The 72089-nt window shown below is 33.9% G+C and overlaps 3 protein-coding genes and 1 long non-coding RNA gene across 10 annotated transcripts; all 4 read left to right on the top strand.

Annotated features, from left to right (window-relative positions):
- The first annotated feature begins 926 nt into the window (after window positions 1-926).
- LOC121258562 lies at window positions 927-3755 on the top strand. 2 transcript variants are annotated; one of them, XR_005939423.1, is made up of 5 exons: window positions 928-1322; window positions 2143-2200; window positions 2412-2451; window positions 2853-2995; window positions 3734-3755. It is a non-coding gene; the product is annotated as an uncharacterized LOC121258562 (long non-coding RNA). The 2 variants fall into 2 exon arrangements; XR_005939424.1 differs by having other exon boundaries at window positions 927-1353; window positions 2143-2995.
- Window positions 3756-9842: 6087 nt separating this feature from the next.
- Window positions 9843-12942, top strand: LOC121258492 (probable inactive poly [ADP-ribose] polymerase SRO2). 3 transcript variants are annotated; one of them, XM_041160018.1, is made up of 5 exons: window positions 9843-10741; window positions 11348-11595; window positions 11853-11986; window positions 12132-12230; window positions 12806-12942. In XM_041160018.1, the coding sequence occupies exons 1-4, from the start codon at window positions 10245-10247 to the stop codon at window positions 12228-12230; spliced, it is 978 nt and encodes a 325-aa protein (XP_041015952.1). In that variant the 5' UTR covers window positions 9843-10244; the 3' UTR covers window positions 12806-12942. The 3 variants fall into 3 exon arrangements, with proteins under 3 accessions (XP_041015952.1, XP_041015953.1, XP_041015951.1); XM_041160019.1 differs by having other exon boundaries at window positions 12809-12942; XM_041160017.1 differs by lacking the exon at window positions 12806-12942 and having other exon boundaries at window positions 9844-10741; window positions 12132-12657.
- A 12279-nt stretch (window positions 12943-25221) lies between these two features.
- Window positions 25222-52277, top strand: LOC121257936 (carbonic anhydrase 2-like). 3 transcript variants are annotated; one of them, XM_041159219.1, is made up of 10 exons: window positions 25222-25255; window positions 44285-44373; window positions 46930-46991; window positions 47165-47305; window positions 47957-48005; window positions 49147-49263; window positions 49590-49643; window positions 50713-50798; window positions 51772-51877; window positions 51988-52277. In XM_041159219.1, exons 2-10 carry the CDS (start codon window positions 44323-44325, stop codon window positions 52150-52152), a joined length of 831 nt encoding a protein of 276 aa, XP_041015153.1. In that variant the 5' UTR covers window positions 25222-25255; window positions 44285-44322; the 3' UTR covers window positions 52153-52277. The 3 variants fall into 3 exon arrangements, with proteins under 3 accessions (XP_041015153.1, XP_041015152.1, XP_041015154.1); XM_041159218.1 differs by having other exon boundaries at window positions 25233-25255; window positions 44285-44379; XM_041159220.1 differs by lacking the exons at window positions 25222-25255; window positions 44285-44373 and adding an exon at window positions 46139-46303.
- Window positions 27485-28747, top strand: LOC121257934 (NAD-dependent protein deacetylase HST1-like). 2 transcript variants are annotated; one of them, XM_041159217.1, is made up of 2 exons: window positions 27485-27820; window positions 27851-28747. In XM_041159217.1, exons 1-2 carry the CDS (start codon window positions 27548-27550, stop codon window positions 28583-28585), a joined length of 1008 nt encoding a protein of 335 aa, XP_041015151.1. In that variant the 5' UTR covers window positions 27485-27547; the 3' UTR covers window positions 28586-28747. The 2 variants fall into 2 exon arrangements, with proteins under 2 accessions (XP_041015151.1, XP_041015150.1); XM_041159216.1 differs by having other exon boundaries at window positions 27485-28747.
- Window positions 52278-72089: the final 19812 nt, after the last annotated feature.

The following is a 72089-nucleotide window of genomic DNA, read 5'->3' on the forward strand; positions in this document are numbered from 1 at the left end:
AAGGTATGGAAGGAGGAGGTGGAAAGTGGAAGGAGGAGGTGCTGGCTTGTGGCAGCTGCTAAAAGAACAAGGAGGAGCTGGAAATTTGCAGAAGAAAGAAGACGAAAAAAAGAAGAAAAGGAGAAGAAAGGAGATGAGGCAGTGTGGCGCAGGAAGGAACACGATGGAACCCTAAGGTTCCTCAAAACGGCGTCGTTCCACTAAGGGGGAGCTGGGTTCACACACGGGCTGGGCTGGTGCACGGGTTGGGTTGCTGGGCTGGGCTTAGATGCACACGGGTTGGACCAAAATTAAACACACACACACACACACGGGCTGAACAGCACACACACAAGCCCAACAAAATAAAAACATAACAAATTAAAAAGCCCAAAAATAAAAACACACCAAAAATATCATAATATAAATAAATAAATAAAATAACACACTTATAAAATAAATTATAAACACAAAACACAAGATTTTATGGATCTCACAATGCAAGTGCCATTAACCTGTGTGGAGGTTTTCTGTTAACTTGTTAAGATTTGTAATCAAATCTTATTGTGGTAGTCCCAACTACCATTCTCCCCCACGAATGGTAGATCTTGTTACAGGATTTGAAAGAGAGACGGGAATCGACCAACTGGAAATGGTCGACTAAGTGACGGTGCGACATCGATGATAGTATAATAGTTAACTTAAATTATTACTTGTACTTATGGAGTTGCATCTCCTGTGCTCTTTTGATCATAGCTATTTTAGACTAGCGTTATGATCTCAATTGTATAGTATGTCTTTTTGTATGAAGTATGTTTTAAGTATTTGTGATATTTTCAGTTTGGTGCATAGTATTGCTAAAGAAAAAAAATATTTGCTGCGAATATTGCATAATATTATATGCATGTTAGGAACATTGCATTTTTAATTGTCATGAACGAGGGGCATCTAACCTTGTATTGCATGTCTTGAGGTTTCGAATGTCCGTCTGATCCCAAGTAGAATCTGGGGCCATCACATGAAACCTTTTCCCAAAACTCTCGGCCACACCTACACTGATAACCACCTCTCAACCATTCTCACTCACCCTCTACGTCGAAATTTGTCCCCCACTCGAGCCCCCTCACTCCATTGTTGAAATCAAAAGCGACTTCCACATTCTTAGTCATCCTCTGCCACTAGAATCAAGTGTAGACGATGAGGAGCAAAGGCGAGCTTGCGAGGCTGCGATCGAGGGCATTAAGCAGAAGATATTGGGGTGTTGATCCGTGTTTCCAAGGGTCGAGGGATCTAGGGAAAATCCAGCAAGCTAGGCCATCAGATGGCCAAACCTAGGGTTCTTGGTCTCTCCAGTTAGTGCTTCTATTCCCTTTTGTACTTTTTATTTCCAATTTCGCGCCTTTTTTCACATTTTTTATTGTCTGAATTTGCCACATTTCTCCTGCTTTAAGAAGTACGTTATGTTCCATTTGAACAAAATTCAATTGGTTTTGGCTATGTCCGTTGGTAACTTTGAAAGCAAGAATTGAGGTCTATAGTTAACTTAAATTAATGCCACATAGAATCGACCCAGAAGTGGTGATCAACTAATTATTTATCTCCTAATCATATAGTTTTTTTTTAAAATATTTTTTTTGGGATATTTTCACAAAAATGAGAAGTTATAATTGTTACATACAGATCTTCACAGTTTGGATTGGTTCAACATAAGTTGGTCACCTCGACCAATAAATAGCAATTAAAATGTTATTGTAGCAGTGGACTGGTGGAATAGGTTTGAAATTATGTTGCATATTTGGTTGCATAAGTTGGTCGATTCTATGTGGCACTAACTTGGTAACCTCGTCCAATAGGGTTTGAAATTATGTTGCATAAGTTGGTCACCTTGACCAATAGATAACAGTTCAACATGAGTTTTGTGTTGATCTTAAATTAGGTTGCATATTTGACCCCTGTTTCTGAGGAGTTGCAAATATGTAGTGTTCCCTTTATCTTCTTTATTGTAATTTCTTTTTCTGAAATTTTAAATACACTTCTGTTTTAGATTTTCTCCCATCTTCTCACTCTATCTCTGGGTGCAGCATCTTCTCACTTCTTTTTTGTATACTAATTAAGATCTTAGTATCTTTTTTTTTTTTTTTTTTTTTTTTTAATCACTTTCAGGGATTCTGTATCTTCAAAATCTTTTGAAGGGACAAAGTGGCTTCCTCTTTAAGTTGGGGTAGATCTTATAAGCTTTTTGTTTGCTTTTGTAATTCGTTTTTATTTTAAAAGTTGTCTTTCCAACCCCGAGGGGTTGGCACAAGTACTTATCTTTCCAGTATCTTTTGTTTGCTATTTGGCATGTCAAATGTTGCATTTTCTATTAGTTTTCCTGTTCATGTTATTTTAAAATATTTTTGTTTGAGGCCTGAGTTTTTTGGATTTCATAGATGCTGCTGCTGTGTGAGCTGGTTCTCAATCCATAATATGGTCAGAAAGCAAATATTCTTTCATTTTACTTCAAATATTAGTTCTTATAAATTATCAACTTTTTTTTTTTTTTTTTTTTTTTTATTGTAAGAGGTTTTATCTTCTGAAGTTGTTATATTGTTTTACTTGGCCTCTCTGTCATGTTTGGATAAACACGGACTGTGACCATAAACCACTACGTACCCATGCAGCCTCTCCCTACCGCAGTTAGTCTGTTCAAAGGTGCAAAAAGACTTGAAGATGGATAGAGTTAACTAGCTTATTATATCTTCTTCTTCTTCTTCTTTTTATATTTTTTTCAAGTAGTTAACTAGTTTATATCTTGAACAAATAAACTCTCTTTGAAGAGTAGATAAGTTGGAATAACATGAGTTTTTTATTTTTTTTATTTTATGCTTTAGCTGCCGCCTCTTTTTCTTAGATGAGCAGGCGTTTTTAAGTTTGGAAGAATTTTCCATAACAAAGGTACTATTAGTTGCTTTCTTATTCTATATTTTGGTTCATAAATTCCAACCCAAGTTTGGAAGAAATTTTCATAAGAAAGGTACTATTAGGGGTGTAACCGGTCCGGTTTTGGATAAAATCTAGAACCGAACCGGTATGTACCGGTTTTTCATTTTTCAAAACCGATTACGTCCCGGCTACCCTCCTAAACCGGTACATCCAGTTTTACCGGTTTCCGGTCCGGTCCGGTCCGGTTTTCCGGTTTTTTTTAAAATGTAAAAAATATATAATAAATTATTACTTCTTGTAATAAAATGTTATTAATAATTTAATATATATATATATATATATATATTACGTTTAAAGTATATGATCAATTAAATTTTCATCTTTAAGATTAAACTTTTATTTTATAAATTATAATAAAATTATCTTATATATAATTATATTAATAACATATGATCAAAAAAATTACAAATGTTCATATTTAAGATTAACATTTTATGTTAATTTATAAATTATAATATGAAATTATTTCATATATGATATATAATTATATATTATATATAAAAATTTAATATGTAATTATATATTATATATAAAACTTATATAAAAATATTTTGTATAATATATAAAATTAATTTTTATATATGTATTTTTTCCAACCGGTCCGGTTCGGTCCGGTCCGGTTCTGGAAACTACGGAACCGAAACCGGACCGGTTCCGGCCGGTTTTCATAATATAGGAACCGGTTCCGGACCGAACCGGTTCAAAACCGGACCAACCGGTCCGGTCCAGTTCGGTTTTCCAGTTTCTCGGTTTAAATTTACACCCCTAGGTACTATCAACTGCTGTATCGTGTTTTTTTGTTCAATAGCCATTGATCATAAACCTGCTCTCACTTTCTTCCTTATTTTGCCCCATAAACCTGCTCTCACTGTCTTGTAGTGCAAATGCATGCATATGTACTACAAATTCTGTGTGACAATTTATGAATGATCTCTTGAATAACATAGGAAACCTATAATATGAATGTACATTGTATTTTTCATGTATCCTGTTAAGTGCAATTTTTTTTTTTTTTTTTAAAAATTTTGTAAGGGACTATTTCCGGTGAGAATAACTCACCGGAATTTCTTTTTTGACTATGAGACTAACTCCGACAATCCAACATCGCCAAAATTATCTGTTTCAATAAAAAACAAAAATCGACACAAAAAATTATCTCAAATCGACACAAAAAATTATCTCACGCACTTTATATCGCTGCAAATATATGTTTCCCGCTAAAATAATTGCGGCAAAAAATCCTCCCGGCAACGATTAACCATAATTTAACATGTTTTTCTAGAAAAATGTAGGCCCTAACATGTTTTTAACATGATAAATTTGATACCCATATAAACAAGTTATTATTTTAATGATAGATTGCCCTTTAAAACTTACAAATTCTAAACTAAGTTATATATCATGTGTGGGCTAGCTGCATTTACGTAAGTACGTACCTAATTATTTCCAAACATGCATGCAAGATTTCTAATTAGCCTTTAATTCCATTATCTCCAGCTTGCGCACGCATGCATACATGGGGCCCATGCCATGATATAAGCACAACCAATTGCACTAAATTCTCCCCTCGGCCACCAGTTGGACGTACAAACCATTGTGGCCAGAGAAAAGGATTTTAATTTCGTGTTTCAAAAGAAAATAAACTTTATAATTAAGATTCGTTTGATATAGAAATTATTTTAATTCATTTTATCTCATTATTATAAATTTTTTAAATTTTTAAATAATAATAATATTAAAAAATAATATTATAATAATATTTTATTTAACTTATCACACGAAACGAATACTCATAATCGGTGGCCATGCAGAATACATTGATATTTCTTTCCCTATTCGATCGATACGTTCCTCCTTTAGTAAAGGGGCCAGCATCTGATGCACTTGGCTGATATTGAAACTTTCCACGCCAACAAATTACAAAGAAAAGTTTCACTTTTTAAGTTTGGTCAGGATAACGACTTTTAATAGTAAAGTTGGGAAATTATTTATACTTATTTATTAAGTTTTCTTGCTACGAAAGAAAGAAAAAGAAAGAATATATGGTAAGCTGTCATGTGTACATATTAAATTTGAGATTTTGTTTGGATCTAATTCACTAATTAATTAATTACTATAGAGTAGTGGCCAATTCACTAACGTCTACGCGGTTAAAGCGACACTAATGAATATTAAACATAAACATATCATATCTTAATCTTAAAGAGCAATATATATATGTGTTTATTTGTAATTTTAAAAGATTTCTTTTACCTGTATGCAAGTGTGTAAAGCACACTTCGCCAAACCGCGACGGCACAACAAGACTTAATTTATAAGATATTTAAATTTTAAATTTATCTCACAAATCTTGTTATGGCAACAGTTGCTTTACATTTACAAATAGAATTTTTCAATTTAAAATAATAATAATTGGACTTCCACATGATTTTACAACAAGAAATTTATCATACAACTTATTTAATAAGTCTTTAAGTACACATATGAGGAATGAAAAATACTATTTAGATTGATAAAAGTGACAGATGAAATTGATCGATAGTGATTTTTATTTTTTATTTTTTTATTTAATAGTTAAGGAAGTGACTATTAGTAAATTAATTTTTTAAAAATTTTTATTAATATTTAAAGATATTTAAAAATTATTTAAAAAAATATATAAAAAAAATACATTTACACTTATACAAGTCTACGTCACGCAATACGTACTGGACATGCCAATCTTGCATCCTCACGTACCACACAAAATCCAAAAGTGCGGCAATGGGTTAAAAGACTAAAAAGGGCCTTCCATGCAAGATTTTTCCTTTGGGGGCGGCTACTATGCCGCCCCATTTTGACCGCTGGCATATCGCTCAGCGTAAGTAAATTTTTTTTTTTTCATATTTTTTTAATATATTTAAATATATTTAAAAAAATAAAAAAAAATATATCAATATATTTAAAATCACTTCCTTAATCATTAAGTAAAAAAAAAAAAAAATTTAACTAGCAGTTAAATGAAAATATCAAGTTGAGGAGGTAAAATAGATTTTCTCTTTTTCCTTTAAGGATAGAGCCGCTTTTTGAAAAGATGCTTTTGAGCGTTTATATTTATTTTTAGGATTTCTGAATTTTTTAATATTTAAAAAAAAATACTAAAAAACACAGAAATCCAAAAAATACAAAAAATATACAATGAAGCGATCGGTATACTTCAACGCTCTAAAACTTTGGTCTCCCTTGCCGGGACCTCCATTTAGAGTTTTTTTTATTAATAAGTATTAATAAGAATTTTTATTAATATATAAATCCTCTAAATGAATTCAAATTTTCACACAGGGAATAATTCATTCTTAAAAAATTTTGATGGAACGTTGAAGTGTAGATAGGATCATATATAGGATATTAATTAGCCTTTTTAAAATGTATTATCAAATAACATTTACTATGTTGATAAATTATTCAATTATTTTTCTTTTTTTCTGTCTTTTGTTCATAGAAAAATGAGTATTTTTTTGGTTAAATTAATAGAGGCTGCAAATTATTACAGCTCTTTTAATTATTAGCATAGATTTAATCCCAAACCCACTATTCAGAAACTACATACCTACTTAAAGTCCCGTTTATTTTTATAAATGAGATGAAATAATTAGAGATAAAAGTTAAAAGTTGAATAAAATATTGTTAGAATATATTTTTTAATATTATTTTTATTTTGAAATTTAAAAAAATTGAATTATTTATTCTATTTTGTGTAAGAATTTGAGAAAATTGTAATGATCAGATGAGATGAGAATGATTGTAAAAATAATAAAGGCCTTGCGATGAATATTGGAAATAAAAAATTAAAAAAAATATTGATGCGCTTGTTATATCGATGAGTTGTGCTACATGTATTTACAGTTTTACTTATAAAATTTATTTTGCTAGTTTTCTTTTAAATTTCAAATTTCTTAATTTTCAACATATTATACTAAGTGACACGGGAAGAAATAAATTTTTTGTAAGTTTTTCTTAAGTACATTTAATATTTTCCTTTACAATAGTTGTCAATTTTCGCTTTTGATAGGCTACATTAATGATGTGGTTATAACTCCCAATCCAAGTCCCTAGCTTTCTGGTGTGAAAGCTTGGATTGTGTGAAAGCAAATATGTTGAAGAATTTCAAATTTGTGTGAAAACAATGATGGATTTCGGGTGTTGAAGAATTATAATTTTAATATATACTTAGATTTAAGTTTCTACTAATGAAATCCGTATATAAGTAATTAGGAAAAAAAAAAGTTTGGCCACCTAAGTTTCTGGGCTTTATTATCTCCCATCACATTTGAAAATAACTTAGAATATGTTACATGCAGGGGCGGAATTAGGATTTGGTGGGTGGGGGGCGATTAGCAAAGTGTGTCGTATGTAGAGGTGAATAACAACTGACATTTAAGATAGCAAAATGTGTCACCGACATTTAATATTAATCATATAAGGTTGTTATCTAGGGATAAACTAAATTATTAAAGCCACCCATCTAAACCTCTCACTTGAGTTTCATCGGACTCAAGTGAAAGATAAAAATTAAGATAGAAATAGCTATCTAAGATTTTTTGAAGCAAATGATAAAAATTAAGTAAACAAAGATAAATTTTTTTGTTGAATCTAAGATTGAATATTGTAAAGTCTCTATAATATAGATAGAAATAGTTATGTTAGATTTGTTGCATTCACTCCTAATTGTTAACTTGATGATAGTATATATGTACTTATTAACAAAACTAATCCAAACAAACTAGTTAGTGGAAGACTTAAAAGGAAAAGTATAAATAAATAGGAAAAATGAGGTTGTAAATTTATCAAATAGCTTAACCAAGATATTTTATTGCCTCTTATGAGATGTAAAAAAAAAACAAATTTGAGAATGTGAGATTTTATTAATGACAAAAAATAGGTGTAATTATGAAAAAACTAAAAGAAACCTAGACAACTAAGTACTAAATGAGATTTTTGAAAATATTTTGGGGGGCCAAATTATCTTTATATTAGGATATATTTGATATAACCATGTACTAAAACATATTTTTAAAAAATTTTGGTGGGGCTAACTACTATCGTAGGTCCGCCCCTGGTTACATTATACCCAAATTGAGATCACAAAATCCAAAATAAAGAATAATATTGTTGTTCGAGATCTTACATTTAAAAAGTATAACTTTCAAATTTAAATCACATAAATTGTTCCATTCTCTAACCATGAAAAATGGTAGGAGTGGACAATCGAAGTAACCTATCTATTTGGGTATGGCTATAGTAGTATCCTCTCTGTTGCATACTGGAGAGGAGAGAGTTAAAAAGGAAAAGTTTAGGATTGGTTTGGATAGTGAGATGAGATAAAATGATATAGTTTTATATAAAAGTTAAAAGTAAAATAAAATATTGTTAAAATATTATTTTTTAATATTATTATTATTTTAAAATTTAAAAAAATTAAATTGTTTATTATATTTTGTAATGAAAATTTTAAAAAATTATATTGATTAGATGAGATGAAATAAGTTAAAATTATTTCTTAATCCAAACGGAAGGTATTATCTCAAGTCGAGTTTAAGCTATAACATAAACTATTATCCATATTCGGTTTCAAAAGTACATGACAAATTATATACGAGTAATTTAAAGATCATTGATCCACCACCTTGGACTTTGATCATGAGTTGTAGAAATCTTGATCGGTAAGAAATAAAGATTGATTATTTATTTTTGAAAGGAAATAAATATTGATTATGCTCTAAGCCTAGATTGGCAAATGTGCTTTGGACAAGAATAGCCAACCTCGGAAATAATGGCAGTAGAATATAAATAATTAAACTAATGGGGCACAATATGAAAATAATAATAAAAAACAAAGAACCAGCTGCCAGCACGCAGATAACTTGCCATGGAAGTAAGAGAGAGACAATCCAGATCAATCCCCGATTCCAAGTCTACACTTAAAAAGGTATCGTTTGTTTGTTTTTGGAGATAAAAATATGAGATATATAAATATTAAAATTAAAAATTGAATAAAATATTATTAAAATAATTTTTTTAAATATTATTTTTATTTTTAAATTTAAATTATTTATTTTATTTTATATAAAAATTTAAAAAAATTATAATAATTAAATGAGATAAAATAAAATAAATTGATATAAATTATAAAAACAAACGAGTTACCATTCCTTAATTCATAGCTACTGATTCACCTTTGTCAATACGTACCATTCATAAGGCTTTTACAAAACCTACAATAGATAATAATATCTGTTATTGTTGATATATCTCTACTTGTATATTCAATTATAATGACATAAATATCCATTTTAAGCGTAGGGGTAAAACTCTAAAAAAAGTATATTCTAATTTAAAATTAGATTGATCCATATAATTTTGAATAAAATAATGCTACTTACAGTTTTTTTTAGAATATTTAAATCATGTGTACTTCACTTCTTTTTTAAAAAATAAGATCATATAGTTTTGAATTAAAGTAATGCCACGTACAGTTTTAGAATATGTAAATCATATTTCACTTCTTTTTTAAGAAAATAAGACTTATCATTAAAAAATAATTTTTTTTATTATAATTTTCAGATTTTTTTTTTTTTTAAAAAATACGAGACTTATATATATTATAAAACTAAACATATCATTTATCTCTTAATAAAAAATCTTCTTATAAAATAATCAAAAAATATTATTAGTTTAAGATCTTTACGCCACCATACACGATCTGCATATGTAGCATAATTTGATCCGAGTATCGGTACCATCCTATCCTATTAAAGAGGGGCATTCAAGTAGCTTCCCATAGTAAATGTAAAACCCCATCCCTACAAAGTCAAAGAAAACCGTGGGAGACTATAATGGCGGCACGAAACATGTACGTGTTCCCAAACGCCAGAAAGCCCCACCCACCGCCTCTGTCTCTCTCAGTACACATTCGCTTTTTCTCCAAGCGATGTGCTTTAGAAGACATTTATATCTTTCTACCTGTATATATATAATCCTATCACCACAATCTTCAAGAGGCTTCGATCCTTTGTGTTGTTTTTCTTTTCTTCAACCTCGATCGGCCATCTGTCTTCTCTCCCAGTTCTAGCTCATTAGTCGGTTTTAATTCCTTAAATATTGTCTGTTGTTTAATTCAAATTTCCTTTCTCTTCTCCGTTGATTCTTTCTTAATTAATTCAGCAATTCCTTCCCAGATTGTCTTATAAATTTGGAGAAAGAGAAACTTTTGCTTTATTAAGATAAAGAAGAGAGAATCAATGGAGGAAACAATTGACGTAGAAAGCCAAACCTCTGAGAGTATAGATGATGATGAAATATCCGATGCAGGGTCCGTAATCGAAGAATCGACTCCTCCATCTCCTCATCCGACATCTCACAGTTTGTTTGCGCGGGACGGGTTGGCGGCGGTCGGAGAAGGGAGCATAGAGCACGACGTGATCAAGAATGTGTTTCTTCACGGCATGGGAGATATTTGCAAGGATACCGACGTGGTAGCGATGCACAAGAGCTCTCCAACTACTTCATCTGGCTTGGCGTCCAAGAAAGCGAGGCTGGACTCGTTCCGGATTTTCTCTGAGGCGATGGCGAACAAGTGCGGCGGAGACGCCAACACGAGGTACGCATGGTATGGCGGCACGAGGGACGATATTCGGGAAATCGTCAAGTACGGATTTAGTCAGTGTGCGAGGCCCTCGCACGGTCCGTCCTATGGTTTTGGGCTCCATTTGGCTCCTGCCAAGTTTGCCATTGATGGGTACGTCTCAAAAGCATCGAAAATCTCATTAAATGTCTTCTAATCCAGGTCTTTACCGATTGCCATATTCGAGGGGTAACCAAATAATAGTTGCAAGATTCAAAATAAAAATATTTTATATGTTAATTGACGTGTGTTATATCGTTTAGTATGTAGACAATCAGCTGAATCTATAAAGACTCGTAGAACAAATTCATGAAAATAACGTTTCAATAAAAGATACTTCTGAATAAAAGATACTTTTCAATATCGTGATATTCTCAATATATAAACGATACTTTTATAGGTTTGGATGCATCTCACATAATTTTTTTAAATTCTCACACAAAATATAATAAATAATTTAATTTTTTAATTTTTCAAAAATAATAATATTAAAAAATAATATCATAATAATATTTTATTTAATTTTTATTTAAAATTATTTTCATATCATCTCACTTTCGAAACGGGAACATAAATTTATTTTGTGTTGTAGATGAAACAGTTGTATCTTCTTTTATACTTTTACATAGAATAGCATATCCTTTTTTTTAAGATTAAAGATTAAAATTGTTCACAATTGCATCAATCTGGGAGCTTATGTTTGAATAATTAACTACACAGTGCCGCATCCTCTGCGGTAGATGAAGATGGGTTGAGGCATGTTCTGCTATGCCGGGTGATAATGGGGAACATGGAAACCGTTTGTCCTGGTTCCAAGCAGTCTCATCCAAGTTCACGAAATTTCGACTCCGGCGTTGACAATCCATCGGCTCCCAGAAGATACGTCGTCTGGAGTGCTTTCATGAATTCGCACATCCTTCCCGCTTACATCATAACTTTCAAGGTCCCTGATCATTGCTTAACGCGTAAGCAACTAATTACTGCCTTTGCTTAATTAACTTTCTAATTGTTTCCCTCGAGTTCTTTCCTTTCGACTAATTTTACGTACAATTGAGAAGTGTAAACGTTGCGTAATTATTTTAAAATTAGTTATTTTCATATGAGTCTTTAAGTTTTATTCTTTTTTTTCTAAATGATTAGATGACGGTTTCACAATTTACGATTACAAATATATTTTATCTTCCCGTTTATCTAATTATATACGGTTTGTTAAAATGGCCAGATGTTCCGAATTTGCAGCCAAATAATCCGAGACCATCCACGCCATGGATGAGTATTCCTGCTCTAATGACCGTACTTTCAAGGACCTTAAGTCCTTCTAAAATGGCATTGATTCACAAATCTCACAAGGATTTTCGGGTGAGTCTATCAAATTCTTTATGTTGGATGTGCTTAATTATTTATGCAAAAAAGATGCAAACCTTTCTCTTTTTCTATGTGCTTGTTTTCTCAGATTTCTGTCTTATGATTGTTGTTTGGTTTGTTTGTATGTTCATGGTCACAGGCACTCCAGATCTCGCGACCAAGATTTATACAGATGTTGAGGCTCACTGCCGGAGACGAGTTATTAGCTGCAACAGTAAAGCGTTACAGGCAACACTAGGTGCGTTTAGCCCCTAGCTAGTGGATTGTTATTTTAGAACATCGGCCAAGGGAAATGAGTCCAGATCATCAATTTTTTTGTATTAATTTCCATTTTTTTTCCCCTAAAAAAGTTACTTTTGTTTATGTATTTGTTACGATGGGTATTTGTTGAGAAGCCTCGCCACCTCATTTGTTTCTTTCCTTTTAATTTGATGTACCATTATTTATCACTTGAGAAAAAAAGGGAAAAAGAAAGAGAGCAACACATTTGAGTTTTGTATTATTATTTAGATATTAGATTTGATTTCTCTTGTGGTGATGAAGATATTTCACAAAATTAAGTTTGCAAACTGACGTGGATGCATATGGTACGCTCGATTGTAAAGTTATTTTTACTGTAAAGTAAATCTAATATTTCACATGAATGTTAATTATTTATAAGTTTATTTTTATATAATCTTTATAAGAATGCAATACCTCTTTGTTATTTTATCATTTACTATTTTGGTTTAGTTCTTATTAGGGATTTATTTATTTTTATCAAAAAGGGTCACAGCCTAACGGATGTTAAATTGAAATTTGCCATATTGTGTGCAGTAGTAGCAACATTTGGCAAAATACAAAAAGCATTGGACAAGACGTAAAGGGTACATACGTGAATGGACGCGTGGGATAAGAGGAAAGCCTTCAAACTTAGAAAGCAAGATGTTTTAGTTGGCCGGGATTTTGGTTCTTGTCGTTTAAGTTTTTAAGCAGGAGATTCATGGTAGTGGTTCATAAAGACGTTCTGTTTTTTCTTTTCAGCTGAAAATGATCAGAATCCGACTACTTGTTTGTCCCTAATTGTTCATCCTTCCATCAAGCGAATAGGAGCAATTTGTAAACATGAAATACAAAATCAGAATGGAAATGATCATTTATAAATTTTCTGCATTTTTTTTATATTTTTAATTGATAATTATGTAAAATCAAAACTATTTTTAATAAAGTGACCTGTGGAAGGGATAACATATCCCAAGCCCAAGATAGAGGGCCCAGTCCATTAGAAGATCACCATTAGGATATTAAAGGGAGAAAAAGATAAAAGTAAGAAAGGAAGAGACAGAGAGGGAACAAGATAAAGAAAAAACAGGGTGTCAAGAAAAATAGAGGAGAATTGATAGGAGGAAGGAGAGGATAGAGAGTTAGACGAGGAAAGGAGATAGTGAGGTGACATAATGCTGGTGTTCTCTACCCCCAATGAGGAATAAAAGGGATTTGAGATCAGATATCGAGAGGAGGCCTTTGCAACTTGTCTAAAGTTTTAGGGGGTTATTTTTTCCAGGTAGTAGCAATCACCAACCCTATTTGTACAGTGAGATACGAGAGATTATAAAATACTTCCATTATAATTGATTTGAACCCTAATCTATCTGTGAATGTAGGGCCATGTGCCCAACTACGTAAATTTGTATATCTCTTTTTCTATTTATATTTGTTGCATTTATTTTCTATTTCCTGAAATGAATGTATGTATAGACACCATACCACTACTTCGAAACGTGGGCTGGGGACTCCAAATGGTACAAAGGGCCAAATTGTCATTGTGGACAAGGAGTGACTTCTTTTCCCTTTCCAACCTGTACAAAGCAGGTCTTAACAGTATGATTGCATAGATTGATTATAAAATAAGTTGTAAAAGAATTCTAAGTGTATCATTAGTTGTAAGGACAATCTCTTATTTGAAAAAATTTTCTTTTCCGCTAATTAGTGGGAATCCGTATTTGCTTATAATAGGATCTAAATGTTGGAAGTTAATACTTATCAATCAATGGGTGCTATAATTTGTCCTCCTAATACTTCTTTTAAAAGTTTGTGTCTTTTTTCTTTGTTCTGTTTAGGTGTTTTTTTTCTTGTGAACTTTGTGTGCTTGGCTAAGGTCTTTCTTACTCAATAATAAAAGTTACCCTATTGTTGAAAAATAAAACTTGGTTAATAAACCTTCGTGCTTTGTCCAGATTGGGTTTTTACCTTTATACCCTTTTTTTTTTTAGATTACCTCGTGATAGGGGTGTACATCGATGGTTTCGGCATCAGTTTTGGTGCCAAACCGATACCTCATCAACGTCTGCCATGAGAGCTCAACACCGGCCGAAACCGCTCGATTGGAAAGAGAAAATCGATATTATCAGTCTCAACGTGGTGCGGTTCGATTCTTTGGTCTGCCGTCGGCATCTTTGTGACGAAGGAGGGATGCCGCGTCCATTGTCAAATGAGAGTAGAAGCTTAGGGTTTAGAGTTGCAGAGGAAGAAGAAGACGCGAGAGGAAGAAGAAGATTGAGGAAAAAGAAGAAGAGGGGGGAGGGTTAATGAAACCAAATTCAAAACGGCGCTACTTGGTTTAAAGACAAACAACGTCGTTCTATATGTTTATTTTTTAACTTTCACTTGGAAAAACGACGTTGTTTCACTCATTTAAGTGAAACAGTGCCGTTTTATATACCTATATTCAAAAAAGAAAGGATCAGCCGGTTCAGCGGTTTTCCAGGGGTTCAAACTAGTGCTGAACTGCCGACGTCTGTTTTCTCTCAAATCCTCTTGCCCGCCGATTGGTTATTCACCGTTCTTGAATCCAATGATCGGTCCGCCTCGGAGACGGTCGGTCCAGCTGGTTCCTATACAGCCCTACCTCTTGCGATGAGTTTTTACCAAGTCCCTCCACTAGAAATATCGACCACCTTAATTAACAAAAACAAATTCATAGTTTTACAAATTGTCACCTGCAAATTATTTTCTTCTTATTTGAAAAAAATATATTAATTTAGCAAAACATATAATTATAAAAATTTATTGAAAAAACTAAAAGAAGCAGCACATTGAGGGGACGTCTTCCTCTTCATGCCTACCCACCACGAGTGGTCATATATAGCTTTGGCGGCCACCCATTTGGTGGCCAAGCTTAGACCACGAAGGAATGGTTGGATACGATCAATCAATGATACTAGTCAATAGGTGATGAATGCTCTTAGCCAAGTTGTGTTTTACTTTTTGAATGAAGTACTAAAGAGTCGTATTTTTCGTTAGTTTTAAGTTTGGCGTAACTTTTAACAAATGAGCTTGATCCAAAATTTGTCGAAGTATTATTTAAAAAAAAATGACGAACGAATCTCACTTTGAACAAAATATAGATGATTATTTACCAAATCTTTCTAAAAAAAAATGTTGGCAGTCTTTTACTAGAATGTATGAATTTCACCTACCATTATCTTTAAGTGACAGCTGCATGTATAGGATTTATTTTAGAAAAATTATATTTATAAGTTGATATGAAGAATACGCCATCTATGTTATCGACGTGATAAAATTTGATTTACAAGATAAGTTTGAATTCAAATATTTTACAAATCAAATTTCACACATCAAATCTTGTCTCCCAACTCTTTTATTCTTCAACAAGTTTCTGGATGCTGACATGGCTGAAGTGATCGTCAAAGATTTGTGAACTATATAAATCAATTTTTCCACATGTCTCGGGCCTCTGCAAGGAGTGAGTCCTTCACTCTGAGCTGATCTGGATGCAGCTTGGAGTTGTATCTGTGATAATGGGTCATATCATTTTAAGTTTGAGGGCTGCTAGACATATAAATGGATCTCACACACTGATGTGATACACTAGTGGTATGCCACGTCTAGGTGTGTCAAATCGTATTAACGGGTCGTGTTCGTGTCGTGTCAAAACATATATATTATACTATATAGGTCAACCCTAACCCGACCCGTTAACCTTATCGTGTCAAAATCTCAAACCCTAACACGACTCATTAACATAACGGGTCGTGTCGTGTCAACCCGTTTTGACCCGTTTATGTAAAATGATTGAAACAGACCCAAAATTAACCCCTTTGATCTAGTTAAGTTTAGCATAATTTTATATAAATGTTAAAATCACAATATCTATAAAAAAAAATATAAAACTAACTACAAGTCTAAAATTAAAATCCAAACAATAAAAATATCGAAATTAAAATCCCAACAATTTTATTTTTTAGGTATAAGGGTATAATTGTAACTTTAACTTTCTTAACGGGTCATAACGGGTTGACCCGTTTTCAACCCGTTAAGCTATCGTGTCTTAACGGGTCAACCTGTTTTGACCCGAACTCGTTAAGGGTAAACTCTAACCCGCTTTTATCGTATCATGTTCATGTTGGGTTAACGGGTCGTGTTACATATTGCCAACCCTAGCCACGTCTCACTCACTCTCTCTCTCTCTCTCTCTCTCTCTCTCTCTCTCTCTCTCTCTCCCTCCCCCGTGCTTCCCCTCCTCCCCATTTCCCTCTCTCTTTCTCCACCATTTCCCTCCTCGCCAACCTTGTCTGCCCTCCCGAGGTGGTTCCCAAGTACTATAGACGGCCAAAGGACAAGTCATCGGCTCAGATCCTACCACCCCAACCACTGCGGTCGTTCATGCACACAGTATGCGAAATGTGGTCCTTGGCCACCAACGTGCACGGTGAGATGCCGTGAGCTCCACGTCGGCGGTGCCACTTGGACTATCGGTGTATGAATGCCGTGAGCCTCTCTTAATTTTTTCAGTTTGAGAGCCAATTTTAAAAAACCCGATCCCCCCACTTCCTTCTCCTAGATTTTTCCCACAAAATCATGAAAATCTGAATGTTCTATCCACATTTGCTGAAACCAAAAAGGAAAAGATCCATACAAGAAAGGGTCTGATTGAAATTCCATGAAGATTGGCGAATGATCTGAAGTTGATCTCAGTAAATAGTAGTTACTCATATTAGGATATCTTGTCAAGCAGCTAGCATTCAATAAACATCTATCCAATTTAGCTCAACTTCTTGATAGACCTCTCTGCCCGTTACACCAAGAGAACCTCATTCCCAAAGACTTCATTTCCATTAATCCACAATTATCAATCCAAGAATTAAAATCCGCCATTGCCATTCTAGGACGAGTTCTGCCGCCCCGACGTTCCGAATCATCCCTTATAATATTGAAATTGCCTACAATAATATAGGGTTCATTTCCTAGAATCTAACCATTTAGAGACTCCCATAAATCTCTCCTCTCCACCATATTACATTTGGCATATACAAAACAGTAAAGTAAATTTGTAACTCCGTCTCCAACACGAGTTAAAATAAATTGCTCTTTACTCAAAACTAGTTGAACTGAAATATCATTCTACCAAAGCACCCAAATTTTACCAGCCTCCCCTTCATTAGTAATAAACTGGTCCATGTGTAATAAGTGTAATACATCCAGCACCTTATTAGATGAGGCCAAAGGTTCTATTAAAGCAACAATATTCGGTTTTAATTTCTTAACCAAATTTTTTAATCTACCTCTAGAGGTGCCAAGACCTCTAATATTCCATGATAAAATCGGACCAATCATAGGAAAATTTATTTGGCCACGCTATCACCTGGTTCAAACTACGAGCCTTTTCAAATGTTTTCCAAGCTCCTTTTTTCTTCTTATCAGCTCCCTCATTTTCTGTGGCATAATCTCTATGTTTTAAAAAAATTTCAACATTTAATTCCATATCCAGTTCAAAAACAGAGTCTTCCATATAAGTGTTCTTCGCAGTATTCTCATTAGGTATAGTCTCCAGTTCCAAGGCATAACTCTCTGCTCTGATAAACTTTCAACGTTCAAATCCCTATCCGTTTTAGAAACAGAGTCGCCCCTATTAGTGTTCTCATAAACCTTCGCCGCCTGCATCACCTCCAATTCCTAATTTACAGTACCATTTATTCCAGGTCCCTCTATTTCCTCTTCTTCAATTTCCTCTACATGATACTCCTTTCTTGTTAAAATATTTTCTTCACTCGACCAAACATCAGTTCTGCTTCTCTCCAGTGTTTCTTGACAGATTGTTAACTGTCCCTCCTTTGTACCATCTTCCTCTTGCATTAAGACTTAGCCAAATTTTCACTCGTATTTCCATATTCCGTTCCTGATCCCATCATCATCAATCCCTTGCCTTTATCTATATCATCGTTTGGGACAGCTCGTTAATCTATTTTCGCAGCTTCCATGTCCTTTGCATTCTTACGTATCCAAACTTTTTCTCCATTTATCCGAGTCTTCAATCTACACGTACGTACGTTGCGCTCTTATACCTTACATCTTGGACAAAACGCTGGGAGGGTCTCATAAAGAACTTCCTATTTTCATCCCGACCTTGGCATCCCAATCCAGAAAAAGGGAATCTGTTCTTTTGCTACATCCATCTCCAAGCATAAAAGTGCCCCATCCGTGCCAGTAGCACATTTTGTTGGATTATATCTTCTAATGTACTGTCCAATCAGAGTAGTAAAGATCTTTAGGAAAGATTCATGATAAAAATTTGGTGGAAGACCTGGCAGCACTATCCAAACCAAAACCAACGATGGAACCGTCGAAACAAGATCAACGTAAGAACGTCGACCTGCCTCTACAGCAATGGCCGCCATGGCCTCTCTACGTGAAAAGAACCCAAGAATAACAATCTCTCTTTAAACACACCTCTCAGTTTCTTGAAGCTTTCTTGGAGCTTTTAAACACCAATGATCAGTTGGAGCTTTCAGATCCCAACTGATTCAATTTCGCATTAAGAATGTAAGGGGTTTTTCCCCCCCTTTCGTGATGGGCCTGAGAAGAGCAACTAAATGAATAATAAACGAAGGCCCAACCCAGAACAAATAGACTCTTCGGCTAGGCCCACATGTAGACTCTCCTAGACATAATCCCCATATGCGAGCATATTGCAGGGGGATGAGACTGGCCGTCCTGGAGGTCACTCAAACAACGTTCAACCCTTAAGTACCTACCCACGTAAACAAGCGGGAACTAAGGGGAACTCTCGATCCTCTGACAAGGTGACATCGACACACCATCGAGGACACCAGCAGGGTAAGGCAAATTGGAGAACCACGCCGCATTAATGGTACCATTACTCGAGCTACACGCCACATTAATAACGCCGTTGCAAAGGCACGCCACATTAAAGGACTCTAACAAGTAAAGAGGGCATGGACTCCACGGAGTCAGGGGTCAGGCACGATATGTCCCCGCTAGGCTCCTGATATAAATAGCAATTTTCAGGTACGAGAAAGCTCTTTGATCTCTAGACTCTCTCATTATTTTACAAATCTTCAAAATACTCTACTAACTTTGGCATCGAAAACTTCCCGGTCCCAAAACCGCCCACTCCCAACTACTCTCTACTTCATTTTTGCAGGCCCAGTTCTGAAGACCTAAGTTGCTGGAACATGGTCTAAAAGCGTACGAAATGTGATGTTAACAAAGAGTAAGAGTTTCCTTGAATTACTAGATACTTGATTATGAGGCGTAGGCCATTCATTCAGAATTTAATCACTAGAAATAGGTATAAAAGTTCTTACTTGAATAAGGTTCGATGTCGGAATAAAAACTGGTGAATATCATGATTTTTCCATCCTTGCATTCAATTTTCATAGATAGGATTCTAAAATCAGATATCATGATCTTTCCATCTTTGAATAAGATTTTATGTCGATATGGGCTGCCAAAGGTGATCGATTTGGCCCTCCTCATGGCAACCAGTGTGCTAGGAGGCCAAGAGACACTATTAGTGGCCCGATCTAGGCTACCTATAGCTGCTACTATTCATGTTGATTTTTTGAAAAATGATTTATTTTACTTAATGGTAAAATATTTTTTTACCATTTATCAAAATCTCATTCATCTCAAGAAGATTTTACAATTATTCACAAACATTTGTTCCGCTTGCGTCCAAACATCTTAGGTCCCAAAATGCACGAATTTGAGTAGTTGCATGCACGAATTTGTTCCACTTGCATGGATTTTGGAACGTTAATGTACTCGGTCAGGGCCCTCATGGATGACTTGCTTTTTTTCTTTTGTTTTTGGTTAGTTGCACGAGGGGTTTGTTCCTGCTCCATCCTATCCCCGGATTCGGAATGTTCTTATTGGTCGCCGCGCTAGCTCATCGAAGACTTGTTGCCGGTCAAAGTCAAAAGGCAACTTGATCGTTGTACAAGAATTTGTCAACGTGGTTTGCTCGGTAAGGCAAGTCACTTGAACCACAAGGAATATGGTATGCAACAGGGACCCACATTGAAGTCTAGGCAGTCAAGTTTGACTAAATATTCATTATAAAAAGTTTATTTAGACATGTTTGGGTAATAGATTATATAAGACTTTTGCGAACAAGAATGTCAAAATGTTTTATTGTTATTGGATTTTGAAAAACAAGAAAGAAAAAATTAGATAAAAATATTATAAAATTAAAATATTATTTTTATTTTGAGATTTAAAAAAATTAAATTATTTTTTATATTTTATTTGTAAGTTTAATAAAATTATAATGATTAAATTAAAAATTTAAAAATTATTTCTCGTGTTTGAATGCTTTTTAGAAGGAAAACTCAATGCATATGTTCTTTTATAAAAATTGAAATGATGTACGAGAAAAAGTAGAATTGATTCTACGCATGCAAGTAAAAATCGATTTTTTATATAGGACTGCCATTGTAATTAGTAAATTAAAAATATTTAAATGTTTTGGAAAAAATTAGAATATACACAGTTCTTTAAATTTTGTGGTAAAATAACGAAAATACACCTAAGAATTTATAATATGGTCCCTCATGACTAATTACAAGTAGCATGTATATTAATAAAATTAGAATGTCAAACGTATAGAAAATTGTTAAAGCTCATAAATTATGTACAGCGGAAGATAGATTAGGCATGAATACCTTAAGTGCTAAGCTAAACAGTCAATTACTTGGTTTTCCCACAAGTTGACAAGGCTCTGGATCTACTACCGGACCACCACCTTTACCCCACTTTTCAACTTGGATATTGGTTTGTTTTTCAAAAGAGTTGTGTTATATATATTTATAATTTTATTTACAAAAAATCTATAATACTCATTTTATCAATTTTAATTTTAAATTTTAAATTTTATAATTTTCAACGTATCAATGTTAACATAACACATGTTTTTTTGACGAGTCTCCTTACTTATACCGGTGGTGAAGTAGAGAGGCAGGATGCCCTCGTAGGGGAGCTCATAAGAACACCAATAGAAGTTAACTCTCTACGTATTAAAGAAAGCAATCAAATACTGAATCAAGTACTGAAATCAAGAACTATAGGAAGATGCAGTTAATTATTCCTATATTGATTAAAGAAATGATTAAATACTTAACTCATTGATTAATTGAGTTACAGGGTTTACTTGAAGTCATAGATTACACATTAGATTAGAAAGGATTGTTAAACCCCTAAGTTCCCCTCGGGGGTATTAAACAGTAGAGATTATTGCAACACCAACTACTGAACTAACTTTCAGCTCATTCAGTTATTTGGGTTTATAATTAATTTATTGTAACTACCAACTGGACAAACACAGAGGCGCATGCCCACACATCGGTTGGCCCCTAATTTTATGCATTCAGAAGGAAAATTAAAAGAGGGAAATGTACGTACAAAAATCATTTAATTAAGTAGATTCCTTACAATTCATTTAAGTACGTACTGGTGAATAAAATCATCTCAGGTTATTCGAGAATTAGGAGAAATTCTTATTCGTTTAATTAATTTTTATAATAATTTCAAGAGACGTACACCAGTTATAATATAAACTTGACTTTGAATTATCGGCCGCTTTGGCCTTCTAATTTATATTATTACATTCTTTTTCATTGATTCTTCCATTTTTTTAATTCAAATTAAATAGATCATGACAATTTTTTCTAATTATCCCTTTCATCATTTCATGTATGCTGGCAAAAAATAATAAATATTGATGTGACAAATACAAAATGATTTAATTTGAAAATAACTGCAAAATCCTGATCCAAGAAAATCTAACATGAACAGGAACATACATGAAATGATGAAAGGGATACTTTCCTTTAATGTTTAGTCCAATGACCCAAAATTAATAGAAAAGGAAAAGAAAAAAAAGAAAGAAATTCCATGCATCAGTGTCGACTATTCTTTCTTTTTCCACTGTTTTCTTGGAGGAGGAATTCAAGACTTGGTCAAGCAGGAGAAGAAGTTCATACATATATATATATATATGACTAGTAGTAGGTAACGTCTAAGGGCCGTTTGTCTAATTTAGTTAATTAAAAATATTATCATATTTAAATTATGTTAAAATTATTCTAATTATATAAATATTTAACAAAATTTTATCATTTATTTAATGATAAAAGATTAGTATTTTATAAATTAAATTTGATAATTTATTTATGATATGATATTTATATATTAATTATCTATTTTAAATTAATTTAAATCAGTATTTAAATTTTCACCATTGAATCAAATTTGAAGACTTATGATAAAGGGTTGGATTTAAATTCCAAAAACTTTTATTTTTTCCCTTACTTTGTCTTTCTCCCTCTCTCTCCTTCCACTAATAAAAAAGTTACAAATTTGACAAAAATTTATTTTCTTTTTCTTTTAGCCAATCACTCATTAATTGAAGAAAAAATCTACACAACCTCCTACTATTTACACAATCTCCACACACCACACTTTTTTTAATTTTTATTATTTTTTTCTTTTATCAAATATATAATATATGAATAATGAATAGAAAAATTAAATTAGTTTAAAAATAATAAACTAAAAAAAATTAAAAAAATTTTAAAAAATATGGTGTGTAGAAGTTGGGGAGATTGTGTAGCATTGCTCTTAATTGAAATCTACATTAAATTAGCTATCACATACTTTATAATAATAAAATATTATTATTTATTATTAATATTTCTTTAATTAAATTATATAGATCAACATTACTTATATTATAATTTGTTGATAAAATTATTGCATTATCATTTACTTTGGATGATGCTTGATAGATGCTTTAATCTGTCATCGGTGAGCTATTGAAAGAAAACAAAAAAATTGAGAAATTTTATACTTTCTTTTATCTCCTACACTCTCTTACCCAACAACCAAACAAAGAAAACCTAAAAGAAATACCTTATGTCCTTTGATGAATTTTAGTTGTTCATTGTTTGAGTCACTTTGTTTTTTGGACGTTGCTACGTCCACATAAATCTTTTTTATATATTTTTTTATTTCCTTTCACTATTTTTTTAAACTATTTAAATATTTTTTTTAAAATACATATTCATTTAAAAACACTTATTTAATCATTAAGTAAAAAAAAAATTAAAAAAATTTCAGTAAAGGATTTCGATAGACATGTTCTGCGGGCATAGTGTTTTCCTTCATCAAAACCCAAGATCGGCAACACCATTTCTCGCTCACGCCACCTCTTCTCAGCCAGCCACCGCCACACGTTGACGGTACCACGAAATGTAAAGAAAATATGATTTTTTAAATAAAATTAATTGGTCAATAATTTAATGCACAGGAGCAGAAAAATAAATTTTAACAAGCATTATAATGATAACAAAACGTTACAATAATATGAGTAATATGAAAATTAAAAGATTTTGGATATTCTAGCAATAGTTTTCTTAGCAAAATATATGAATTGTAAAATTCAACCACACTACTCAATGATCCAGGGAGCACTGAAAAAATATAGTCTTTTATTTCTATATTGCTCTCATATTTTTTCATGATTAAAGTAATTCTCTTCTATTTTAGAAACTCCAAAAATATTATAATGGTAGAAAATCATTTTATCTAAATGATTTTAGTTAATTAAGAATATTATGAGATTTAAAGTATATTAAAAATTTTAATTATTTATATAGTTTTATTCTCTTAAAAATATTTAACAAAACTCTATCATTTATTTAATAATGAAATATTAGTATTTCACAAATTAAATTTGAATTTATATTTGAATTATCTATTTTAAGTTAGTTTATTTTTAATGTTTTAACCTTCACTGTTGGATCAATTTTGAAGATTCAATACGAAGGGTTGAGATTTAAATCTCAAATCCTAACTTTTCCTCTCATTTTTTCCTCTTCCCTCTCTCTTCTCCCTCCCTCCCTCCCCCTAGCTACATGCCCCTCTCCCTCTCGATCTCTCTTCTCCTCGGCTCCTCCCAGCGCCACCGACCGCCGCTACCGCACCACCACTAAGCCTAGTCACCGACGACCTTCCCCATGCCAATCTCGTCTCCACAGACCCCTCTCTCTCCCCCTGCAACAGGCCGAAGCCCATAGCCCTCTCTCTTCCTCTACACGCACGGGTTTCTCCCTGTGGCACCACCGTTAGCCACCCCTACGGCACCGCACCACCACCAGTAGCCTCGTCCTTCGCCGGACAACCAAACTCCACAGTTGAAGCTCCTTGGCAGCTCCTCCCTTAGTCACACCCGAGCAACCCGAAAATGGGTCTCAACGCACGGGTTCTCCATCCTTGTGCCACTACGGCTCAGCCCTTACTCCACCAAGCACCACCACCGAGTTCCCCTCACGCTGTGGACCACTTCCATGGAACTCACCATCCGTAGCTCCTCCTTAGCCCCACCACGCAGCGCCTCTACACGCACGGGTTTCTCCCCGTAGCGCCGCCATTAGCCAAGCCCATGCCACTGCACCACCATGACAGCCTAGATCCACCGCCTACAGCCCACAACGCCACTACTAGCCTTCCACGGCACCTCCCCTGCTCCTCCATGCCCAGCCCTCTACCTCTTCCATTTTGTGATTTTGTAAATTTGTAAATTTTTTGATTTTGTGATTTTGTAGAGTTAGGATGATTTACGATGAGTTTGAGATCATCCTATGGTGATTTTGAGATGATTTTGGTGAGTTTGGTCTGTGCTTGCTGTGATTTTGTGATCTGTTGTTGTGATTTAGTGATAATTTTGTGTGGTGATTCTGTGATCTGTTATTTTGATTTTGTGATGATTTTGTGTGGTGATTGTGTGATCTGTTGTAGTGATTTTGTGATTTGTTATGTTGATTTTGTGAAGAATATTGATTTGAGGTTGTAGAGAGGAACGAAGAAGAAAAGTAAAATAAGAGTACTGTTTATCAATACTATTCATACTATTTATTGGCGATAGATACTTTTAAGTATAAGGATATATATATATATATATATATATATATATATATATATATATATATATAATTAATATTATCATGCACCTGCCCGTAATTAAAATCATGTCATATATGCTTGTGCCCATATCCAGATCAACCGCAAACCCCCAACTGCTACGAGTGCTTGAATATTATCACCCGCCGGCCACCGCATCGTTGACGATAAGTGTCTTTAGTCATCGTATTGTCGGTCATTCTGGATCAAGTTCTCAAATTATTATTTGAACTTCATAGTCGGAAAACACTAATAGATATATGAATTCAGTAGGTCCAACGTACATAATTATTCAACATTAATTAATATTATTCGAAAAACTTACTCAATCTAAAATATGAGAAGATCTTTTATTTTTTAGTTACTTTACGTGTCTATCTTTTTTTTATTTGAGATCTTTAAGACTCATATATTATAAGAATAATTAATTTGGTCGAGAGACTGATCATGAACCATGCATGGGGTTATAATGGAAACAACTCCCAAAAGATTTTGCAGGGATAAGTTTTCACAACAAACAAGAGTTAGATTAATTGAAAGATGTTGAACGTTGAAGTTGTTGTCAACACCTACCAATATTTAAAAGTATTGGAACAAACTGACCGTGGAGACACCATGCACACGGATAAACAAGAGATCAAACAAGACAAGTAATCGTGCATGCACATATAACCGCGTCTGTTTGACACCGTGCATTTGCTTTGCTTTGATCTCATAATAGATATGATGATCGACCCATTGCATTGCGAAGAAATTCCCAATTATATAAACATGCATGCATGCATGCCTGCATGCTTCCAGATATGTTGGGAATTAAGTGATGATGAACCTTATACACGTGTCACTTTTTAGGACGTTCTTTTTCTTTCTTTGTTGACGCGGTAACCAAGAAAGCAACCCATGCACTTAAGTTTCATGTTTAGAGCTAGCTGCCATCTAGCTACTTGAAACTTAAGAGCTAGCTGCCATCTTGACACTTAGTGCCCGTGGTTAGCTTAGCCGCCACCACCTCGTGCAGCTTTACTAAACATACCGCTCATGAGAGATGAGAAAACCCTCTCTACACGCCTAGCCCTTTGCATTAATTGATCCTTTTCAAATCACACAAATTAAGCTTCTTAACGCAACCAAAGCCTTCATTTGTATTTACGCTTTCATACCCATTGTACAATCAAACTCACCGCTTAAATTGTAGAGTCTAGAATGATATGTAATTATAGTCATGAGCTCTACATTACTTCAATGTTACTCGAAAAAATCACTCGAACAGTTATAAATATTATAAGATGAACTTTATATTTTCTCTCTCATTTACTCTTAAACAGATACGCTAAAGTTCTATTTAAAATTATAATTGTTCTCAGACTTTTAAACTATTCATTATTATTTATAAATTATTTTACTATTATTTATAGATGATCTGAAATATTCTTATTATCTAAACGGAACTTTCGAGATCATATATCCTTATAAGATGACAAAGATTTCTTAAGAGATACTAACTTATACTCCAATGATATGCCTCCATTCGTCAATCATTTCATTACATACTAATAATAATCCTATCAAATGAATGATAAACTAATCGATTGATAAAAAAAAGTCATCTAATTCAGTAATTAGGACCCACACAACATATAAAGGATAATCGATCAACAATTATTTTCTTAATCAACAAGTAGTTAATCCAAAAACTAGATATTATATCACATAGAGTCTTGTTGAGTACATACAAGTTGGTACATCAAATCACGTATCAATACTTATATGATTTTTTTATTAAAAAAAATTAAAAAAAAAAAATTTTTATATAATTTTCATTTTCAATTCATATCATTTCATTAAAGTGTGTGTGAGAAGACTTTTATCACATATATGATACCATCCACCACCTACATCAACATGGGCATGCACTATAGCCTTTACTCTTTCCCTGACCCATGGAATTGGACTCACCCAGATGTCCACCTCTTCACACCTTCGATCAATATAATAAATAAATAAACCTTTCTGACCCTTTAATAAGTCTATCCTAAAAACAAGCTGGCCTCATCTAGAACCCACCCCCTTCCAAACACGTGCGCAGCTCCGATTCGATAGTATCCGTCAGCTTCTTTATGTGTGAACACGTGTTCCTTGTTAACCAAGGCCTCGCTTACTCGGCTTTCTCCCCAACCACCTATTTAAAACCACCCAACTAATTCCGACTCATATCCTATATATACTCGAAAAATATCCCATCCTTGGACTCTGTATCATTGTTTGTTTCAGGTTTACACGAGCAAAAAGGCAAAAATGCAAGCGGGTTCTGTATTATCCTTGTCTCCCAGCGTTCATCTTTATCCACCTTCAACCCCGCGATATGCACAAGTCGCCGCCAAAGTTGGCGATGATTTTAGTGCAAAGCTGAAATTCGAGGCTTTCGGCTCCGAGTCTGAGAAGCCAGCAGATGAAGGATGCTCGAAAGGCAAAGTTTTGGATGAGTTGGTTACTGATGAATCGGCGGCAGCAGGCGAAAATGGTGAAGTAAGAGATGAATTTGCGGGAGCAGGTGAAAATGGTGAAGAGGAGGAGGAGGAGGAAGAAGAAGAAGAAGAAGAAGAAGAAGAAGAAGAAGAAGAAGAAGATGATGATGATGATGAGTTCTCTTTCGCTTGCACGAATCCCGACGGATCTCCGATTTCCGCAGAGGATGTATTCGTTGACGGCCAGATCCGCCCAGTATACCCTATCTTCAACCAGGATCTTCTATTCGCCGACGTTTACGACGGTGACTCGAAGGCTAAGGACACTACGTCCTCGCATCTCCGACCGCCGCTGAGGAAGCTTTTCTTGGGAGAGCGAGGTCCTCCGCGGCCGTCGTCATCCTCCGAATCAGAGGAACTGGAGGGCGAGGGTCCGTACTGCGTGTGGTCTGGTAAGGCGGTGGAGGCTTCGCCGCAGGAGCTCTCCAAGAAGAGCAACTCAACGGGGTTCTCAAAGCTGCGGAGGTTCCGAGACTTGGTCCTGCGAAGCAACAGCGACGGCCACTCCGCGTTCGTGCTTCTGAACCACCCATCCGGAGGCGTAAAGCCGACAAACGAAACGACGGCGAGTAGAAAGAACGACAACGTTGAGAAGGCGAGGGTCTCGACCGGTACTGGGAAAGCGCAATCGAAAGGGCAGGGTTCGAAGGGTGGCGCAACGGCATCGTCGGCGCACGAGAAACATTACATGAGGAATAGAGCGAGAAGGGAGGGAGATAAGCGGAAATCGTATTTGCCATACAGGCAGGACCTGGTCGGCTTTTTCACAAATGTGAACGGGTTTAGCAGAAATGTCCATCCTTTCTAAATTGAAAAATCCCCCCTCCACTAATATATAATTATATATATATTTTTTTGTAGATAATCTAAATTGATTTATTAATTTTAGTGTAAATGATAGCAGAAAAGTAGTAATGTATGGAAAAGAAACATTATCTCGTTCTTATAATTTTACTTTTTATTTTCATTATTGAGGTGTCTAGATTCTTTTAACTCCATCTTGTTTTTTAATCAGAAAATATTTTATGCATCAATTATATAAAAATAAACTTATAAATTAATATAATTTAATATCATTAAATTATAAATTTTTTTATTATTAGATAGATCTAAAGAATTATATTAAATCACATAAATTTATAAATTTTATTTTATTTGATCGTTTTTTGGACGAAGCAGTTGTCATTTTAATATCAAGCTTTGATCTTTTTTTTTTGCTTTTTTAGCTCAAATAGTTTGTAGAGGAGCCCTACCTTTTCTGATCCATTCGACATGCGCAATTTCTTTTCCGTCGATACGTCCTGCAATTTGTACTTGAATTCCTTTTGTACCCTCCTGGCCCAACTCTAGACACTTGAAGATCTTTTTTCAAATCAAATCTGTTTTTATTTCGAGTCAAGAGATAGAGATTTTCACCTCATACGACTCCTCGTTCAATTCTTTCGAAATCATTGAATCATTTTCTTCATTCGAGATTACCTTTTTGGTTACGGGAATATTATCCCTCATCCAACTTTTCTTCAAAGTTCTTTTCAAGAAAATAAAAAATAAAATAAAATAAATAAAAACTTTTCTTCAAAGTTTGAAACTTGTCATATGAAGAAAGTCCTCTTTATTGAAGAGATTCAAACGATAGAAAATTATTCATATAAAATGAGATTTATAATTTTAATTATTTATTTAATGTTATTGAAAATATTTATATGGATAATTTAAGTTATTATAGATCAACAAAGTTTGGAAGTATAATTCAAGGGTAATACTTCCTTTCAAAAGAAACAACTGTTCTCTAGTATGAATAATTCTTCATTTTCTTTTATATGTATGCAAAAGTCCTCATATTTAGGGTGGACACTTTGATCTTTGGCCTCCCTCAAAACTAAACTATTTCCCAATTAATAAAAGATTTTATTGAATTTGTGATAAGACAACCCTTCTCATCTCTTTAGGTTTTTTTTTTTTTTTTTTTTTTTTTTTTTTTTTTTTTAAATAAAACATCATCTTCCATCACGGCAGGGGGTCCTACCCTCCTCGCTTTTCTCTCTTCCCCTTCCCATCCTTCACCTGTTTACAAATCCATGATTTTTCTCAAGGCTTTTCTTTACTCTAGGTTAGAAATGTTCAAATCTACCATCTTTTGACAATTGATAGACGACATGCGCCCATCGACTGGACACCCCGCTTGCCAACCTTCAAGAATATGTTTGAATCTATTTTAGTATACCTACAACTTTTTTATAATTATTTTAGAATACAACTCTTTTATAATTATTTTTCAATTCATTTTCAAATAACTAATAAAATATGTCACTCCATTAAAAATAAATTTTAATATTATAAAACTATCCTCCATTTCGTGTAGAGTTATAAATTAATTGTAAGATAGTTGTAAGGTTATTGTTTTCCTTAGTTTAATATAAATTTGTTTATATTTAGAAAAGGAGATTTCTTGAATTTCATGTGTCAATGTCCTATGAAAGTTGGCAACTTGGCCATGCATATCAATGCGTTGGCAACTTGGGCATATGAAGTTTGCCATATAAATTTATTCTTTTTTCAATCATATATAGTTTGTCAAACGTTGTGGATTTGGTTACATACTGTTGCGTCAATGGTGTTATCGAGAAAGAACACTTGGCAATTTTAAGTTTGGAAGTTCATGCTTGTAGCAACACTAGTACTTGTTAAATGTGTAGTTGATGTATTTTGTCTTGTTTTGGAGGCCAGAAAGACATCAATATTTCTGAGATGGTAACCTTAATGAACGATGTCTCACGTACGTTACACGTACCCATTATAAGAAATTTTACTTTTAGGGATGAAATTTATTAAAGATAAATTAAATCTCGTTCCAAAAAGTACTTATTAGAAACGAACTTGTCTGAATTTCTAAATTCGTTTGGACGGATATTTTGAAATGAATAAAATCGTCTAAAAAATGCACGATCATTCGAACAAAACAACATAGATTTAAATATGAAATTAATGTCTATTCAAATATTATATAATTTGTTCGAATAATAATCTTGGTGAGAAATTAATTTATTTTTTTTAGGAAAAGTCCATAACCGTTCGAACTTACATTTACTTGTTCAAACGAAATAGATTTGGTGGAAAAATGTAGCGGCAAGGTTGTAGGACTGTTCAAACAAAACAAATATCGTTTGAACACCATATTTATTCATTCGAACGATTAATTTGGTTAGAAATTATATAAAAGTGTTTATCATCATTAATTTGTGTATATATTTTTTTCCTTAATTTGTTATCATTTTCAAAATATAAAAAATGTGCATATATTGTATAATATTATTTACGGTGAGTTATAATATTTATAAATTTATAAATTAATTTTATGCAATTAATTTCAAAATTTTATAGTGATTTCTTTTATGTTAAACTTATATAAATATAGCTTTAAAGATAGTGTCATTTTTTATATTATCATGAACGGTAAGCAAAATGAAAAATAAAACAAGATAGCAAACACGAAAAATAAAAGTCATATATTAACATCCCAAATATATAATGTTCTATACAACATAAAAAAAGTAAAATAATAACTAAAATAATCTATTTGCTAAGTAGATCAAAATCCTCTTGTAACGTTTTAATAAGTCTATCCAGATCCCTAAGCTTCTCCATGATTAGCTCAAAGAACTCCACAAATAGAGCTCGTACCTGATCCAAAGAAGCCCCCAACACCGGCTATCTCTTAACACCGGCAGTACTACCATAAGCTGGATCCGTTGGCGTGCCACTAGGTTATTCTGGTGCAGTCTTCCGCAAGTCCCCTTGCTCTTACTGAATGTGATCTTATTATGGGGTCCCATCTATGGCGACCTCTGCTCAGTCGCATACATTTTAACCTCCGATCAGAGTAGGAGCTTAGATATTAGCAATGTAAATGGTAGACTACCTACATTGGAATAGCGTGACTCCAATCGAATGCGGAGGAAGAAATATAATGCCAGATCAATTGGGTCCTCATGTGCCATGCGCAACAAATATCTGGCTCGATCAATTCTGAAATCAGTCTTATGTTTTTTCAGATCAATGTTATATCCAATAATCAAATTAAACATTCTGAAAAATGTTATACAATCGGCCTGTCGGATCACCTTGCTCCCATCATATGGAGGAGTCGAAAGGTCTCCCACAAGCTGACAGACCTGATCGTCTATTAGACCATCATCAGGTAGATCCTCATCCTCACAATCATTTGAACTAGCATCCGACTCTACATTCGGCGCTAGTGATGAGGATGCGGGCGGTGTCTCCGAATCAGATAGTGCAGTCGCTACTCTTGGTGTAGCTGTCGCAGCTGCTGCAGGATATGCCCCGACCACGTGCGGAAGATCAAGGAATTCGACAATAATGCAGGTTGAGAACGTAATACTCACTCCTCAGACTGCTAAACTGTAGCACAGAGCATCAACGTCATGCTCTCCCATGGCACGGTAAAACTCACCGACCATCTCTAGATAAGTCCCCCGCTGCTGACAGATCGGTGTCATCGTCGGTCGGTGATGATGGACTGTATGCTCCGTCCTTCCCATGAAAGATCGCAGAAGTCATCCAAAATGATCTCCCGCTCAACAAGTATAGGCCTTGTCTCCTGAGCATGAGCTACTCCCTACTTTGGCCGGTCTGATCTCTCGCATGTTTTTTCCCTCTGGATGCCTTTAGTATATTGTTTAACCACAAGGAAAGTAAGAATATAATTAAAATAATTGTATTATTATATAATTAAAAAATTATAATATATTGTATTGAATTGAAATAATTCACTCAAACAAAACATATTCTATTCGAACTGACCATTGTAATGTCACTTCATAGTTAGAACTAGGAAAATCTCTATTCGAACGTTATGTTTAGTTTATTCGAACAAACAATTTGTGATCATTAGAACGAATTTAATTTGTTCTAACAAAAATATGTCTATTTGGCAACTGAGAGTTCGAACAAATTAGAGTTCATTCGAACGGGAACACGCCAAACAGACATGGCTAAGTTGACTCAACCCCAAACCAAAAAACCTAATCTAGATGTTATCCTTTGTTTTAATTGGGATAAATGATTAAGGAGTGAAGCCCCAATTGTCTTATAAAATAGATGGTAATTAAACAAGTGTATTAGAATATACTCTTGACAGTGTTTATCCCATGAATTGGATTTTTTTATAGCAACCGACAAGTAACAGAAATTGGAGATGGATAAGAGTTGGATGCTGTTGGGAGATAGACTTGGGCGAGAGATTATAAGGAATATGCACAAGAGGTGAAGTTTTTTATAGAGTTTGTTCGCATGAGTTTTGACAATCGAGGATTTATAAGATGTTCATGTAAGAAGTACAAAAATCTTAGTTCTTAAAATTTGGTGTTAGTAGAGGATCATTTATTTGTAAATGTAATCGATCTTAAATACTCACATTGGGTCTTATATGGCGAACCATTTCTTAAAGGAGTTAAATTTAGCAGTCAATCCAATCAAATGGAGGAGAGTAACGACATTGACATGGACGACATTATTGTGGATGCTTCTGATGACAATGATGATAATGGAGAGGATATGACCAAGATGTTACGTGATCTGGGTGTATGAATATTTGGGATGAGGGTGAAAAAGGAACATCTACACAATCATTTGAAGAAAATGAAAACTTTGGAAGACTGTAGGAGGATGCACAACGAGAGTTGTACGATGATGCACTCATCATAGCAAGTTGTTTTTCTCAGTGAGGTTGCTCTATATTAAGTCTATTTGTCATAATTTTGCCAAGGTCATTGACATGTTACTAGAATTATTTTAAAAAGCTTTCCCTTAGGATAACGTAGTACCTCGTAATTTTTATGAAGTGAAACAATTGAAGCAAGGGCTAGGATTTGATTATAATATGATCCACAGTTGTAAAAATAATTGTGTTCTCTTTTGGCAGCAATATGCAAAATTTGATTTATATCCAACATGTCATTGACTGTCAACATGTCATGAGTGTTGACAGTCGAAGATTTATAAGATGTCCATGTAAGAAGTACAAAAATCTTAGTTCTTATAATTTGGTGTTAGTAGAGGATCATTTATTTATAAATGTAATCGATCCTAAATACTCACATTGGGTCTTACATGGCGAACCATTTCTTAAAGGAGTTAAATTTAGCAGTCAATCCAATAAAATGGATGAGAGTAACGACATTGACATGGACAATATTATTGTAGATACTTCTGATGACAGTGATGATAATGGAGAGGATATGACCAAGATGTTACACGATCTGGGTGCATGAATTTTTGGGATGAGGGTGAAAAATGAACATCTTCACAATCATTTGAAGAAAATGAAAACTTTGGAAGAATGTGGGAGGATGCACAACGAGAGTTGTACGATGATGCACTCATCATAGCAAGTTGTCTTTCTCAGTTATTAAGTCTATTTGTCGTATTTTTACCAAGGTCATCGACATCTTACTAGAATTATTTTAAAAGGCTCTCCCTTAGGATAACGTAATACCTCGTAATTTTTATGAAGTGAAACAATTGAAGCAAGGGCTAGGATTTGATTATAATATGATCCACGCTTGTAAAAATGATTGTGTTCTCTTTTGGCAGCAATATGCAGAATTTGATTTATGTTCAACATGTCATGAGTCAAGATGGACATCCGATAAACATAATGTACCCCAAAAAGTGTTAAGACATTTTTCGTTGATTCCTCAACTTCAAATATTGTTTATGTCCCGGCTGACTGCGAAAGATATATCTTGGCATCACACAGAAAGAGTCCAAAATGAAAACTTCCTCTCGCATCTTGCAGATTCTTCACAATAGAAGAAATTTGACGTTGAGTATTTATGGTTTGCCGAAGAACCTCGAAATGTACGTCTTGGTTTAGCAACGGATGATTTTAATCCATTTGGCAATATGAACACTTCTCACAGTACTTGGCTTGTCATATTAATATCCTATAACTTGCCACTTTGGAAGTATATGAAGGATCCGTATTTTATGATAACTCTACTGATACCAAGGCTAAGGTCACCAGGGAACGAATTATATGTATATTTGCAACCATTGATTGTAGTGTTGAAAAAGTTATGGGGTCAGGGTGTCAGAACCTATGGTGCGGCCTCGTCAGAGGAGTTCAAAATGCATGCTACAGTGATATGGACAATAAATAATTTTCAAGTATATGGAAACTTGTCTAAGTAGAGCACAAAAGGCAAAATGACTTGTCTTATTTGTAATAAAGATACATAGTCTCAATGGTTGACAAATAGTAAAAAATTATGTTTCATGGGACACCGTCAATATTTACCACATGATCATAGATGACGTTCAAATAGAACGATATTTGATAGAAGGGTTGAGCACAGGTCATCACCGCCAGAGTTGTCTGTGAATCATATTATCGTGTAATTGGAGGATATTTCAAAAAACAGATTTGGGAAAGACTCAAGAGTTTGAAAGAGAAAACGACAAGTAGTCGAGTTGAATTGGTCAAAAAAAGTATTTTTTCTTTAGTTGTCATACTGGTTTACCTTGACACTGCACCACAATCTAGTACAATCTAAATGTTATGCATATTGAGAAAAATATATGTGAGAATATATTGGGCACTCTGATGTCAATATAAGAGAAGACAAAAGATACAGCTAACTCTCATAAAAATTTAAAGGAGTTGGGGATATGAACGGAGTTGCATTTGCAAAATAATGGATCGTCAGCCTATATGCCCATCGGATGATATACACTTTCAAATGATGAGAGAAAGAAATTTTGTTATTGGTTCATGACAATCAAATTACCCAATTGTTATGCTTCAAACATGTCAATAAGTGTTCGAACACATAATTGGAAGATAATTAGTCTTAAAAGTCACGACTGTCATATATTTCTGCAACATCTGTTACTGGTTGGTGTGCGTTGAAAGCTTACTCGAAATATTTGTTTAGCTTTCATAGAATTAGAGGGATTTTTCAGGGACATTTGTAATAGAACGTTGAAAGTTGATGTATTATTAAAAATGGAAGCTAACATTGTAGTGATATTGTGCAAATTGGGAAGTTTGTACTCGCCTTCATTCTTTGATGTAATAGTTCATTTGATTGTGCACCTACCTCATGAGGCTTTAGTCGTTAGCCCGGTTCAGTATAGATGGATGTATCCTATTGAACGGTTTTTGAAAAAATTTGAGCAATCTATGAGGAATAAAGCTCGTCTGAAAAGTTCGACTGTAGAGTCATACATTGATAATGAGTGGCATACCTTTTATTCAATATATTTCCATGGGGTTGATACTAGATTTACTAGAATAGATCAAAATTATGAAGATAGACAAATGAGAGTCTCATCGACATTTTTTGTATTTTTCCAGACTGTATGTCCCATAGATGCATAAGGGGGCTATGACCTATGTGGCCGAGAGTTTGAAAGAGCTCGATGGTATGTCTTGAATAACTGCACAGAGATTGACCACTACTTGAGGTTAGTGATGATCTTCTAAGTAAATACTTGACCATTACTTGTTACAAATTAATAGATCACATGAACATGAGCAGCAAACATATACGGTTACTTCGCACGAATGGTGTAACTGATGTAGAAAAGATGCACGAAGAGAAATTTACCTCGTGGTTTGAACATACGGTATTATTGTAAAGCGCCATCTTATAATAATATGAACAACATACCACTAAAATTTACATATTTCTATCTAACAATGATATAACTATAATAATATTTATTGATGTAGGTTGTATCGAAATATGGAGAAAATTCAAAAAAAATCTCACCAAAACTATATGCTCTGGCATTTATTCCATCCAGGCGGGCCATCTAATACTCAGGGTGTTTGGTGCGTGGATAAAAATTTCACATAGCTGACAGAGAATGATAAAGGAAAACTCAAAATTGTGGGGTTGTAGTCGAAGGAAATAATGGGGATGATAACATTGACTTCTACGGAATTGTAGAAGATATCATAGCGTTAAAGTATGTGGGGGGATATATGGTCTGGTTGTTTTAATGTAATTGGTGAGACGTCTCAAATCCTAGGTTGAGAGTGCGTAATGATTAATATTTTGTGAGTGTTAATACATTTTGCACATGGTATGAGAACGATAATTTCTTTCTTGCCTGCAAAGTGAATCAAGTTTTTTATTGAAATGATCTGGAGTACGGGAACCCATGACAAGTAGTAGAGAAGTTTGCACCAAGAAATGTATATGATTATATTTCAAAGGCAGACGATCCATATGAAGAAGTTGATTGTCCAGCAAATAAAGAAAGATATCAAGAAAACGAATCAGGCATCGATTTATTTGTTGATCTAAGCCAATATGACATGGTTCCATTGCGTAGAGAAAATGCTTGACCCGCAATAATTGAGGGTGAAATGTCGGAAGAATGTGCATCAACTAAAGTTTCTAATGAGAATGAGAGCGATTGGTCTAACAAAACTTATAGTGAATGAATTTCAAACAAATATTTTTGTAAGTATTATTCTTAAAAATATCTGTAACGTTTGTTTGAATAATAATTTGATTCAATTTCAAATAGACATGCCTCCTAAACGCATAGCAACACGTGCGCCATCCATATCCATTACCGACTTCCCGTGTGGTTTACCTACCATCAATAGTGGGCCAACATCACCAGATCCAGAACAATGTATTTTATCAAATTAAATACCACATTTTATGCTCAATTTAAGTAATATATATATAAAATATAATAATTTAATTAAAATATATGCTTTAAATATTATATATATATAAATGTTGTAAGCCAGCGTTGAGGTTGAGACATTATGATGAGTGTCTGCATAGAGAAAGTAAGGAAAATGAGTAAAATTAAAATTAATATTCATGATTGTCACATCGGTGACTTCGGTGATTTGATAGCATGGCTTGCTTCTTATGTTGGTACGTTTACTTGCACGTATGCATCGATGGCTACATCCTCTTGATCTAAAGTTTTCCAATATGTGAAAGATCACATAAAAAACCTGCTTGGTAATAAGCTAAATCCCAAGCATCTAATTATATAACATGTTAATTTAAATTTAATTCGTATTTATACTAATTGTTTATAATTTTTGAAAGGATGAGTTTAAACTTAATTTTGGCCAACGAGATGATCGATTAACGGTTGAGGAACTGATATAAAATACATTTTGAAGGAACAAAGGTCGATGCCATGCACACTATAAGAAGTTCAGTACTATAATAAAAGTACGCCAAAATCCATTCCAAACAATGCCACCAAATGAATGAGAGAAGGTTTGTGATATGTTTGAAAATCTTGCTTATCAGGTAATTTTGCTGCTATCTTTTTTTAATAGTATATGATAGATGTATGAAACATATAAACACAATTCTTTTTAACAATGGAGTACCGCAAACCAAGCAAATAGATCAAAATTAACAATACATCATCTCAATCTATTCATCGTTTGTCTAAAAAAATGATAAGTTATTCTCATCCCCATTAAATATTAACATATAATACATTTTTTTTATTTAAGTTCTAATATAGATTTTCTTTTTCCAGGCAGAAGAAAGTTTTGCTGACTATGATATGACTCAATTGTATGTTAAAGCAGATCCAATTGGATCAGTCCCGAAGTAGAAACAAATTATATAAGTTTAAGTTTTTTTAATCCCATTGTCTAATAATATTTTTGTTAGTTATACTAACTTTAATGTCTTTATTTTTGTAGGACAAGGTGATATCTCTTAAGGAAACTATTGCGGATCTATCTGATGAATCATTTGCCAATTATGCTCAGATCATTTCTCAAGTTCTTGGATCATATTCTGGATATTTGAGGGGCCTAGGACGTTGCGTAAAGTCATCATCATCCTCTTCTCGAGTCAGATCGAATGACGATAAGACTAAAGAATTGAAGGAAGCAACACTTGAGATAGAGTGATTGAGTTTCAAGAAAAAAGAGTTTCTGACCTAATTAGATCAAGTAGCAGATTTAGATGCGAGATTAAAAGAGAACATGCAGAAGAAATTGGGGACAGAGGTACAAAAAGTTGTGTTTAAGCAGTTGCAGTCAATATGTCCCAAAATCTATGCCACCACCACAATCTTAAAATTTATTTATTTTTTAATTGCTTTTATATTATTATGTTCTAAAACATTTGAACAATTGATATTTGAATTACAATTTGTGTAATATTAGTATGGTATTATTAATTAAATTCTGTTCTGTATGATTAATACCATTCGAACGGTAAATAACCAGTTCCAATGCTAAATTACCATTTATTAATCCATTCAATCAAATACTTGTCTATTACATTTTCAACACAAAAAAAGACCATTGAGAAGATGACTTGTTACATTTTCACCACAAAAAAAGACCATTGAGAGAAATACAAGTCATCACTAATGTTCAACACATTTCAATCCATCACAAAAATATACACACCTCCAAAAGTCAGTCCATTACAAAAATATACACACTTCTAAAAGTCAGCTCATCACTAATATTATTGCTCATCACAAAAATAAAGACAATACCCAATCAAAAAGTTGTTGCCCAGCCACATATATTTCTATCACATGTGGCTGGACGACCATTAAACAAAGTAGACGTTAAACTTATGCTACTGTTAATTACAATGCCGAAATAGACTAGACAAATACTTATACACCTCCAAAAGGTGTAGATGGGTCCTTAGATGGTGATGTGATTGCAAACTTATTCATTAAAGTTTCGTAAATTTCATCCTGAAGATGTTGGAAATAAACTTGCTGCTTTGAATTCATGCCAGCAAGATCTAATTACATTATTTTAGCTTCAAACTTCTTTTTCTCAAGTGCAAGGTGTTTACTTCTATCCCGCTCTGCCTTGATGACTGTTTCTCTTCTCTCCACCATGGATATATTTATGTCATTTTCTATGCGAGCTAAGGCATTGTTAAATTCAGCATCTGATACTTCTCTAAACTTCCTCTTTCTTTCCTTTTCTTTCTCAGTCTTCTTGCCTGGAGGTCTCTCATGAATGACCTTGATGTTGTCATCCAAAATATCGTCTCCGACTGGAGTTAATCTAGCACTGGCCAGACGTTTTCCAGGTGGTTTTCTCCTCGTTGACAATGTTGACTGATGTTGCCATTTGGTTGGTGTCTCAATGGACACCAACAATGCTTCATGGCAAAACTTGCCTTCTCAACGTTTTTGTATATGAATTTTGCCTTCTAATCTTAAATGAACAAAGTGATAAAGTTAGTATGTAAATAAACCCAAACATATAAAAAAAACTAAAGGAGAAACAAAATTAATACCTTATCCAGCTCTGTGGTACCATTCAGATGTAAAGACTCTACTTGTGCTACAACAGCACAAAACTTGTTTGTACATTTTTTTATGATTGTCATCAATTGGTCAATGACACAATTGAGCATTCAGGAGTGTTTAGTTTTTTATACTCATTATAGTATTTATAAATTCTTTCCCACATTTGTGTGGATTTTCGGTCAACTCACTATATAGCATCAAGGCTAATGTTTAGCCAAATTGAAAAAAGAAGATTATCCTCCTCTATGGTGAAAGACACACCTTGTTGAGATTTTCTAGTGTGCGACATTTGTTCACCTTCAGCTTGTGATGATTGGATCACCACATTATCATGTATACTATTGAATGGAGTGCTACTTTCCCCTTGTCCACCACTTTGCAAGAGAGTAGTGAAGAAGGAATCCACACCAAATGAAGGCTCCATCCTTGAATAATTTAAAGTTCATCATAAAACTTGAATACAAATTTTAAACAACACCAAAATAATTAAGATTTTGAAATAGAAATTTAAACAACACCAAAATAAATTAGATTTTGAAGTAGAAATTATAGGGATGTTAAAATGGTTAATAGATGTTGGGCAAAGTTTCCAGACACACTGGATCCTTCAACACTTGATCACACTGATGAGGACATATTACAACGCGACCTGCTCAACATAGAATGCATAAAGATGCGTGGGCAAGGGAATCGACAAGACCAATCCATTATAGCATTTAGCATTCTAATTATTATATTTTTTAGTATTGTTTTACAGAGATTAAGACGAACATATGAGAAATAGGACATTATAAAGAAAAGATAGCATGCGTGGGTAGAGATCTGCATGGAATTTTATGCTTGACTCTCCCAATATATCAAGTAGAAATAGAGTAGGGGGATAACAAGGTTACTCTGTATTCAGGTGGTAATCTTTCTGAAAGTATTTATTTTGTTATCACTGGCGTTTATGGACAGAATCATAACTCAGAAAAACACTTTGTTATGGTTCAATTTTACTTATTGAGGTTTATGGAATGTTCATGATGTGCTTTCGAAAATGAAAAATTGGTATTGAAGATTAAACAACTGCTGCAATTCTTCACTTATCAATGAAAGAAAAAAAAAAAAAAAAAAAAAAGACCATTGCAGAAATATTTTATCCATACAACGTCCAATTTCAAAATTCCCATTTTGAAGGATTGCAGATTCATTTGCTTTCCTTTTGTTTTTCAAAAATGAAATTGTTCATTCCTGCTGTTTTGTTTTGTGGATGGTATGTAATGTCTTGCTAATTTCATAGAACATGTTCTCTAGTCATATTCAATAAATCAAGGGTAGTTTTTTCAAGGAGCAATTGTCCATTTGTTTTGTCAAAATATATCAATGAGCATGAAACAAAGGAGGGAGCTGAGAGATTTAGCTATAAGGAGGCGTTGGACCTCGCATTAATAATGCTTGTTGAGAGCTTTGTTAACGGAGATATCAACACAGTAAAGCAAGATGGTCTTGAAAATCAGTTTTTCTTCTATGCTGCTCTATCTTTTACCTAACTTTAATGGTACTAGACTTTGGTAAATTGCTCATAAACTTGTACTCCAAGCTGCTACTACCACACATTTATTCCATTTACTGTACTAGTTTCAAGTTTCAACATCATATATGCAATTTACTACAGTCTTAATCCCTAATAACAAAACCCCTAATCCAAACATCATATATGCAGTTTCAAGTTTCGACATTATATATGTGAGCTAATAACAATATGGATTTATTTTGTACTCTATCTTACAACAAAATCCCCAATAACAAAACCCTAGACCCTCAATCCATAATAAAATCATTAAACCACTTAAATCAACACCTCAGTAAAACAAATTTCAAACATACTTACCTATTTTTTGAAACTTATGGCAGGATGTGCTGGTACTGCTATGACGGGCTACTGCTATCGATGGACTGAAACTAGAGACGGGCTGCTATCAACGAAAAGGTAGAAAGGAAGAAAGGAGGGGACTGAAAAAAAAAATTAAAGACTAGATGAAACTGCTATCGATGGATAGAGGCCCTAGGAGGGGATCGAAAAACATTTTATGCTATAGACACACTCGAAGACGAAAGGCAGTGATTTTAATTGGTCATGAGAAATGAAAGAAACCTAGCAGAAAGGAAGAAAGGAACGAGAGTGAAATGAAGGGGAAATACTGCAGGAAAGAAATGAGTTGGGGAGAGGGAGAATCGAGAGAGACAAATTATTTTTTATTCCATTTGATCTAGCTACAGTGAAATCCAAATATGGCTCACAACACTAATTTAATGTAACTAGAAGTCATTTTCTTTTGCATTTGTATAATCCAACACAGTGTATTTTTGGACTTTATTATCCAAATTATTCATTTTTTATCCAATGTCAATGCTCTAATACATAGAATTATTCATCCCTCCCCCCCCCCCCCCCAAAAAAAAAAAAATAATTGTAATAATGCCTAAATTCTGTGACCGGGTGAAATTCAGAAAGATCGAATTTAAGAAAGGTAAAAAAAAAAAAAAAAAACCAAAAACAAAAACAAAAGTTTGACAATCTTTTACGCTATCATTAACTTAATTTGACATGAAATAAAGAACGGTAGGCTTAAGAATAATTGAATTTGAGTGGATTTGACTAGGTCTCGTTTGTTTTTACAGTTTATCTCAATTCATCTTATCTCATTTAATCATTATAATTTTTTTAAATTTCTACACAAAATAAAATAAACAGTTCATTTTTTTTTCAAATCTCAAAACAAAAATAATATTAAAAAAATATTCTAACAATATTATATTTAATTTTTTAACTTTAATTTCAATTTATCTCATCTACAAAAACATACAGTCGGTCCAATGCTGACCCAAATCACAAGTTTTTGTCATTATAAAAGTTAAATAAATCTTAGTAAATCCGGCTGGCTGTTTATTTAAATTATTTATGAAAATAAACTCATTAGTTTAAATCTTGTCACTTCATTTCAACTCACTCTTTCCGAATTAATAAAATGGTGTCACGTCAAAATACATGTTAAACCACACATTTAATAAGAAAAAAAAGTATAGTATAACGTATCAAATGATAAATAGAAATTTTCAAATTTGTAACCCTAAAATATATGACATGCAACGGACATGAGGTACCCGATTTTTTTTTTTACTTATTTATTAAAAAAGTATTTTTAAATGAGTTTGTATTTTTTAAAAATTTTTTTAAATTGATTTAAAAAATACTTAAAAATAAAAAATAAAAAAGAATTACATTTTACACTTTCTGGCAAGAACTGTCAGGATTCAATATCGGTGATCCTAACAGTAACCTTAAAAATTTCTTATACCGAACATTTTTAATCCAAAAGAAGCTAGTTGGGCTCATGAGGAGAGTTATAGCTAGCAAGCATCGACCCAGCTAGTTTCTAGCCCAAAAATAGAGCAGACATTTGGGCCGCCAGAAATATGATCCAATCCTTTCATGCTTACAACGTATTGGTCAAACTGAACTGCTCAATCTCCTAAAAATTATCCATGGATTCCAATCACCCTTTGTAATTTGCACGGATTAAGATGCAAAAAGTTCTCAGATCTCGTACCAAAAAATTATATATATATATATATAATTTGTACAGAATAATGTTACGTATAATATTAGAATATATAAATATCGTGTAATTATTTTAAAAAAGAATTTATTATTAAAAAAAATATTTTTTTTTATGTAAGTCTTATATTTATTTATTTTTTTAAAATAATTATACAATATTTACATATTCATAATTACAACTATCATTTTTCATATTTTTAATTATTTTATCTTAAAATATACAAAATCAACAAGCGTAGAAAATGACAGGCTTGAGATGATTAGGAAAATATAGGACGTGGGATTCTCATCCACAGGGATGGGAGCCTCTGTTGCTAGCTAGCAGCTCATGTTGCTTCTCACCCTTTAGTTTTCTTTATCCACATCGCCCATTCCCAACCTCTTTTTAGTTCCCCAGGCCCCAGCTCCTACATAGCAAAAAAGCTATTCTATCTCCCCCACTCTACTACCGATCTCCGGACTGTAAAAGATACCATTGATCATGTGAAACTCATCTCCCACTCTGCTCCATTTAACAGACTTATGTCCTTAATTTGTTGTGTCAAAACTCAGTTGAAACTTGGGAGATTTTATGCTCCATTTCTCATCTGTTTTCTTGAGAGAAGATTGCCCTGAGAGAAGCAATCATGTCTGGGTCGTTTAGAAAGTGCATGATGCTGTGTTGCTGTTCAAGCAAGGTATCTGTAAGTTCAGTACTAGACTCTTACTTAGAGCATTGGCATTAAATTAGCCAGATGTCTTTTTAAATTTAGCAAATATCATCCATATTTGCTCCACATTGAATTAGCTAAATTGTTTTCATCTAAACTATAAGCTACAGTAAATCTATTATTCTTTTCAAATATGAAAAGAACTATAACAAGTCTAAAAGTATTTTTTGAGACTATTATATTATAGATATGAGATTTTTATTCATATGAGATTTTATCATCTATATACATATGAGATTATTATATTATACATTGTTAGATTGTGAAAATGAAAATGAATATGATTGTTGGAGGTTATTGAAAATTATAAAAATAAAATATAAATTAATTAAAAAAATATAAATAATAAAAATAATAATATTTTATTATTATAAAGAGTGTGATGACTAATCTAATGTAGATTTCAAGTTTTGAATGATTAGCTAAAAGTGAAAAAGTTACATATTAGTCAAAATTTGAAGAATAGAATGGTCAATTCAATGCTAATGCTCTTACTAACGCTGCATGATGAGTTGTGTTTTTATTTTTATTTTTTGGTATAAAATTATAATTGATTGCTGAATTTTTTATGATATTGAACCGAGAAAGCACTCTTTGAGAGGCGCATAATTAATACTATTAATCAGCCACTTACATGTATGAGATTTGCTGTAATTATTTTATTTTCAAGCAGCTTCAATAAATTAACTGGTCATCAAGTTAATTTGTGTGACTGGGGATGAATTATTTCTTGTTAAAATAAGTCTATTTTTATCACAAATAGTCATTCTCATTACAAATAATCCATTGCAACAAATGTTAATTTACTCAATAACTATATATATATATATATATATCAATTTTTACCAAGTGGGCAGCTTCTAAAAATATTATATGGTCCAATGGAAACTTTGTTTGGTGCTTTCATCTTTGAGAAAATCATTTTTCTATTCTGTGTTTTGTTGGATTTGAATTTTTTTAGAGGTTTTATGACAAGTTTAAAATGATTTTGAGTGAAGAAAGAAAGATATATAGACTAGGTCATATAAATAGTTGTTCATCTTGATTTTATATTTTCATTTTTAGTGATTGATGTCTTCTCCAATAGGTCATGTTTTTACTTGATATTCATGCAATAGTTTTTACTACACATTTTATAATTATATTTTAAAATGAGTATATTTTTATAAAGTGATATTATTTTTATAAGATATTTTATATAAATATTAGTCTCCAGATTAGTTTGTTAGTGTTTATAGTATTAGTCTATAGAGTCATCTGAGTTATTATTTTAAATTTATCCAATTATCATGGATGATTGTCGTATCCAAAAATCAACATTAACAATCAAATTTTATAAAAGAACTGTTACATATATAAAGAGATTATATAATAAATCTATAAATTGATGTGATTTTATAGAATCCGTTAAATTTAATTTACAATAAAAGTAATTTTATAATCTGACGTATCACATCAAACCATATTAATTTATAGATTTACTTTTATGTAATTTCTTTATATCTAAAATATTTTCCATTTTATAATCTTTATCCAATTATTTATACTATGAAAAATGATAACCTTACAATTACTATAAATTGTTGTGTTATTTCAATTTACCTTCTCTTACGACATCATCAACGTAATCTACTCCGAAAAAAAAAAAAAAAACGGGTAAATGGTCATTTTCGGATTAAGCAGCTCAGGCTTTAAAACAAAACAGCCAAGTTCACCATTTATAGATAGAGTCATGCCTTGCCTTTCTCTGGCCGGCGACACAATTATCAAGAGAGTAGGCGTCGTGGGGTAGTAGTGATCATCATTTCTCTTTGAAAAGTGAGCTTCTCTGATTACAGTCTCTAGTTATAATTCTCTTCCGTAACCCAGAACCAGGCTAGGAGAATCTCCAACAAAGGTCCGTACGTACAGATATTTGATCCTTTTTCCTCTCCATCTGCAACTGCTCACCCTTTATCCGTGCGTGTTTTGACTGTCCGTATACCTCATCTTGGAATTTGATTTCCGATCTGTTTCTCGATTCTCCACAATTAATTTTCTGTGTTTTATCTTGATCTCTTCCTTAGGAAAGTTATGGCCGGGCTCATTTTTTTTAATTCTCTTTCGACATTTATTTCCAAGACTCCATTGTTATTCCTCCAAAAGGAAAAGGAGATGAAAAGAAATGCGATCCTGCTGATGTTTTTTTAGCTGAATTCTTCTTGTAAATCTCCTGAACTTTCTGAAGTCTATGGATCGTTGACTCGTTGGTTCGAGCGCGAGCCTTTATCGAAGATATATATTCAGACGAATTTAAGAACGGGATGTTTTCCTTCTGCCCGATTTATTGTAGATAATCTCAATATCGTAGCTTCTCATGAACCGATTTGTTCGAGAAATAAACCCAAAGGATGTCCCTTTTGATGATGACCACTAACCGAGCTTTGTTTGGATTCATTGGTTTGATTTTTGGTTTAAAGAAATATTAAACAGTTTTCAATTCTCGGAATGGATAAATAACATATTAATTTATGGAATTGGCAGAGGGAAGACATGGCTACGGAGTCGTACGAGGAGGCCATTGCAGGACTCACGAAGCTTCTCAGGTACTACGTCGTCCAGACAATCAGAGTACTCTTTTTTTTTTACTTCTTGTCTGTAAATGGACAATGATTCACTGTTCTCGATTGTCATTTTCTGTTCGGTTCCATTGGGTTGCAAGCATGGGTCCCACTTAAGTGTACTCTAATCTGACGGAGGTAAAACTCGTTGGTTACAGTGAGAAAGCTGACCTTGGAGACATCGCCGCCGCAAAGATCAAGCAGATAACGGCGGAGTTGGAGACGGCCGGTTCGAATCAGTTTGATCCGGTCGAGAGGATCAAAACCGGCTTCGTCCACTTTAAGAAAGAAAAACTTGAGTACGTACATTCTTCTAATTATCCTTGATCGATTTTGTCTAGGATTTTCATTTTTTCTTCTTGTTAAATTAAAAAGAAATTATTTTTTTTAATTATAAACCTCATTTTTTTTAAAAGGGAGCTCGCCAACTCTTAAAATTGTATAGTACATTATTCTAAACTAAATACATAATTTGTTTTAATAACATAATTATTAGATTAAATTGATTTTTATAATAACATAGTGACTAAATTAAATTGGTAATTATTTTCAGTCACATTATTTATGTGACGTATTATAACTGGTTTTATATGTCAGTCATTTAAATAAATAACCACTAAAAATATGCAACCTTAAGAAGCGAAATAAAAAAACATTATTCTAAAACTTAGCATTAATGCCGATTCAATGGCACCGAGTGATGGTGTCGTTGGCTATTGTCAACTTGATTATTATTGTTCATCATCAAGACATTTATGTAATCCAAAGCGCGCGCATGATTCCCTATAATAAAGATGCCAAAAGTTTAATTGATATGGACGTTTCACAGATTGTTGGAGATGGAAAAGCTCGAAAGATTCTACAAATAATTTAAATAGGCTTTGCAAAGTTAATGTAAATTGAAGATGATCCTGTAAACTGAATGGTGTTCAATGCGTGCCCTTTTTCAGGAAGAATCCTGCGTTGTACGGTGAACTTGCTAAAGGCCAGAGTCCCAAGGTTATCATCATGCTACTCTTTATAAGTAGAATAAATTTAGAGCATTGATAGACACAATATATTTTTACCATACATTTTACAGTAATATTGTAAGATAAGAGTATTTTTATAAAGTAATATTATTTTTATAAAGTGTTTTATAAAATCACCCCTCATTTAACATATTATTGTGAAGTGTATTGTAGAAAATATTATGTATAAATTATTTTCCGTAAATTTATTCACGCTTTTTGTTAGCAGTGATGTAAAAATTTGTCATATTAATTTACATATGAGAATTATTACATACACAAAGAGATTGCACAAAAGTAAACCTACAAATTGATGTGACTTTATGACATCCGTTAGATCTTTTTTATAATAAAAAATACTTTTACAATCTGACGCACCATATCAAGCCACGCCAGCTTATGTGTTTACTTTTGTATAATCCTTTTGTGGCTAAAAGTATTTCTCAAAAAGTATTAGTATTTTAATTTTTTTTATCAATATAATAAACTTCACAATAAATAAATAAATGATATCTGCACTTCCATTAAAAAAATAGATAAATATGAGATCTATTTTAAAAAACTAATTTTTTAATGCTGGATCCTATCATTTTTAAAAAAGAATATGCATGACTTGTATATCTTAAAATTGTATCTAGCATTATTTTGGATCCAGCAGTTGCATTCACAGTTAGGCCCCATACATGTGATGATCAATAGTATACGATGGATAGAAGGCCTTTGGAATTTATTGGTAAAATTATTGGTGGTAGCGGTTGAAAAGTGAAAGGCTTTTTTGTAGTCAGGTTGGATAGATATTATTTCCTTCCCATTTGCATTTTGTCAATTTGAAACAGTCGTAATCAATAATATCGATGGTAACAAGTCAAAGACAAAAGCAAGTTTTATTTCCCTAATGGCAAAATGGTCTTGTGATCTATTGGCACCTGCACTCAACTTTGTCTGTTGGGATTTGAATCCTAAAATGTTTTCAAGTACTTTTTAATTGACATATTGTAATAAGTTGAAAGTATTACATCAATCTGTATTTTAATAATTTCCTCACGAAACTTTTGGTATATATCTTATGTCACATACATTCATGCATTTGGCTAATATATATCTTATATATTTGTTTAATGGATATGCAGTTTTTGGTATTTGCATGCTCAGACTCTCGCGTTTGTCCCTCCCACATCCTGAATTTCCAACCGGGAGAGGCCTTTGTGGTTCGCAACATAGCCAACATGGTCCCGCCCTTTGACAAGGTTATTTTTTCCTTTATCAAAACCCTCACCGATCGATCTCTAAGCTTCTGTTCACACTTATTCTTGCCCTAAGGTGTCCTTTAATTCATCTACTTGACATCACGCGTACTTCGATCGGTTTGAAAATTCAAAAGTTGACTCTCTAGTGGTTTAAATGCTGTCAGACTTGTCGAAAGAGGCTCCTCCTACCTAATCACTTCAAAAGTCGACTCCAGTGGTTTAAAAGCTTTCTCCTTTTTTTTTTTTCTTTTTTTTGGTTTCATTTTTGACACTTTTATTTGTTTAATTATATTTGTTATGTTGACTGGCTCTGCGTGTTGCTGCAGAATAAATACTCAGGAGCAGGGGCGGCCATTGAATATGCAGTGTTGCATCTGAAGGTTTGAATACATGCATAGCTAGCTAGCTGGCCACTCTTTCCCTTTTAATTTTCCATTTATTCTCACGCTTTCACCTATTCTGTTTCGTGGGAGTTGTTTCTTTTGGCAAACGTTATGGTGGGGTAGGCAACGTGATGTCGCCTAGACATCGAGCGTTCCCCACACCCTCCCATTATCATATGCATTGATGCCAATTGACAACAACCCACCCACCAAAGCCCCCCATTAGATGCTTTGCTTTCTAATATGTCTACAATTTTCAACTCCAAAGCGTCATGAGTCATGACCTTGAAATTACTACCCATCTTTTCATTTCCTTTTGGGTAGATATTTGTAGATTAGAGGATAAGAGTTCTGTTACATACAAATATTTTTGGATCTTTTTTATGCACTTCACTAATGTGATTGACTAAAATAATTATTTTATATTAAAAAAAAAGTAATACAACCAATCACATTAATTGTGTAAGGTGTATACAAAAGTGACTACACACAGAGTTTTTGATTTCTCTTAGACCAATTCACCTTAGTTTTACCCTGTTTGTACTACAAATTGGGAATAGGACTTGAAGTGTATAGTATCAATTTGTTTGGAGTACAGAATATTTTGGTCATATAAACTCTTATGTTAACAAGTAAAGGACCAAAATACTTCATGCTTTACGGTTTACACTAAATAGATATTATCCATTTCATTTGAAATAGAGACGATCTATCCTATAAAATCTGGAGTTCGACCATTGAAGACATGGAAAAACATTAAGCACGACCTATGGGAGTTGGAAGTCATGATGATAGCCAATGGCCAGTGAGAGACACAAGACATGGATCTCATCTCATGTACTTGCATAGTTGTATAAATATGCCTGTAACTCCTCTAAATAATGAAATATAAGACATCGAACTTGTTTATGTTATTGGTTGGGTCATTTACTGCCTTCTAGATGAAAAGTAATGCCATAAAAGTGAGAAGGCAGAATAGTTTGTCCAAAAAGAAAAAGTACAAAGAGCATGCTACCTCCCTTCCCCTTTATTCTGATACCGAGACTAAGAAACAAAGGCATTTCAGGTGGAACTTATTGTAGTCATGGGACACAGTTGCTGTGGTGGTATAAAGGGGCTCATGTCTATACCGGACGATGGGACCACTGCGAGGTACGCAAAAGTATTCTTATATGATCATGATGTCATTATATTAAGAGCTCTTTGCCTGATTTTTCTAGGATGTGTGATCAGAAATTATACTAGAAAGTTTTTTGTTTTTGTTTTTTTTTTTTCCTTTTATTGATCATTGCAATGAAATTAAAATTAACAATACATTAAGAGGGGAGGGATGTCCAGAGCAAAAGTTGTGTTACAACGAATGTTATGGTGTGGTACATGTATGAAATCACCACCACTTGTCTTAAAAGGAGATAAGTATAGAATTAAAGTTTGAACTCAGAATTTCTATTATGATATCATGTTAAATCATCATTTATTCCAAAATCATATTTGTATAATATTCTTAACAACGTGGGCTATAGGGTTTAGAAGACAACAACGTGGATTTATGTTGCGTTTGGGTACTGAGGTGATTTTAAATTATTTGAGTTGATCTGTAAATAGTAATAATTTGTTTGTCTCATTAAAATGTGTTTGAATGTATAAAGCAAATTGAAATATATATATATATTTTTTTATGAGAAGTCAAAAAAAGAAGTGGGCCTCGTCAAAGATTAATTTAGATAAATTGAGATGAATTTGACACCTAAATATTGAAGAGTTTTCGGTCGTACGGTAGATACGAGGGGGAGATGGGTATGTAAAAATGGAAGAGGGGAAAAATACAAATTTGGTTTGCCTTGTTGGCTTTTCAGAACGTCAAAGACTTGACCTCCCATGTGATGTTATTTCAGCTGTCTTAATAATATAATAAATTAATAGTGTCAGCCTAATAACTAGTAATGGGATATACTCATAGGCATCCGAAGAATCATGTGATAAAGTAAAATTGAAGGGAGCTATCAAAATTAAATAACCTTTGGCATATACGCCAACATGCCATTATTGCCTCTATGCCCCACTAGTTTCCATAATCCTTCATGTCTTTCCATGTCAACACTATTTCTGTGTATTGAACTTGCAGTGAATTTATCGAGCATTGGGTCAAAATCTGCTCCCCCGCTAAGACGAAGGTTAAGACAGAATACAGTGAGTTAAGTTTCCATGAGCAGTGCACCAATTGTGAGAAGGTAAATGCCCATGCATCATGTATATATATGTTATAAATGGCATATATATGACTAAAATTAAAAGGGAAGAGCAGTCCAAAAGTTAAGTTGGGTGAGCCTAATGCATGCAGGAAGCTGTGAATGTATCACTGGGAAACTTACTGACATATCCGTTTGTGAGAGAAGGTGTGGTGAATAAAACACTGGCTCTCAAGGGTGCACACTACGACTTTGTCAAAGGAGCTTTTCAACTCTGGGATCTTCACTTCAAAATTATACCCACCCTGCATGCATGATCGATCATCTGGTCATGTCTTGTTTATCTTCATCTCCTTTTTTAGCCCTAAAGAGCATTCTATACAAATAAATGCTATATTCTTGATCATCCTATATTTAGTCATCCTCAATCACATTTTGATTACCGAGCGTCGAATTTTAAGTGGTTGATATTTAAATGGTTGATATATGAAATCACTTAAAATGTGGCACGTAAATAAATGTGATTAAGGATGATGAGATTTAGAATGAAAAGTAGCCTTGCTCTTCTGTATAATGTTAATTAGAACTGCAAAATAACACATTAAGTGAAGTGTTAAGTTTACATAAAATGTAATGCATGTTTGGGCAAGTCAATAATCACTTGGAAAACACCTATAAACACTGGTAAAGGAGTACAATGATTGTTCTTTCGTCAATGGGCCGTGTTTCATAGGGCACTTCAACCCATGTCTTCTCACCTTTCAACTTTCTAATGTATTCTTAAAAACTCTTCACAATGAATATTGTTGTAGTCCTTTCTTTCTTCAGCCCATTGGTGGTAATCTCCATTCCTAATCAAACAACCACTTGCTTCAAAAGTTGAGTTGACCAAAAGATAATAGATTTTATCATTTATATTCAGTACAAGAAAATTATTTATTTGTAGCTAATTATTTTCTGTAAAGATGATTATTTTCTATCAAAAGTAGTATGTTTTCATCACAAATAATCATTATCGTCATAAATAATCAGTCACAAATACTTATTTTTCTTATAGTGATTATATGATAACATTTATCCTCAAGTGTAGACCAAATCTTTCATGTATAATATTTAATTAAATGAGTGTGAAGTATAAAGTCGCGATTTAAACTTAAAATCTATGCTCCGATAATTTATTAAATCATCACTTATCTAAAAAATTTAAATAAAAATATTAATTTAATTATTTAAATTATATCTTGATACTTCTCACTTATGGACTAAACGATAAGTTTAGTCAATACATGGGATATTTTAATTAAATAAATTGGAGTGTAGAGTCAACACGAAATATTTTAATTATCTAACACTCAAATCATTTTCTCGAAGCCATGGGCTTATTTGTGTAGTAGGGATGTCTCTCCTCCAATGGTTATTTTATTGAGCTCATAGGTTTATCTTTCTCGGTGTCTACCACTTTCTAGGCTTATCATTTTTTATTTATGCTTCCAAGAAGCCTTTTTATTTTGCACATCCGGTGACATGCATGGCATTATTTTATTTAAAAAAAGAAAAAAAACAACAAAGAACATGAATAGTGCTCAACTTATGATCTTCAAGGGATCAGATTCCTCCAAGAATGAATCTTGTTAACTTTTCTCGATGCCTTTTACAAAGAAAGCTCCTGTATTTATACACAATAGAGATCGTTGTTCTAGCTACAGATGGGAAGGGTGTTCTTGTAATCTATCCTAAGTAAGTAAGGGTACATACGTAAACTCCTACATTTAATGAGTCACATGCCCTTCAGCTGCTTACTAACCCACCCTCAGCTCCTTCATCAATCCATTGAATTCCCCTTTACGTGTCTATGCTACTCTTCTACTGCACTGCCCCCATGCCACTGTAATGCTCCTAACAATTCCCCCCCATCAAAAGACCTTACCCACAACGTCAGGGTAATGAACTCTCAACTGGTCCACAAGAACCCAAGATGAGTCTTCCTCAAGAGCCCCACGCCATTTAACCAACAATTCAATCAATCGGTTGTTGTTAAGGGCAGACATTCTTCTCTGCAATATAGTCTATAGCTCAGTCCTCAACCCCCCATGAGAATCAAGTAATGGCAATGTGGATGAAATATTATCTGTTGATCAAATATGTTTTTTCAATCTGGAGACATGGAAAACTGGATGTACAGATGAATTCTGTGGCAATTCCAAATTTTATGCCACTTCTCCAATGCGTTCCAGCACATTGAAAGGGCCACAATACCTTGCTGCTAATTTAGGATTAGCAACTTGCTACAAGAAAAATGAGTTTTTGTGGCCATTTAATTGCGGCGAAAAGACCATTTGTGACCAAAACAGACTCATTTTAGCTATAAATAGTCATTTCGCTGGAATTAACTAGCCACAAATAAGCAGTTTTCTTGTAGTGTTATGACCCAAACTCTACTGTTTGTACTTTTGCAACTTCAAATACACCAAATCCCCAATTTCAAATTGCCTCTGTGTGATGTCTACATGTTGCTGCTTCATGTTAGATTGAGCAGCTAGGAGGTTCTTCTTCAACTACACTAAAATTTCTCCCCTTGACTTCAACTCATAATCCACTGCCTTATTTTGTGTTGTGCCTCCTACATATTGCAGCAATGTAGGAGTGGAACACGATACAAAGCCTCAAATGGTGTAATTCTGGTTGATGAGTGGACTGATGTGTTATACCACCATTCTGCCCAAGGAAGCCAATGAATTCACTGCTTGGGTCTCTCATAAATAAAGCATCTAAGATATTGCTACGCGCAGTTGTTAACTATTTCAGCCTGCCCATCTGACAGAGTATGATAGGCAAAGCTGAAATGCTAGTGTCATGTAATATAAATAGCTCCCTCCAAAAATTACTCATGAAAGCCACATCTATCTATTATAATAGTTGATGGCATACCATGCAACTTGAAGATCTGAGAAATAAAAAGCTTAGCCACTGAAATTGCACTGTAAGGATGAGATAATGGCAGAAAATGAGCATATTTTGTAAATATATCAACCACAACAAAAATGACAAAATCCTTTATAAACAGGAAGAATATCAATAAAATCCATGGAGATATCACTCCATGATTTAGTGGGAATTGACAATGGTTATAACAAGCTAGCTGGTTGCAAATTCTCCATCTTACACTTTTGACAAACTACACATTCTTTAATATATTTCTTAATATCTCTTCTCATACCAGTCCAAATGAAATCAGCCTTGGCTCTATGCAAAGAATTTTGATACCCTAAATGTCCCCCAAAAGCACTGCTGTGTATGAACAACAACACTTGTTCCTTCAAAGGAGATAGAAATGACATAAATTAGCTTCATTTCTTAAACAGTAGGCCATTTTTTACTGCAAAATTTTGATTGGTAGCAGACCCTTGTTGTAACTTACTGCAAATCTCATAAACTTCTTCATTCTACAAATAAGAAGCCTTCAATTGTTCTGACCACATTGGATCCAGAACTGTGATAGCAGACAAACATGTTTCTTCCTCTTAGCATCATCCCTTCTTGAAAGAGCATTTGCAACAGCATTCTCTTTGCCTTTCTTATATTCAATGGTAAAATCATACGTAAGCAACTTACTTATTTCTATTGTGATGGGGTCCCTATCTTATGCTCCAACAAAAAATTTAAACTGTGTTGGTCAGTTTTAATAACAAAAGTAGCCCCAAAATGTAAGGCCTCCACTTCTTGACTGCCAACACCAATGCCAATAGTTTCTTCTCGTATGTAAATAAATCCAATGCCTTGACTTTCAATGCTTGGCTAAGGTATGCCAAAGGCCTTCCATCCTGGATTAACATAGCCCTAATACCCCTTCTTGATGCATCACACTTGATAAAAAGGGCCTAGAGAAATTAGGCAAGACTAAAACAGGTCGGTTAGTAACTGCATGTTTTAATGCCTCAAAAGCCTGTGAAGCTTCAGACCCCCAAAAAAATGCATCCTTCTTCAATCTTCAGTGAGTGGGGCAATAATAACCCATCGCTTCTTACAAATTTCCTAAAATATCCAATTAGTCCAAGGAATCCCCTTAGAGACTTAATGGACCTTAGTAAAGGCCATTCAATCATAGCTTTAATCTTGGATGGATTTGCTATTACCCCTCTAGCAGAGACTACGAGAATGTTTGGAAATAATTTTTATCTCATTTCATCACATCACATCTCATCTCATTTCATCCCATCTCATTTCTTTTCCAAACATCATTCAAACACAAACACATTCACACTAATCATTTTAATTTTTTCAAACTAATCATTTCAATTTTTCCAAATCACCTAAAAAAAAAAAAATTCAATTTTTTCAAATCTCAAAATAAAAATAATATTAAAAAATTATATTCTAACAATATTTTAACTTTATAATATTTTTTATTCAACTTTTTCTCTCTCCTTTCCAAAAACCCAATAAATACTTAATTCAAACTATCTCACTATTATTCACAAATCATTTTACTACAATTCACAAAATTATTATCTCATTTCATTCCCCAAGCATCCCCAAAGTGCCCAAGATAGTCAATCTCCTTACATCCAAACTTACACTTACTTTTCTTAGCAAACAATGTGTTTTTAGCTAAAAGTTTCAATACCAATGATAAGTGTTGTAAATGTTCCTCCTTTCTCTTGCTATATATCAATATGTCATCAAAGAAAACTATAAGACATTTTCTTAAGAAGGGTTGAAATACCTCATTCACCAAGGCCTGAAAAGTGGCAGGAGCATTAGTTAAGCCAAAAGGTATAACCAAAAACTCAGTGGCCTTGGTGTGTTTTGAATGCAGTATTCTCAATATTAGCTTTCCTTACGCAAATATGATGATATCCAGATCTAAGGTCTAGCTTGGAAAAAATTTTTTGCTCCACACAACTCATCCAACCATTCATCAATAACTAGAATGGGAAACTTATTCTTCACTTTTTCCCTATTAAGTGCCCTATAATCAATGCACATATACCATGATCCATCAGCTTTCCTCACTAAGAGTACATGTGAGTAAAATGGAGATTGACTACTTCTAATCACTCATGCATCTAACAATTCTTTCACTATTTTCTCAATCTTTGATTTTTGGAAAAAATGATATTTGTATGGTCTCACAGATACTAGCAATGTACCCTCTTTGATATTGACTTTGTGATCTTTATTCCTCTTGGGTGGTAATCCTTTAGGTCCCTCAAAGACCCCATTGTATTTAAGCATCACAACCTCTATATTCGAATCAATCTTCACCATACCTTAGCTTGCTCCTGCTTTAGAATCCATAACAACATCCCCTTTCTCTCAATGGTAGTCAACTGGCATATTTGCACATCCTCCACCAATTTAAACTTACTAGGATTCATACCCTTTATAGTCACATATTTCTTGTTATGCTCAAAAGTTATAGTGAGGCCATTAAAGTCCTATCAAACAGGACCCAAAGTCCTTAACCACTGCATTCCTACCACTACATCACACCCTCTTAGTGGCAGTATAAAAAAATCAGTGATAAACTGATTACCTTGAATCTAAAACTAAGAATTATCAATCATTCCTTCACTGCTTATTCTCTCTTAGTTTAACACTCTATATTCACTATGCTTTTTGGAATTTACTGCAAATCCCACTCTTCCAGCTACCGAGGGATCAAGAAAATTATGTGTACTGTATGTGTCCACAAGAATCACTACTGAATAGTTCTGAACCCTACCATTAATCCTCATGGTTCTTGGGATTAAAGAACCTCCATTGGTATGTAGTGATATCTCAGGAACTTCACTCTCCCTAGTCACAACTACAGTTCTGTCAATCTCTTCTACTAGTTCACAATTCTCAACATCATCTCCCTGAAACAACTCCATAAGAAAGATTCTAGCTTTCTTGCACTTGAGGCTTAAATTCCATTTCTCATCACAAAAATAACACAAGCCTTTCTCACTTTTCTCCTTCAGCTTAGCTGGATTACTTTTTGCACAGGAAGAGAAGCCTTGAAGTTATTACTTTTTCTACCAAAAGAACCCCTATTCTTCAAAGAATTACTGGCTGTCAAATTCCCCCCCACTGGGATTGACACATAAGGAGCTTGATAACCCCTACCTTGCTACCACCCGAGTGCTAAAGATGTACTCCTCTTGGATTTTAGCCAATTGAAAAGGAGAATTAGGATTCTAGGTGTAACATCCTCACTGGCAGTCTGATCTCGTCTTTCAATCCACTCAAAAACTAACTTAATTTGTAATTCTCGGATAACCCTTTCAATCTGTTGGAGATCACTTCAAACTGAGTCTTATAGGCTGCTACTGTAGAATTATGTTTCAATCTTATAAGATGAACTCCCAAACCTCATCTGTAAAACTTCTACAAAAGAACTCTAGGTTCTAAAATTTCAATTTTCTTAGCATCATGGAACCATATCAATGCATTTCCCTTCGTATAGAATGAGAACATTTAGTATGAGGTGTAAGGCAAAGTAGTGATTTGCCTTATAAATCCATCCAGCTGAAGTTTTTCCATCGAATCTTGGAAAATCTAACTTGATAGAAAGAAATTTCATACTTGTCGACACCCCATAATGCTCAAAATTAAACCCTTTTTCATGCTTACCATTGCCATTCTGAAAGCCAATGCTTCCCCCATTCACAACATCTAGTTGTACATCCATCTTTCAATTTAGCATGGTCAACTCTCCATGATGATCTTCAACTCTGTTTTCTTGTTGTTTTTGGTGTTGCCTTAATCCCAAAGCCACTTTTTCCAACTCCTTGAAATGAGTCCCTTCAGCCATTATCCTTGAGAATGAAAAAAAGTTTTCCCAGAATTCTGAATGCTCTGATGCCAATTGTAACAAAGAACAAGAATAATGCACAACTTATGAACTTCGAAAGATCAGATTCCTCCATGAATGAATCTTATTAACTTTTCTTAATGCCTTTTACAAAGAAAGCTCTAATATTTATACACAATAGAGATCATTATTCTAGTTATAGAGTATAACAACCCAATCTTAAGATTAGACCATAAGATAAGTTTTAGGTATTTTTCTTATAACTATAAATAATTTTATTATTATTATTATTATCAGATTTTGCATTTATTAATTTTAATAGAATTATTATCATTTTGTTATTGGTATTTTACTATGACCTGATTTTGCATTAGCCACAAGAGTTTTGTTTTGAATTTTAAGCCTTATTTCTTCCTATCTCAACCAGTAAGCCTCATCCTTATCCCCTTAATGATAAATCCTAATGGAAACCAACTCAAAAATCCAATCATCAATCCTCCCTTTTGCCTCTATAAAACTTCAAGAAGCCTCTATATTAAATACAACACAAAACGTTCCCCACGCATGTCTCAGCTCTTGCTTCGCCACAAACCACCTCCTCCTCTGGAAGCAAAACAAACCCCACGTTAAAGTCATCTACATCGCACCCAACAATAGTGTCGTCAACCTCGTTAGGCCAAGATGAAAGCCATCGTTCCATTAAATAGAGCACTGCTCTCTCACACAGGAAGCTGCCACGGGGAGTCATCACAAGTTATGTCCCCAGCCACCACAGAAGACGTCGAAGCACTATTCCGGATAGGCCAGAATTTATTGTTGTTGCACCGTGACGTTCAGACCAAGAGAAAGCAGTTGCCCATCCACACAAGACCATAGAACCAGCGCAACTCCTCCCCCTTTGCAGCAACTCCATGCTGCGCAAAACATGCCGACGCCACCACCGGCCACCTTAGAAGACATCAGACCATCCTCAGCCGCCAAGGCACGCCGCAGCAGTCACGAATGCGAAGCCCGAAGCCTCTGCTTCTCTTGCACGGTAACCACCTTAGGATGCCGAAAAACCACTCTGGAAGCCACAGAAACTGCCGCATGGTTCACTTCCTTCGGCCTCGCACCGCCATGGTAAGCCCACTATCGTCGCCACCCTCCTTCCTCTATTCCTGTCGGCTTGATAGATCACACACTCTCTCTAACTCTCGCTTCCTCTCTTGGCATCACACCTCCCTGCCGAGAGGACAACCCAGTCATGTTGCCCGTCCTTCCCTAGCCACCCAGAACTGCCGCACGTCAGCTTCTTCTTTCGGTAAGTCCCCTGCCTCGCACGCCTCTCGCCGTTGCCCTGTGTTTCTCTTCACATATTAAGTTGCTTTTAGGTTTTTGCTTAGTAAGTGCAAATATTGATGAGATTACATATATGCCCTTTTTAATCTAGTATCTTGTAGGATTGTTTTAAGTATAATTACACTTATAACCTTACATTTAAGTATATGTTAATCATGGATATTATTAAGTACAGTTGAGTTGGGCTTAATATTTTAAAGATGAGTTTTTACTTAAATAAATATATTAGTCATGAGCTCATTTTTATAAGAAAATGTTTAAAGAATTTGAAATATATTTTAAAGTATACCATTGAGCCGATTATGTTAATTAATAATCCAATTGACTATTTAACTAGGTTTTTCTTAAGATTTTTATGTTATATTTTAAATAGAAAAAAATTAAGGAATATGTTATGAGTTTTGAATAATTATGTTAAGATAATAAACCAACCTATTTTAAGAATTGTGATTTTTATGACTTATTTAAAATAGTCTAAGTATTCTACTAAATTATAGTATGTTATTAGTATTTAAGTAATTTAAAATATCAGGATTTATTGATTATGGTGTTAAACAAAAGATTTATTCGATTATCTTCTAGATTATGAATTTAATTAGTAAGATATTAGTACATGATGTTCCTAGACAGATATAGTGATAGTTAATATTGCGTATATGTGATGAGCTACGAAGTGAGATTCAAGAAGAAGCACAACGAGGTAAGTAATTTGATCATAAATTAGGATCATCGCAGTTCAGCTTATATATAAGTATTATTTAAGCCAGTTCATTGACATCCATTATTTTATGCACCACTCATGTCATATGCAAACATGTCATCCAGCATAGCGTACGATCATGTCATTCCGTATCATGTTCAAATTCAAAAATTATAATTATGTATGTATTATGTCACGTATCTCATATGTATAAGACAAGTAAACTATCTTAAGTCCAGGTATAAGATAAGAGCAGATCAGATAATCAGATGTCCATTCAGATGCATGGTACCAATGCAATTCAGTTTCAGGGTGGATGTGCAAGCCATGGACTCAAGCTTGGTCCACCATAGTATGCCAGAATACTATCAGTGGCTCCCTTCACGGCCGCGAGATGTGGGGCGGTGCACAACCTTGTACACAAGGTTAAATATGTTGGCCAGTCAGATCAGTCAGTTAGTTCAGATAAATCAGTCAGATCAGTCAGTTAAATCAGATCAATCAGTTATGCATAGCATAAACATCAGTATGAACAGTCATGAATTTTAAACTCTCAGCATGAAAATTTTTATGAAAACCTTATGTTTATTATGTTTACGTTGTGATGGATTTCTTGCTAAGTTTTCAACTCATTTTAGTTTGTTTTCATGTTTTTAACCACCCAGGTGAGGATGATGAATACGAGCAGGTAGGTCACGATTAGAAGGAACAGTTGATTTAGTTTCAGACTTTCTAGAATAAAATTTACTTTTATGATATAAATTTATTCAGTTTATTCATTTAATATTTTTGGAATACATTTTATTAGACATTTTTCTACAAAATAAATCTTAAAGTTCATTTATTAAATTTGAGATCTCTTGTCGAGTTTATTTTATAAAAAACATGTGACACTCATAGCCTACGGGAAATGGGTGTTACATAGATGGAAAGGGTATTCTTGTAATGTACCTGAAGTAAGTAAGGCTACATACATAAAATCCTACATTACATATGTAAAATCCTACATTTAATGAGTCACGTGCCGTCTAGCTGCTTACAAACCCTCAGCTCCTTCATCAATTCATTGAACTCCTGTTTATGCATCTCTACCACTCTTCTATTGCATTGCCCTATGCCACTACCCTTGAAATGCTTCTAACATTCACAGACAAAGGAAGGTAGAAATTACACAAACGTGTACAAGAAGGTCATTCCGTCTTCTTTCTTCCTATTCACCGGCATTATAGAATTGCGGCATAGCATTCTCGGTTGGCATAGGGAGGTAATCACAGCTCACCCTTCTCTCCCTCTCTCTCCCTGATCTTTGTATTGCCGAATGGGATATTCAAGTCTAGATTTCATTATGAGGAAGGAAACCTAGTTGTGTTAAGTGGGAATGCTTCTGAATATTTAAGGAAAGGGCTATTGATGTTGGAGACTATTAGTGGGAAAAAGGGTATTGATGTTGGATGATATTACTCAAGTATCCCTGTATAGTAACACAAAGATCTACCAATTCACTCAACAAATTTGATAGTTGTCAATCATCCGATTATTTAATAACCAAGCAATAACATAAAATAAATAAATTGCATAACACCAATCTTGGCAACGAAGGGAAACCTTTCAAAGAACTATTTAAAGATAAAATCCTACGGGATAACCAAACCCAAAAAAATCAATTTTATTATTTGAAAAACAAGTACAAGTAAGTAGGGGTGTAACCGGTCCGTTTCGGTCCGGTTTTGGATAAAATCTAGGATCGAACCGGTATGTACCGATTTTGTATTTTCCAAAACCGATTACGCACCGATTACCTACCTAAACCAGTACTTTCAGTTTTACAGGTTTTCGGTCCGGTCCGGTCCGATTTTTTGATTTTTTTAAAATGTAAGTTTCATAATTTTTCATTAAAAATTTGTTTATAAAAAAAAAAAAATTGATTTAAAAAAATCTGTTGTATACTTTTATTAATATATTAGACTATATAATAGTATTAATATTAGACTATTGGTATAGTTATAAGTTATATATTAGTATTAGTTATAAACTATATATTTAATATTAGTATTAGTTATAAACTTTAGTAAAAATATGTAGTATTAATTATAAGTATAACTATAGTCATTAGTCTATATTAGACTATTAGTATTAGTTATAAACTTTTAGTGATTTAGTATTAACATTTTATGTAATAATTTATAAATTATAATAAGAAATTCTTTCATATATGAATATATATAATTATATATAAAAATTTCTCATAAAAATTTATAATTATATGTAATATATAAAACTTATATATATTAATATATATATATATAATATTTTGTATAAAACTTATATATACAATAATACAAATATTATTTTTTATATATATTTTTTATCAACCGGTCCAGTCCGGTCCGAAAAATCCTAAAATCGGAATCGGACCGGAACCAGCCGATTTTCACATTCTCAGAACTGGATCCGGACCGGACCGGTTCAAAACCGATAAAATAGGTCCGGTCCGGATTGATTTTCCGGTTTGAATTTACACCCCTACAAGTAAGTCTCAATTACAAAACTTTTATCAATTGACTCTCTTACTTGACACAACAAATAACCCGATTGTCTTTATCATAGTAGCGGCCAAAACCTTTGACGATCTTTAAACATTGGCTTTCCTGTTGGAACTCTAGTGGATGAAACACGATCACTCTATCTTCAACATGGAGCACGATCACACTCTTTGAGAGAAACAATATGAAAATCAGCACTGAAAAATGCTCTAAAAAATCTCCAGAACTAAATATCTCTAGATCCTAATTAAGAGGACATCTTAAATATCTTTTCTGAAAGCAATTTCCAAGTCCTAGTGAAATCTTGCTGACGGATTCTGTTGACAGTTTGCTGACGCTTGGAACTATCTTCTTAGCAGTGGTGGTTTCACATTCAAACTCTCTCTAGATAAGATCAATTTTTTGGCACTCAACTTCTCCTGTTTTGGCTTATTTAAAACACTTACTAACAACCTCTAGATAAAATGAAAACAAACTTTAGATAAACTCAAAGTGTTTTACATTCATCTAAAATACAAATTCTAACCTAAGATATCATCTTAGTCACCTAGTTTTAACCAAATTTTTATAATTTATATTTTCAATCTTCCCTTTAGCGGATTGGTGACAAAATCAAACTTTCATGAATGTACCTTTGATCCTTTCAAACACAACTAGCGAAACAGAACCCGAGTAGAAATTCCAAGCAAACAATTTTGAACTCACAAATAATGACATAGAACAGTGACTGAGATTAATACCATCAATTCACAAGTTTTAAAATCTAATTCAAAGTCTAAGTATGTTCTAGTCCTACATAAAAATTTGTCCAGCAAAATAACCTTAAATGAAATCACCACAGATTAGAAGTTTCTATGGTAATTTTCGCAAACTAGCTCAAAATTAAAATTTAGTTCTCCCCCTCAATATGAAATTATCTTAAACAAAACAACCAAACGATATTCAGCTCCCCTTCAACAGCCAATTCATTCAACTCTCCATCAGCAAATGCATTCCTGACTACCCCTTTTTGTCACCAATCTGCCAAGTCTCAAACTTTGTCATCATAATTAGACCCATGCCAACTACTGTGTGAGAATATGAGAATAAAACTCTTGAGAGGACCCTCCAACAACCACGAAGAACCTCAACTCTACAATGCAATGGGAGTAAAATGATGAATGATCATGAATGCATGTAAAGAAATTGATAGAAGGCCTAAAACTTTTAGTTGAGACAAAAGATCAAACACATGGTGGGCAACTCATGAAAACCGAATTGTACAATGCACTAACCTAACAAAAATCCTTCCTAAAGACATTAAGAATGTATGACCAAATTGCAACAGGCACGAAACATAGCCCAAACATAAAAATTCAAGCTTCAAATCACACCAAAAACCACCAATCCCAAATGGGTGTGCGTCGTGCCTTAGAACTAGAAAGGAAGAGAGAAGCTAATACAATTAATACTTACCGTGACTGAGACTCGAGTAGAAGATGAGGTTTTCTCGATTTTGAACACAGAACCAACTCTAGAGCATGAGAGGCATGCAATATAGTGTTCAACTAGGGCACTCAGAGACGTGAGGGGTATGAAGTGTGGGGTAATGTGAAGCTGTGGGGGATATGGGTTTTAGGAAGTATTGGGCATGAGTGTGCCAATGTACCTGAAGGCCCCTCTTAAGTGACTAAGTCACTTACCACAGTAAGACTTAAAGTCCCACTTGAACTTAAGACTTCTAAATAAATAAATAAATAAATACTTCAGTGAAAACTCCCAGAACCCATATGCATGAGGGCCCAAAAAAAAAAATTATGCAGATGCTGAAAATGCCGAGACGCCAAAAACATGAGAAATAAAAACAATCACAAAAACAAAAGACAAATAAAATAATATAAAGGTTGTTGCACACCCTAAAAGTTTTTTTAAGCTACTTAATTCTCTTGAAGCCAAATCACTTGCTTAAATGCACCAATTGTCTAAGCATAATGTATTAATCACATAACCAACCTTGAGAAAGGTTCATACTCTCTTATTTGAAATAAATAGCCAAAAAAAAAAGTGTGGACACACCGCAAATTCATCATGACCAAAGTCTATGTGGGTGTGTGAGTGAGGCAACTTACCACAATGATCAGTTTTTCTTATGGATAGAGTAATTTATATTTTTCCTTTTTGACCTATAGATACTACCTAATAAGTCATCTTTTCCTCAAAAGTCAGACTTTATACTAGGGTTTAAATACTTGACAAGAGTATCTCCTTCTGAACATAAGGTTGCTCAACCCTTTGTATGTCCATTTTATTGCTCATATTTTTCCACAATGAATAAAGCAATAGTTTTTTCTATAAGAACTTAAGGAATAAGATCCATGTTGGGTGTTTGCCTTTTTCACAATGAAGAAACACTGACTCTTTCTATATGGATCAACTCTCTATGTCCAGCAAGAATAGACCTCTTGACTTTTAGTACTAGGTTCAACTAGTATTCGTCAATTTAAGGTATAGACTCCCCCTTTGTGTCCATCTATGAAATTTTTTGAAACATACATAATGAATAAAATGTGGAACATAAGTTCCTCATGGTGCACTAGAATATACCTTTTCCAAAATGAGCCATGGGATCTACACTTACATTTACGAATACAAAAAAATAGAGAGATGTTCCAACAACAAGTATGGGGAGTGTGAGGGTCCGAGTACTCTTGAATTGGTAAGGCAAAAGAGATCTCTTTCGTTTTCATTTTTTTTTTTTTTATAGAGCAAACTAGAAAAATGGAAGATAACCCAACCAAACCAAACAAAACAAAAACAGAAAAATAGGAGACAACTCAACCAAACCAAATAAAAAGAGATGCAAACAAATAAAAGAATGTAAAATACATGTCCTAAACTAATGATATGCAAGGAGTGCAAGAACATGCAATGATTCCTATCAATTAATGTTACACGAAATCTTCTTTGACCACCCATTTTGTTTTAAGTTTTGAGCTACTCTTTTGATTCTCACCACTTTGCATAATCTTTTCTTTATTGTGAAGCCAAAATTCTTATAGTTCACTAAACATTAGGCTTCTGGAGGTTATTTGATGACTCAACTCTTGTGCTTGATTTTGAAGAATCTTTGCCTTCTTTGATTTTTTTTCTCCTTCATTTTTGCCCTTTACTCAAATTAAAGCAATATGATTTTATGTGGCCAACAATACCACAATGATGACAACTAGGTACAAACTTACCTTGGTTCAGCTTCTTTGAGGTTGATCGTTCATTTGGTTTTGCAAGATGATTTGATTTTGAAGTGACTTCTTTTGGAGCATCCATATCTTGACTTCCTTTGACAAAGACGATACTCTTAGAGGTAGTGGCAGTAGATGAATAGGCTTGAGGATCTTTATCTTGGGAAGTCATATACCCCAACTACTTACATCTCATCCAATTTCTAAGTTGCTAATTTTTGTTGATGCTCTTGAGAACTCTTCAATTATTTGTCTGGTGCATCCTTTTGAGCCTTCAATTTCGAGATCTCAACTTTAGAAATTTTTAGTGCCTCCAAAAGATTATTTTTTCATTCTCCATTACTGTGAGTTTGTTATACAACTTATTGTTAAGCTTTTTCAGCTTGACCGCTTCTTCGCATAAATCATTATAAGCCTCTTGTATGCTTAGCTCATGGTCAACATCAACAGAGCTATATCCGAGTCACCATCTTCAAATTCACTTTTAGATTTAGCTAGCACAATCTCACAAAAATCTTCAATTACAATGGTAAATGTCGTAAAGGAACTTTTGTCGTCATATGATGAATTAGAAGTTTCAGATTCTGAACTTTCACTAAGTGTGAAATTTAGTATTTTTCCCTTATTTTTCTTAAATTTTGGGCACTTCACTCTTATGTGACCATAACTAAAGCACTCATGACACTGTACTTTTTTCTTTTTCTCAGATTTTTCTTTATTCCATTTATTTATCACTTTTCTTTGTAGGAAATTTCTTACCTCGTTTTTGCTTTCTACTAACTTTCTTGTTAAATAAGAATTTTATGAATTTTTTTGCAATGAGATCTAGGTCCTCATCATTCAGATTTTCTTCATCGGAAGAGTCATCTTGATCTTCTTTCACTGTTTTCAATGCAATAGAATTCTCTTTTCTTGATTGAGGAAGTGAGGACTCATATATTTGCAAAGAGCCGACCAGTTCTTCAATTTTAATAGCATCCAAATCCTTACTTTCCTCACTAGCTGTAACTTTTGGGCAAAATCATTCTGGTAAGGACCTTAAAATCTTTCTCACGACCCTTGAATCTTCCACCTTATCTCCAATATTAAACCTGAAATTCACAATATCATTATGTTTAGTATAAAATTTATTAAAACTCTCATCTTCTAGAATGTTAATCTCCTCAAATTTTGAGGATACCATCTGCAATTTTGAATCTTTTACAATTCTTGTCTCTCCATGTGTAGCCTTCAAAATATCCTAAGCTTCTTTGGCAATCTCACACTTGGAGATTCTTTTAAATTTTTCGGGAGATACAACCACGAAAATAGCAGTAAGTCCTTTGTTATTCTAGTTGCAGTTGTTGATCTCATCTCTAGACCAAGTGTCGAGACTTGTCCCGGGCTTAATCTATCATTTTTCAGCTGCATACCACACACGTTCATCTAGAGACTTGAGAAAAGTCCTCATTTCAACTTTTCAATAAGCATAGTTGTCTCCATCAAAGTGTGGACGGGCTGATACGGATCACACTCGAATGAGTGAACCACGTTTTGATGCCAATTAAAATTACCCAAGTATCCCTATATAGTAACACAAAGGTATACCAATTCACTCAACAAATTTGTTAATCGTCAATCATGCAATTATTTAATAACCAAACAATAACATAAAATAAATTAATTGCATAACACCAATCTTAGTAACAAGAGAAACCCTTTAAATAATTATTTAAAGGTAAAACCCTACGAGGCAGCCAAACCCAAAAAAATCAATTTTATTATTTGAAAATCAAGTACAAATAAGTCTCAATTACAAAACAATTGACTCTCTTACTTGACATGACAAACGACCTGTTTGTCTCTACCATAGTAGCAGTCAGAACCTCTGACAATATTCAAACATTGACTTTTCTTCTGAAATTTCAATGTCTGAAACACGGTTACTCTATCTCCAACATGGAGCACGAGCACACTCTTTGAGAGAGACAATATGAAAATTCTCAAGCAAATTTTCTCACCAAAATGAGCACTGAAAATTGCTCTAAAATAATATCGAGAACTGAATCTCTGCAGATCCTAATAAATAGGACAACTTAAATATATTTTTTGGAAGTAGTTTCCAAGTCCTAGTGAACTTATACTAATAGATTCTGCTGAGAGTTTGCTGACGCCTGGAACTTATCTTCTCAGTAGTGGTAATTTCACCTTCAAACTCTTCTCTGGATAAGATCAATCTCTTGGAACTCGACTTCAACTGTTTTAATTTATCTAAAACCTTGCTAACAACCTCTAGATAAAAATAAAACAAACTTTAGATAAACTCAAAGGAATTTTACATTCATATAAAATACAAATTTCAACTTAAGATAAAGGCTATCATTTTAGTCACCTAGTGCTAGCCAAACTCTTGCAATTTGTATTTCGATAGTGGATTGGGCGATTCCTCTTATAAAAAAGGGAAGCTTTCTGCTATTTATGATCCATGGATAATGCCTCCTAAGGATTTGGTTATGAGGAAGCAATTGTAGTGATTGCCTCCAAGTGTGTAAGGTCTTGTAGGGAGAGGAGGCCGGCAATGAAGGAGGTTGTTGAATGGCCCAGTGGGTTAAGTGAATTGGTTCCACTTAATTTACGGAACGGTTTTAACAATCCTTGTATGATGGTGGAGACTGTTGGAGGTCTCCTTGGATTGAGAAATGTGAGTAATTCGAGAATGGGGGTGTGGAAGTTGGGGATTTTGATAGAATAGATGGGTATTTTGGTAGTTTGTCAACTAGACATTGTCGGACAGCTATTATGATTTGGGTTTCAGGAGCAACTTGATGTATTATATCATGGTAAAGATTGGGATGTTGATGGGGATGAGCTAAGTTCTAAATCTGCAAATCGAATTTAAATAGGGAACTGATATTTGCAGTTATAGAGTGAATAAGTGTTGCACACTTCATTTGAAAGAAGTGAGTAAATATGAGACCTATATGAAAAAATTAATTTTTTAAATGTGGACTCCACTCCTTTTTAAATGGAGTACGTGGCGTTTATACAACATATGACTATATCTAACATTACTCATTTAAATATGAGTTGAGCGGCTGGAAAAAGGAAGCTATATGTTTTATTCATGGGTAAAATTGACAATTAATAGTAGCTGAGGTGGAGGGTGTGCGAGGTGTGTTAAGTGGGAAGGCTTCTCAAAAGAATTTTCCTATATTTTTACTCGTTAGGAATTTTATAGAGCTCATTAGGGTTATTTTCTTTGGTGTTTCTCTCACGACTTGAGTTGTTTATGGAGTTTGTAGGCTTCACTATAACGGGTTATCTTCACTTCTTAGTTTATTAAGCCTTTAGGCTTATCTACCTTATGGCATCTTCATCTAAGGGGATGTTTTGTTACTCAGATCTCCTTTAAAGTCGGAGGAGGTTCTTCAATTGAAATGTTTTCATTCTTAAACATACAAATACTTATACTATAAGAACTCTTCAAGATTTTCAGAATGCAAAAAACTTAAAAAACCATCTTCTAAGTAATATTTTTAAAAAATGAATTTAAAACAAGGATAAGTTAACTACCACATATGACCAGCTTTGCCACTAAGAAAATGACTTTTATCGGCTGCCGTGGTGATCTAATATTTGGACACAATCACTAGCTCAATTTGAGCCCGCTTGTGATGGTCGAGCCACCAACTAATAGTGGCTATGTTGTACTTCTTTTAAATATATTTGTCACTGTCGTGTTTTGTGTACCTGGGCTAAGTTCTTGCAACCCTGATCGGGATGTTCCCACTTGCGATCACAAAGACAAGGATGGGCTCGGGTGGTTTGGGGAGCCTCTAATACCAAAGTTAGTTGTTCGTCTGAGTAAAATGCAAGAGAATCGTAGTGTTCAAAGAGAGTAATTCATATCTGAGGCAAGGCTTTTATAAGAGGTTCCGGGGGAACATTTCTGTACACAATGTCAAGGGTTTACGTCACGCCTACAGTGGCTCCCATATTAGCCTTTAAAGTGGTGCAACGCCTCCAAGCATGAAATTAATGCGGCATGGCTTCCTAAGTGGTGTATTGATGGTTGGCAATCGGCACGGTCACTTATGGTCCCCATCGTTAGAGAATGTAGGGCTGCTCATGTTTTCCATTCACTTGCAAGCGTGGACCCTTTAATGCTGACCATGACAAGCTAGTGTCAGGATCGGCACATCCCATTTGTCCTTCTTGACCCATTTCCCATGCAATGTATTCCCTTTCGAATTAGTGGATCGTGCCCTTTTAATGGTTCTTAGGGTGTGGGGGAGAAAGACAAGTTCTAGTCTGAGAGGGGCCTTAGTATTTGGCCCAAGCCCAACCCAGTGGGCCAGGGGGAGGGAAATACCCCTTCCAATATTTTAAATTATTTGTTATACCATCCTAAAAGGCCTTTCTAACAAATTCTTAATTTCAAATTGAAAAAAAAAATTGTTAATGTTTTACCTCCAATATACTTTCAATGGGTCTCACAACTTTTACAAAGCCCAATAACATGCACTAATATTTCTATTGTTAGACTCCACAATGTTGGCAAAAACAATTTAGTTATTTTTAATGACTCTGAAGAATAAGCTTATTATTAAAAAAAAAGTACTATTTATGAAATAGTTCTTCTGGGGGCAACCAGGGTTGTGCCCCCACCGTGGCCCCATCTGACATGGCATATGCCACGTCATTTTTTTAATTAAAAAAAAAAGGTGAAGAAAGTGGGAAATGAAAATGAAATGGGTCTCTGACTCTCCTCTCCATTTTCGTCTGAGCCCGAGCTTCTCCTCTCCATTTTCGTCTGAGCCTGTCTCCATCCTGAGCTTCTTCTCTCCATTTTCGTTTGAACCCGAGCTTCTCCTCTCCATTTTCGTCTGAGCCTGTCCCAATCCCAAGCTTTTCCTTTCCATTTTCGTCTTAGCCTCTCCCCATTGCGAGCTTCTCCTGAGGAGGCTACTCTGTAGCACAGCGTGCGAATCGCTGTACGAATTGTTCCATATACCTGGGTGTTCGATTCCATTTCTTGGTATTTAGAATCGGGGGACGCTGTTGAATAAAGATCCACAAAAAATAGTATAGAGCATTGGCTCTGAGTCGTGGTGGTCATCGTGGGTGAGAAAGCGAGTGGTCGCGTTCATCATCGTGGGGGATATTGCGACTGATCAACAGGTATATTATCCTCTGAAGTATCTAGATTTAGTAGCTAGATCTGCTAAAATTTCACAAATGACTATACATTGAACTGAAATTTCCATTTGTTCCAGTGAGAGGAGAGTTTCTCTTCCAATTCTCACGTTTGTTTGCTGTCAGTTTGCATAGAGATTGTACATTGTTCACAAATTCAAGAAGCTTAGAGAAATTGTTGGCTTTAAAGGTAGCAATTTTATTTCAGATTTTCATTTATTTTCCTTTATTGTGGTTTGCGCACTTACGTTGGCACATCTGAAACAAAAATTACTAAAGCCCCTAAAGATTAATTCACCTATGCTGTAATATATATATATATATATGTATCTATGTTGTAATATATATATATATATCAAAAACAAAAATGTTGTGGACAACTGGGTTGATATATATATATATATATGTACCTATGTTGTGTGTATATATATATATATATATATATATCTATTTCAGAATCAAATTAATCTAGTTGGGG

The sequence above is a fragment of the Juglans microcarpa x Juglans regia genome, chromosome 3S, assembly GCF_004785595.1.
Source record: "Juglans microcarpa x Juglans regia isolate MS1-56 chromosome 3S, Jm3101_v1.0, whole genome shotgun sequence".
NCBI lineage: Eukaryota > Viridiplantae > Streptophyta > Magnoliopsida > Fagales > Juglandaceae > Juglans > Juglans microcarpa x Juglans regia.

Excerpts from the sequence above, each read along its gene's own strand:
- LOC121258492 (XM_041160018.1), top strand. The coding sequence starts at position 10,245 with ATGGAGGAAACAATTGACGTAGAAAGCCAAACCTCTGAGAGTATAGAT. Across the intron at positions 10,742-11,347 it reads GCCAAGTTTGCCATTGATGG|TGCCGCATCCTCTGCGGTAG; the intron begins GTACGTCTCAAA and ends TTAACTACACAG. Across the intron at positions 11,596-11,852 it reads TGATCATTGCTTAACGCGTA|TTCCGAATTTGCAGCCAAAT; the intron begins AGCAACTAATTA and ends AATGGCCAGATG.
- LOC121257934 (XM_041159216.1), top strand. The coding sequence starts at position 27,548 with ATGCAAGCGGGTTCTGTATTATCCTTGTCTCCCAGCGTTCATCTTTAT.
- LOC121257936 (XM_041159218.1), top strand. The coding sequence starts at position 44,323 with ATGTCTGGGTCGTTTAGAAAGTGCATGATGCTGTGTTGCTGTTCAAGC. Across the intron at positions 47,306-47,956 it reads TTTAAGAAAGAAAAACTTGA|GAAGAATCCTGCGTTGTACG; the intron begins GTACGTACATTC and ends GCCCTTTTTCAG. Across the intron at positions 50,799-51,771 it reads GACGATGGGACCACTGCGAG|TGAATTTATCGAGCATTGGG; the intron begins GTACGCAAAAGT and ends TTGAACTTGCAG.